This window comes from Schistocerca gregaria, chromosome 1, assembly GCF_023897955.1.
Source record: "Schistocerca gregaria isolate iqSchGreg1 chromosome 1, iqSchGreg1.2, whole genome shotgun sequence".
Taxonomy (NCBI): domain Eukaryota; kingdom Metazoa; phylum Arthropoda; class Insecta; order Orthoptera; family Acrididae; genus Schistocerca; species Schistocerca gregaria.
In genome coordinates this window covers 759,112,602-759,172,987 of record NC_064920.1, presented here as the reverse complement: position 1 = coordinate 759,172,987, position 60,386 = coordinate 759,112,602, and the positions used below count along the sequence as shown (strand labels likewise).

The window sequence follows — 60,386 nt, the reverse complement described above, 5'->3', positions numbered from 1 at the left end:
CACCCACTCTTCTCAACTGGCTGCCTTGGCTCTCAATCTTCTAACTCCTATTCTTCACAAGTCCTCCTCCACGTTGTCTAGCCATCTGGTCCTTGGTCTACCTCTTATTCGTCATCCATCTGGATTTACTTTTATATAAAACACATTCTACTAAATTGTGCTGTACAGATATCTGTTCACCGTAAGAACTACATACTGCTAGATACTCTTGTCGGAGGAGGAATCCATGCAACAGAGAATAGTGCCCTGTTTGGGGGCACATTAAGAGTACTTGCTCCTGCTAATGCTATCAGAAAGGGGTATGCCGTGGCCATATTGTTTGTTACACCAACCGCACCTTGTTGTTCCTCATCCCTAACCACTCCTCCTCCAACAGATGCATCATCCTGTTTCTCATCAGCAAGCTAACTGCATGTACAGAGGCGCACATAGAGAAATTGTATGTTCCAAGCAGGCATTCTTAGCTCCTCACCTGCTGCTTCATTACCATTCATTCCCACAGGCCCTGATACCCAGCACAAGACACCTCCTTGCCCCCCTTTGTAAGTGGGAAATGATGATGCTGATTATTTTTCTGTTGAGTAAACATTATGGATAGCCTCAATTGCACTTAGGAAGTTGATGCAGCTGAGGAATTCGGTAGCATGATTGTATCTATTCCAGTATCCCCAAGAATTCAGACGATTCAGCATCATACACTTGCTGCATAGGAACGACCATACAAATATGGATCTGCATCTTCAGAAGCTCCATTTGTGGTACTGTCGCAGGCTGTTAAGCTTGCAAGTAGTGTTGATGGCCTTCTCAGTATCGAAGAAGATATCTAGGAGACGCTGTCGCCTTAGGAGAAAGACTGTTGGATTTCCATCTCCAGCAGGATGAAGTTGTCGAGGGTTGAACAGTACTTCCAAAACCCATTGAAAAGGACTAAGTAGTTCCTACAATTCTTATACCCAAGTCAAACGCTGGTTGACCAAGCATTCTATTGTGCGTCCTACATAGCTAGTGAGGGCCATGCAGTCCTTCTCTGGTCTCAGAAGGTGTACTAAAATGGCCTCCCTCCATAAGTCAGGTAAGTCGACAGTCAACTAAATTTTATTAAAAATCGATAGGAGGAATTCCTTTGCCTCCTGCTTGATGCAGTGTAAAATGCTACACTGGATCCTTGATTTGAAATAATTTGCAATCAAGCTCAGTGTTGTTGAAATGGAAATTCCAAACCTCTCTCTGTATTAATGGCCAATGGCAGTGGAAAGTTGGGTCCTTGCTTTCAGTGGCAGTGATTAACTTGCAGCACTCTGCCATTGCTAGTACAATAACTCCAGGTGTAGACTGGAGAGACCTCTGCTTCAGAAAATCAGTTACAAGTCCTCTGACACATTTGATAGGTGTGGCTTCACAGACCTTGTATGACCTATTGGAAATGATTTGGTGAGTCCAGAAACACTTGTCATAATATCTTCTCACTCTCTTTGATTGTCTTTCATACCTTTGCTTTCGTGGTCTAAAAGACTGCAAGCTATGTAACAGATGATTAGCGCTTTGACTCTTTCAATGCCATGTGCCTAACCCCAATGGGCAGAGTGGCACTCCTCATTCCACCCTAGGATATGTCATCTTTGAGTCTGGTCTGAGAACTTTAGGATGGAGGTGTCAGCAGCATGGTGAATGGTGCAATAATATGATCCACCCAGTTCTAGAAGCTATCTTGGCATTTGAAAACAGCCAGTTGGATGTACAGTGCCCAGTTTGCCAAGCATCTGCCAGGGCAGCTTCCTTTCAGGGACTGATCTATCTGAGAGGCAGATCCAGATAGTGAAGTGTCACTTGAATACAAATCATCGACCACTTACCATCGAGCAGCATCTGTAAGGGGAGAACAGAAAGCAAGGTCTTTGGTGCAGAATGGCGCTACTCTCGTGCTCAAATGTTTGCTCCTGCCAGAATTAAGAATGCCTAATTCTTATGACACAATGAGGCTTTTCACAGCTCAATCCGTGAGTCTGGTTGATACAGGCCCCATAGGAAATCATGTGCATTAAAATCTCCCGTTAGTAGTAATGGTTGAGGGAGTAGTGATATCAGGTCAGAAAGGACCTCTATCCAGAATGTTGTTGGGCAGCAGATACACATTACAAAGTGTGACATGGAAAGAAATGTGCACATTGAAAGCAACTGAGAAATGGAAGTAGAGTGGTAAGCACAATTTAAAATATGTTTCCTACAGAAACATGCAATAATTTCAAATCCCACACATGTGTTCTGAACCCATTCATGCTCCATTGTATACAGGAGCAATTTACCATTGAGGTTTATGCCTTCTCCTTTCTTTTCCATTTATAGGAGAACCTGCTTCAGAAGGGGAATAACTGAAAGGACTTGAGGGTTCATTTAAACATCCCTCATTGTGTATGATGTTTTCATTGTCAAGTGAGTGTTTGTGTACCTTATGGTCAGCTTGCTTTGATTGTGCCTTCTTGACTTTTTGCTTCACATTTGTCTTCTTCTTTAGGTTTGATGGTACCAATTTAGGCTGAGGCAGACTGTTGTTCGACCATTTCGCTTCCAATACAGTAGGTATCTACATCAGCTGCTGAGGTGTTGTTTATCATCGGACTTTGTATGATACAGCAGCAGTTTGTTCCAAAATTTTACTTCTGCAGGTGCATTTGCAAGGGCATTTTTATGTGTCAGAATCCATTGATGACATCTGTGTGGAAGCACTTACTTTTTCATTTTTCGTCATGCGTGCTGGAGCTATGATGTTGTGAAGGTTGGGGGATGAAGCGATTTGTATACCTTCTCACTTCAGTTTTTGACATGCACTTAATCGCCTTCAGTTCCCAGATTTTCTTTTCTTCCTTGAAAGCTATACACTCTGTGCTCCATGCTGGATGTCGACCCAAGCAACTGACAAAGAAATCATGGGAGGTATATGTAGTTCCTTCAGCATGGGTGTCCATAGTACACTTAATCAAACATATCCTGACCTGTACAAACCTTAGTGGTGTGCTCAAATCTCTGGCATGTGAAACATCTCATGGAGTTAGGGATGTATGGTCTGACGTTTAGTCTTATAATCACAGCTTCAGCGTAATCTGACAAAACTGGGAAATGAACTAATAATGCAGGCTTAAACGATTCTCCATCTTCCTATGTTCCTTCTACTTAACACATTACATTCTGTGCTTCAGTGACCCTTTCGTCAGACCACTCCTCCTACCTCCACAGCGTCCATAAGCATTAAGTCACTGCATGTTACTAACACTTGACTATAGTTAAGGATACAGTACAGTTCAATTACAATGGGATATTCACCCAACAGTTCTTACTTCAGGATGTTGGTGGCTTTCTGTGATGTTGCTCCTTCTATCAGTAACATTCCATTACATAGCCGCTTAATAGATTTCAGGGTTCCAGCCCTCCTGAGCTCTCTTTGTACAATGGGTGTTTTTAGGACCCAATGGACGACTTGAACCATTGGGAGTGCTTGTTTGAGTAGTTGTGGATGACATAGTGTTCCCCTGAGCTGCTAATCCCACTTTCCTGGTCAGGGCTATACAACTGAGGTGTGACAGGATCCCTAGATGTTGTTCACTAGTGACTGTTCCACCTCAGCAGCCATCCACCCATCAGCATGTGCCACAAAAAATGTTCAAATATGCGTGAAATCTTATGGGACTTAACTGCTAAGGTCGTCAGTCCCTAAGCTTACACACTACTTAACCTAAATTATCCGAAGGACAAACACACACAACCATGCACGAGGGTGGACTCGAACCTTCGCTGGGACCAGCCGCACAGAGCATGTGCCACACTTTGAGGTTATAAATGTTTGTACCATCATTGCGATCCATTCCCTGACAACCAATGCTCCACCACTTTGCCATGCAGTAGTCACTGAAGCGTGTCTAGAGCTTATGGTGACTGAGGACTGATGGCACCTACCACTCCCCCACTCAGGAAATGCAGGTTACCAAGCCCGTACTGTACCCAGCATACAAATGATGAGCTCTGTGAGGTGCTCACCATTTAGAACAGCCTGTGGACATGTGTGGCTTTATCAAAATGTCAAGGACAGAGCGAATGATATCGACCCACTATTTACAGACCACCAGTAAAAAAGGTCTCGCCACCTACGGAGAGTCTTTAATAAGTAATTTTTCAAATGTGACCGGAGAATTATATGTGCACTGTGAGATGAATAAGCCACAGTCTAAGAAGGATGTGAATCATACAGGTAATCACAATTTTCTCTGTGGTACTGATCGATTGTCTGAAATGTATGTCTGATAACCGTTTCTTATAAATTCACTGAAGCGCCATTTTGGTTTCGGATGGAGAGAAGTTTCTGGCCTGACTGACTTAAGATTGATTGGGGTTGTGTCATAGTTATTTGTATCCAGTTCACATCAAAACGGTTCAGACTTTTCTTGACATAATAGATGGTTGACTAACAATTCGCTCTTGCAAATTTCATTGTTCAACTTAGCATCATTGTTGGAGACCCCGTAAAATAGCTTCGGAAGTCCTGCTATTAATGAACTGCTCTCTATCCTGTCGCGCGTAGTTTAACCCCCTCTAACGCTAGTTGGCTATCGTGCTAGACCAGTACCGTTCGTGGCGGATCGTCGTGTAATACCCACTTTGATTTATTCTTTGTTAATGAATGAAAGAAGCTACTTCTGATTATTTCCACGAGCACCTACAATTTACCAGGCCACAACACAGAAACTAAGATTGCGGCAATCTTAGGTCAAGTTTTTCAGCGGTACCCTAATACGAATTATTTACAAACTTGTAAGTGGTCTTGATATTTCGTAACCCATTTCCTTCAGGATAATTAGCAATAAATGTGCAGCTAAAATGATACGGTTATCGAACACCAAAGAGGTTTCATCAGTCCGTAACACTAAAAAAAAAAATTGTAGTTGTCTCCTTGCTGCCGAACGTATTTCAAAAACAACTTTGACGTTAACCATTAATGTTCAGTTTAGTTTTGTAATGTTGGCGATGCTTGTATCGGCTACATGATGTAGTAAACAATGAGAGTGGTGTTGATTTGTTTAAAATGTGAAGTGGGGATGTATTATTGTGTGTGTAGATAAAGTGGGAACAGTGAGAAAATGTATAGAGATAAGTGACTTCGAAAACTTCGTTTTCAGCACTATGTTGGTGTACTTTGACAACTGTGTTGGTGTACTGTGTTGACAATTGTATTAGTAAATGAAAATGGGTGAAAATATTCTGCAGCATTTCCACCCTGACATTCAGCCATTAATCAAAGTCGTACTCAGTGAAAAAGTTGGTAAGAGTTCTACAGAATTCCGAATGGATTACTATGTTGTTAACATTTGTGAAGTGTCCTTTCAATTTTTCCGCTCTGCACCTGTGCACAAACGGTGAACGTCGTGTCTGGTTGCATTCTGCGTTAAGGCCGTAACAGCTACAATGCGCCGCCGGTAAAATCCCATAATCGTTTGATTGTAGGCTACATGACATTGTTCAAATTGACGTGAGTTGTGCCATGTTAAACAGTAAATTTAGTTTGCTGCTGAAATTGCGTGCTGATAGTAAATTTTACGATGAAGGCACATTTTGAAGTCTAGGAGAGATTTACGCGACCGTTTAAAAGAGTTGTTTCAAATATTTGCAACGAACGCGGACACACATTAAAACAAATAGCTACTTCTCTATTACTTTTAAGCACGTATGGCGGTGGTTGTTAGAAAAAATGATTTATTACTTGGAAATTGCTTTCAAGACACTCTCTCTCTCTCTCTCTCTCTCTCTGTGTGTGTGAGCTTAGTAATTTGTCATCCTGCACTTACCATTAAATGTTCTTACACGAGAATGAAGATAATCCGACGAAGATAGTCCTCTTCGTATTGATTGTTAACTTCCGGTTTGGGGACGTAGGAATAATCTCCAACAATAAAATGAAATTGTCACCTTCCTCAGTTTCATTACAGTATTATTTATCCGAAATGAGCATCCGTGTTGTAACATTGCTGTGCTAGTCTTCAGTCTATTAAATTATGTGACATAGTGCAGTTGACGTACTGTGGTATTGTAGAATTTAGTTAGAAATTAAATAATTGCTCATTTTATATTTTATACAGAGGACTTATTAAAATGCTGCATTTATATTGTAGCTTTCCAGAAGCCTGCAAAATTTTTCCCATTGTTACATTGCACTTGCGTTCAGGAGAATGACGGATAAAATCCCTATCGACATCCAGATTTAGATTTTCCATGATTTCCATAAATCTTCTCAGCAAATGCCGGGGTGGTTTGCTTGAAAAGGGCACAGCCAATTTCCTTCCCCATCCATTTGTAATCAAAGCTTGTGTTCAGTCCCTAATGACCAAAATGTTGATGGAATGTGAAGTTCGAATCTCCTTTCCTAACATAAAGAAATGTTGATCTGTGTGGAGTGTTATAATTGTCTTAGCAAGTTTTTGTAAATCAGAGTGAGCTTTCATGTTATACCTTTCTCTTAAATTTGTTGTTGTTCTTGAATTTTGGAGTAATATAGATTAAGCCATTTGAATTTCACCACATTCGCTACAGTTTAATGTAGGCTAGTTAAAGGAGATAATACTTGCAGATTCTATGTCTATGACAGCGGTGCACGATAGACCCGAACTGTGAAGGTGCCATTCACAAAGCATGTCATTATCTTCTTAGTCTGTCATTTTTATATACCAGCCATTGAGTAAATTTCAAAAGTTTGCTAACTACAGTGTGCTAATTATAGAATTTCTTGAAATATTGAAACACTTGATACCAGGACATCAGCTTTTTTGTGTGTATCTAATGCTTCTAAATTCAAGATGATGACAATGTCACAGTCATAATGATTAATCAGTTTGTTAGCATCCAGATGTGTCATTGTATGCAGTGATATAGGATTTTAGAAATATGTGCCAGTTAAGAGTGGTGTTATATTTTTGTGAGTACAATTTTTTTTTTTTTTAGCATAATCTCTTCACTATACTGTAATTATGGAAGCAAACTGATCTGCTTTTGTTGCTGATTCTTGTATTCTTTTAGGGTCAAGAGGAATGTTTGATGCGAGTCTTTTGGCTTTCACTGGTGATGTAATGTTAATGGCTGGTGTCATTTTATCTTTTCATGCCTGTATTCACAATTTTGTTGTTAGTTGAAGGCACCGCTAATATGGGGGGGGGGGGGGGGACCTAATTTCGGTGAAAGACAGATCTGTAGCTTAGCCTATTTGAAAAGATTGCCAATAACGAAGTGTTTTAGTCGCCATGTTGTTTACGGTGTTTTCTGCATGTCCTCTTGTCACTAGTCACAGCTGATGACGCGTAGCAAACATTCCCTTACATCCTCCATTAATGTTGGAAAAGCTGTTTCTAATTAACATTTTTGTTTTTCCTTTTGAATTTTTTATAAATCCAACATTATTTTTATTTTCTTATGTAATGCACTATAATGAGCAGAATTTTTTGCATGTACCTATTCCTTTATGGAGATTCTCCTTCTTGTTGCATGTTTATGAACTCCACTGTGTAACACTGAGAAATCCTGGTGTGCTTTCAGAAAGCACATACTTTCATAACTGCAGATATATGTTTGGATTATTATTATAAATTCCTTGAAAATGTACTGATCTGAAACTCTGTGTGACACCATTTTATTGTTCTCATCTGGAGTAGTAGTTCTTATTCTAACTACTATCCCCCACAACACTTTGCCTTATTGCAGTATGCTATGCATAAGTGCAAAAACACTGTTAATCTACAGGAATTTTTAGGCATTCGTAGAATGTAATAGCACCGACATTATATGTCCTATAGCTGACTGGTGATGATGTGCATAGCTTGCTCTTTCACTAGTAGAAGCAAAGCCACTAAGTCTCATAGTGCTTAGAGCCACCAAAGCCACAAGCATGTACATTTTGGTGTCTGTGGTGAATATTTGTACTGCTACTAGAGAAAGAGCAAGAGCTCAAAAGCTAATATAAATAGTTTTCTGCTGCATATTTCTATGTGTCACACATCAATTAGCCATAGTGGTTGCTTTTCCTTTATTTTAAGTATTATTCTCATCACAAATTTCCATTGTTACACGTTGCTGACATTATTATGAGAGCAAGTCAATTGTTATCCGCAAAGTAGTTATAAAATTTTATTGTAATCAAATAGGGAACTTAATAGAACATAATTTTTTGACATAGTCTCATTGTGTTTCAATGCACTTGCCCTCAAAAAAGAAGGTTCTCGGTTGAGCTATGAGCCAGGAACACACCGCTTCGTTCAAGGCAAATCAACGGCCCCTTAATGCCTGTTTGAGTGGACCAAACAAGTGATAGAAGGGGCAAGATCGAGACTATATGGAGGATGAGCCAGTACTTCAAATTTAAGTTTCTGGAGTGTTTCCGCAGTGTGAGTAACAGTATGCGGACAGACATTGTCGTGCAACACCACAACACCTTTTGACTGTAATCCTCGGTGTTTGCTTCGAATTGCAGACTTTAGCCTGGCAGTAAGCATCTCACTGTAACATACACTGTTTATTGTTGTGTCCCTTTCTCCATAATGTACCAATACTGGATCTTGTGCGTCCCAAAAAAACTGTAAGCATCAGTTTTCCTGCGAACGGTTGGGTCTTGAACTTTTTCTTGTACGGCAAATTTGGGTGTTTCCATTCCATACTCCACCATTTACTCTCCAGTCCGTAATGATGGAGCCATGTTTCGTCACTAGTAATGGTCCTGTCTCAGAAGTTGTCCCCTTTGTTACCATAGCGATCCAAATGTTTTTTGGAGATGTCCAAGCATGTTTATGTATGCAACTGTGTCAGTTGTTTTGGGACTCATCTTGCACAAACTTTGTGAAACCCAAGTCTGTTGTGGATGATTTCATAGGCAGAACCATGACTAATTTGCAGACAATATGCCACTTTGTCAATGGTTAATCGTCTGTCTAAGAGAATCGTTTCATGTGAACACTCAATGGTTTCTTCATTTGTGGCGGAAAATGGTCGTCAGGCTCCTTCATTGTGCGTAACACTTGTGCGACCATTTAGGAATTTTTCAATCCATTCGTAGACACTCTGTTGTGGCAAAACACTGTTCCCATACTGTACCGAAAGTCTTCGATGAATTTCAGCCTCTGATACGCCTTCCAACCACTAAAAGCAGATCACTGAACGTTGCTGTTCTCTGGTGCAAATAGACAGCGGAGCAGCCATGATTAACAGCACAACAGTGATAACAAAACTAACCTAGCAGCTAGAAAATTGCAAAGATATAACAACAAATGAACAAAGGATGCGTCATCAATGTAAAGTGACAGTATTACCAAAATAAACAAAAATATAACTAAATTGTGGGTAATAATTGACTTACTGCTGTAGTTTAACAGTTCTCTATTTTTCCCCATCTTAAATGTACATCCAGATTCATCCTCCCCTGCCCCCTCCTTCCTTCACACAAAATCTGTTATCCCTAAACCTCCACCTTGTTTTCCCCATTTCTACAGTGACTCTTTCCGATAAGCCAGCTTCATTCATAACACACATTCTACAACTAGACTACTATAATTTTCTGAAAAAAAAATGCTTAAAAACCAATAAGCAAGTACCAGGAGACCTACAGGTAGCCGGGAGTTTCGGTGAGGAGAGACTAATGAAACTCACAGGTCATGAAACAGAATAAATAAAAAATTGATTAAAAGAGATAAATAGGTCACAAGAAGAAATTCCTTTCTGTTTTCACTGTATTCATGTGAGTAAACTAAATATTGCTTCCTACCAATCTTGAAGCTACAATATTTACAGTTAAACAAAATATTATACCAGTTTCTGTGTAAAACTGGTATTGATAGCTCCACTTATTATATAAAGCTAAACCGACCTCCGCGATACACTCAAAACAGATAATTGGGTGCTTTCCACATTCAGAAACTTAATAAAGCATATGTACATATAAAAAGCACACAGTTAAAAAGTTAAGACCTGCAGAACCTAAGACTTTCAATATCAATACCAATTAACACCAAAATAAACACAACCAAATAACACACTTATCCACCTGCACTTCCCCAACCAACTGGTGCTAATTGTCCTCACCTGCGGGGGGGGGGGGGGGGGGGGGGGGGGGAATCCTCAGACATTACCTATTTTCCTACAGCAAAAAAGCAAACAAGCTTAAATAAATTAAGACAGACAAATAATACTGTTTGGAATAGCTCGACACAGTTACATCCCAGTCTCTCCTGAACACTTCAACCAAAACCCTCTGCCCACCTCCCCACCCAGCCACCACAAAAAGAAGGTATGCCACCATCTTCAGTTCGGAGGTCCAAAATGAAAAATTAAAAACTTACATCAAAGAACTCCAACCATCTCACATAAGTCAAAGACAGCCTTTGATGTACAAATCTTTCCCACGAAATCTAAAACACAGAAAACGACAATCATTCTGAAACTTCCTTAACAGTGATCATCTAAATAAGACTGAATGGCAGAAGACTGCAGTAAATTATGGTTGTGAAAGCTTACATTGAATGAACCCATACTAGTGTAGTGCAGGAACCTGTCTTATGATTTCTAAAATCTGCTCTTTGACAAATTATTGAATTATCAAAACCCCATATTCCCCATTCCCTGTATGACACAAATAAATTAGAAGCTATGGTTGAATGCCCATGCCACTACTAATCCAGCAAGGACTCGGATAGTTCTAGTGGAAAAACTCCACTCCCAAGTGCCTATTGCTTTCTTTTCAGTCTTGTACTTAACTTTTTGATACGTAGAGTTATCTGTTTTCACAGCCACCATAGATTCACCTATCTGGCCCTATACTTAATAAAGTCAAAGTAAATCTTCTGGCAAAAAAAAGAAAAAAAAACAGATACTCACTGACACCTGTCTCTTGAGCAAAAAAACATATAGAACATTGATAACAACTCTAACAATAACATGGATAGTACACTTTACGTTTTCAAACTCTGTGCTCTATCTGCTTGATCATCACAACTTGTGTTCCCTGCACCATAACATGAAGTCTGTATTGGTGCTGACAGAATTGGCATAAGCCTGCAAGAATGCCAAACTTTTGTAGGAAAGAAATCATAGATCACATTTCTTCATACAACATTGTGCTGTTCAATTTATCTGAAGGATATATACCGATACACAGTACAGACATTAAAGTAACCTCAAAATATTCTCGTAAAAAAAATATAATGCTCTCAACACCTTACCAGACTTGGGCATTTTCCATGCGAGTGCCACATCCAACAATACTTTTTCTACATAATACCATCTGCACCCGACACCTTTCAGATACACTGCATACACCACGGCATTGTCAAAGTTGGCACCTGGTACCAAACACTACAACTGAAATACAGTACATAAGTATAGTTTGTGTCACTAGGAATATTGCTGTTACTAGAAGTGAATTAAATTTATTTAGTTTAAATATTCATTCATTGTCAAGTATATGTACAAGTGTCCTTTCTTGATTGTTACACACTGATCATGTATCATCTAACTCCTATGAAATAGATTATGCTTAAACCTTCTTGTTTTTATGTAGGTCTTTGGGTGTTTATGTGCACTTCCATTTCCTTCATGTCAATTTTGGATGACACTATCAGTGTATGAGCAATTACAGTATGAGAATAATTTCATTCTTTCAACAGGTATTGGCTCAGGCAATATCAAAATTAGTGGCATATCATCTGGAAGACCAACAGACAGTGCTGAAGGTAATGCTGACCGCTTCAAGCTTGTTATACCTTATGCAGGGCAAAAAATTACATGGAATGTGGTATTTAATAGCCAGAAACCTCATTTTGCACCAGATTTTTGTTTTGATGAAGACTCCTTCTTGGCTGACCCTGACATTGAGTTTCTGGAAGAATCATTACCAAGTCTCGCAGCTTGGAATGTGCGTGATCCCAGAGCATTACTTAATGTCATCTCAGAACTCCTAGAAATTTACAGGAAACATCAGGTATAACATCACTAACAAGTGTGTAATATATAAGTGTCTCTAGAAAGTAAGTATTGTTGATCTGTTACGAAATAAAGGAATTAACAGCAGTGGGAATTCCTTGATGGAATTATTTGTAAAATAAAGGAATACATATGTTTATGTTTCATTAGGTTGCAATTTTATGTATCTGCAGTTGTTACCTGTGCAGTGCTCATCTTAAATACTACTTGTTTATTGGTAATTGTTTATTCTGTTCTTTGCAAGTTTCCAATGTAAACAGGCTTCCTACATATGGCTGTCTCATTCTATCAGTGTCCGCATTTCACTTTAGGCTAAGAGACTGAATTTGCTCTTTGAAATTGTCTTGCTGCAGATGATTGTATGGTTCAGTTTTTCCACTGGGTTGATGGTGTATTCCCTCTTTTTATATCGTGCACTTACATTTCTTCTACACACTGTGAGTCAAAATTCTGTGAACACTGCCCACCCCTAGACTGTATGCTGCCTGAGAATTTTTGTGGGCATTCAACATGGTAAGGAAAATATATGAGTGGAGAAGGGAGAATCATTCTAGCCATGACATGGGTTCCACATTGGGAAATGTATTGCCATAAAGTGAATAACAAAGGGCAGATTGTGTGGTAAAGCTCTTCAGTTATTCACATGCTACTGTTGTGAGCCTCTATGGAAAGTGGTGAGGGATGAGGAAACAACAAGCAGGTGGCAAGGTGTTGGATGTCTGTGCATCATCACAGAATGTGAAGGTTGGAGGCTTGACAGCTCTGTAAAGCAGGATAGTGATGTGTGGCCGATTTGCCAACAGATTCGATGCTGGTGCAGGCACACTGCTCCACACATGCTGTGGTGTTCTGCAACAGATGACCCTTACATGTCCCCATGTTGATGTAACATCAGTTAAGATTACAGTGGGTATGGGATGGTTGAGATTGAACTGTGGATCAATGGAAATGTGTTTGGTCAAATAAATCACATTTTTTGTTAGTCCATACTGATTGTTGGGTGTGAATATGCTGTTGTCCAGCTGAACATCTGCTCGAAAGAAGCATTGTGCTGAGGAAGCAAGCCAGATTGGGAAGTATTATGCTATGAGAGGCATTTGTCTAAGCATCCATGGTACGTGTGTTATTTATCAAAGGCACGACGACAGCTGTGGGCTAAGTGAACATCATTGTGGACTACTTGCATCCCACATGCTTGATGTGTCCCCTGATGGTAATGGCTTCTTCCAGCAGGAACTCGTGTGTTAAGAGGCTGCAGTGGTTTGAGTAGCACAGTAGTGCACTCTTGTAGATATCTTGGCCACTAAATTCACCTGATGTGTCACATCATAGACGCTATCGGATGTCAACTCTTTGCCCACATATCACTGGCCCATAATTTGCGGGATCTGCACGTAGACATCTGGTAACATGTATCTTTGCAAATCTACCAAGGAATTGCCAAATTTAGAGTCACTGCTGTATTGTGTTTCAGAGTTGGCCAACATGCTATTTGCCCCATCCAATCCAATTTTCCTACTCACCACGTTCTGCCCAACTCTTATTTATTTTACAATAAAGAAAACATCTCTGACATAGGTGCTGTAGTGGAAAATTGTAATGTCAGATGTAGTCCGAGAGTGGATCCAAAAGGGTTAAACAGATGGCCGTTATTTTTTGGCAGATCAGTGTATAACAAGTGCTACTAATATCCCCTATAATCTGTATTGTGTGTTCTAGTCCTCCTCTGCCCTCCCTCCTCCCTGCCGAACAGTTCCTTGGTGCAAAGGCAGGTGTCACACAGGCCATCCCTCCTTGTGATGAGTGTAAATTTTTTTTTAGTATCTCTTTATGTCTTAGGATTATCAGTATGGGACTTGGAGTGGGTAGGATTAATAGAGAATATCCTAATGAGAGTGCTGCATGTCTTCCCTTTTTTAAATGAAGGAGTGTCATGGAGAAGCATATAGACTGCAGTGGCAGATGATGCAAAAGGCATTTTCTTTCACAGAGAGGTTAATTACTAACATTATGAGAGTGTATGTTCCAAGAAGAGTCACACAACTTCCTCTCTCATATATGATACGACAACAAATGTAAAATTAGAGCTCTTAATGGAATTTTAGCTAACTAGTTCCTCCTTCACAAGTGGAATGGGAAAGTGATGATAGCCAGAGTATCCTCTGCCACACATTGTAATGTGGCTTTTGGAGTATAGATTTAGGTGTAGTGACTTACAGCTTGATCTTGCATTATACTCATGAACTTCGAAGTATTTTGTATTTGAGTTCATTCCCTAGGTCCGTCTACAAACATTTTCGTACTGCAGATGTGTTCAGTGCCCTCTTCTGTCCCCCTTGCAGGTTCGGGGGTGAGAATAGGCCCGAGGTATTCCTGCCTGTCGTAAGAGGTGACTAAAAAGAGTCTCTCACATTTTGGCTTTTATGTTATGGTCCCCTTTAGGGTTTGACCTCATTCTTCAAAATTTTTCCGAAGAGTGAGCAAATTGGGGAAGGACGCCTTACATGGTGCATCATGTCCATCGTGCCTTGAGATCTGCAGCCCATTTTCTCGTCGTCGCATTGCAGTCCCGCTCATTCTCCATCTCTTGGGTGAGGACACCTTCCTGGATGTGTTTTCCACTATTCACTATGCAGTGTCACTTTCTGCGCCGACAGTGACCATGGACTTGTTCTCACCTGATATCCAGCATGTTAGCCAATCCGTTATGGTGTGGCAGCCATGTACACTGTTGGTTGTAGCCCCCTGACAACACAGAGATCACTCTGCTGATGTCTGTGCTGTTAATTCCCCATGTATGCCAAGGAGTAGATGCCTGTCACTGAGGCATTGGGACTCCCAGCAATGGCCATACTACGAGGTGGCCTTTGCTGCGGATAGGTGGCGCCCATGGGGAGGGACCCTGGTTGGAGTAGATGGCATCAGAGCGGATGACACGCGATGAAGTGTACTACGTCATCACTTGCTTGCGATCAAACACCAGCAGTCTCAAAGTGTTCTCTAAGTCGCAGTACAGTGCAAGGAAGTTCGATGCAAGGAAGTTCGATCATAAATCATTCCCCTCCCTGGCCACACCATGGGAGGAATGCCAGGCTAAGCATGGCAAGTTTGGTGAGGTGGAGTACTTGTGCAAAATGCAGTCAGGGGTCAGTCTCGATAAAAACAGCATCCTCTGCCCAGTCACAGGCATTACTCGCTTGTGGCAAGTTGGGGGATGTTTCTGTTACCATCACATCCCATAAGAGCTTAAATATGGTCCAGGGTATTATATTTCACAGTGACCTTCTTTTGCAGTCTGACAATGAGCTGCACATCAACTTAGAGCGACGAGGCGTTCATTTTGTCCAGCGCGTCCTTTGGGATCTGAGGGATAATCAGGTTGCCACCGGTGCCTGCATCTTGGCCTTTGAGGGTGACACGTAGCCCGAGAAGGTCAAAGTGATGGTCTAACACTGTGATGTAAACCCATATATCCTTCCCCCTATGCGGTGCTTTAAGTGCTGGAAGTTCGGCCACTGTACTTCTTGCATCACATGCCGAGATTGCGGACACCCGTCACATCCCAATACTCCATATGCCCCACCTCCCATCTGTGTCAGCTGCGGAGAGCATCATTCCCCTTGCTCGCCAGACTGCAGGATTTTAAAGCGCAAAAAGAAAACCATGGAATAAAAGACCCTGGACTGTCTGACCTACACTGAGTCTAAGAGGAAATTGGAGTGTTCACATCCTGTGGCTATGACCTCCTCTTATGCTGCTGCTACGAGAACAGTTGTAGCCCCATCTGTTCTGCAAATTCCAGTCGGCTCTCCTGCCCCCTTGATGGTGAGGGGGGGGGAGCACTTCCCTCACTGTTGCTCCCACACCAACTACCTCGGGAGCAGTGATGCCCCCCCCCCCCCTCCCCCAACCATCGGGGACCCCATTCCCAACTTTTCAGCCGAAGAAGTGTAAGTCTTCTTTGCCACCTCTCACTAAAAGGGGTCCCTTGGATCTTTCACTTCCCAGGTTTGTGCTAGTGGGAAAGATAACTTCCGCCAGTGGCTGAAGTGTCCAAAAGTAGCTGATTGTAGGGCTTCGCATGATCATCCTCAGTCCCAGAGAATCAGTCCAAGCCCTCCCAGCCAGAGAAACCCAAGGAGCAGTGAGAGAAATCCAAAAAGAAGACCCCCAGGACCAAGGGACTTGTGGGGAACCCACACCACTGCTACCCACAAGCTTTGCTTCTGAAGATGATGAGGAGATTCTGGTGTCCGCTGAGGACCTAGATCTCGCTGACCCTCAGACACCATGGATACAGGCGGCTCAGGAAATAAATCAGTAGCAGCAGGTGACCCTGAGGCGTAAACTGCCTCATTGAACGTTCCATGCCTTCCCAGCCTGATACTCACGTCATCCTCCAGTGGAATTGAGCGGTTTTTTCCACCGCCTGGCTGAGTTATGCCAACAGTTATGCTTTACAACTGCTATCTGTATTGCCCTGCAGGAAACCTGGTTCCCGGCAATGCGGATCCCTGCCCTCCGTGGCTGTAAGGGATATAACAGGAACCGTAGCAACTATAATAGTGTGTTAGATGGAGTTTGCGTCTATATCCTGAACTCAGTATGCAGTGAACCTGTGCCCCTTCAAACTCCTCTTGAAGCTATTGCTGTCCAGGATAAGGAAAACTGACGAAATAACTGTGTGCAACGTATATCTTCCTCTAGATAGTGTAGTACCACTGAATGCGTTGGCTGCACTGATTGATAAACTCCCTAAATCTTTCCTACTTTTGGAAGATTTTATCGCTCTTAACCCCTTGGGGGGTTGGCACCGTGCTTACTGGCCGAGGCAGATATGTCGAAAATTTACTGTCACAACTTGACTTCTGCTTCTTAAATACAGGCGCCTCCACACACTTAGCATGGCACATATTCAGCATTGATCTCTCGGTTTGTAGTCCTGGCCTTCTCCCATATATCCACTGGAGAGGATATGGCACATGGCTACCTGTGTGGTAGTGATCACTTCCCCATGTTCCTGTCACTGCCCCAGTGTCAAACCCATGGGTGCCTGCCCAGATGGGCTTTAAGCAAGGCCAACTGGAAAACTTTCACCTCTGCTGTCACCATTGAGTCTCCACCACACAGTAACATCAATGTGATTGTTGAGCAGATGACCAAAACTATCGTTTCTGCGGCAGAAAACACGATCCCTCACTCTTCAGGGTGCCCGCGGTGAAAGGCAGTGCCTTGGTGGTCGCTGGAAGCATTTAAGGAGCGTAGGCGAGCTCCACAGTGGCATAAGCGACACCCGTCCCTGGATCACCTCATAGCCTTTAAACAGCACCGTGCCCATGTTCACCATGATGGAGGCAGGAGTGTTGGGCGAGATATGTCTCGAACGTTGGGTGCCATGTGTCAGCTTCCCAAGTCTGGACAAAGATCTAACGTGTTTTTGGGTACCACCCCAACAGGTGTTCCCGGTGTTAACATAAATGGTGTGTTATCGACTGACATAAAAGCGATTGCCGAGGACTATGCAGAAGCCTCTGCATCAGAGAATTACCTCTCCAGCCTTTCACACACTCAAATGACGCTGGGAATCCTATAACACCCCATTTACAGAGTGGGAGCTCCTCTGTGCCCTGACACATTGCCGGACACAGCTCATGGCCCAGATTGGATCCACAGTCAGATGAGTAAACATCTCTCATCTGACTACAAGTGACAGCTCCTCGTCATCTTCAACCAGATCTGGTGCAACGGCGTCTTTCCATTCCAGTGGCAGGAGAGCACCATCGTTCTGGTGCTCAAACCCAGTAAAAACCATCTTGATGTGGATAGCTATTAGCCCATCAGCCTCACCAATGTTTGTAAGCTGCTGCAGCATATGGTGTATCGGTGGTTGGGTTGGGTCCTGGAGTCACGTGTCCTACTGCCTCCACGTTAGGGTGGCTTCCGCCAGGGTCGCTCTACAACTGACTTGTGTCCCTCGAGTCTGCCATCCGCACAGCCATTTCCAGATGCCAACACCAGGTTGCCATCTTTTTTTATATTTACGAAAAGCGTATGACACGACCTGGCGTCGTCATATCCTTGCACATTATACGAGTGGGCTCTCTGGGGCACGGTCCTGATTTTTGTCCATAATTTCCTATTATTTCGTACTTTTCGTGTCCAAGGTGGTGCCTCCAGTAGTTCCATCCATATCCAGGAGAATGGAGTCCCGCAGGGCCCCGTGTTGAGTGTATCTCTATTTTTAGTGGCCATTAATGGCCTAGCAGCAGCTATAGGGGCATCTGTCTCACCTTCTCTGTATGCGGATGACTTCTGCATTTCTTACTGCTCTTCCAGTACTGGTGTTGCTGAGCGGTGCCTACAGGGAGCCATTCACAAGGCGGAGTCATGGGCTCTAGCCCACGGCTTCCAGTTTTCAACCATGAAGTCATGTGTCATGCACTTCTGTCAGCATTGTACCGTTCGTCCGGAACCAGGACTTTATCTTACTGACGATCCACTCACTGTAGTGGAGGCACATTGATTCTTAGGACTTGTTTTCAGTGCCTCATTGACTTGGCTACCTCACCTTCGTCAGCTTAAGCAGAAATGCTGGCAGCACCTCAGTGGCTTCCACTGCTGAGCAACACCAACTAGGGTGCATATTGCTCTATGCTGCTGCAGCTCTACAGAGCCCTTGTTCAATCCCGCCTTGACTGTGGGAGTGTGGTTTATGGTTCGGTGGCACCCTCGGAGTTTTGTTTACTCGACCCAGTGAATCACTGTGGCGTTCGCCTAACGACAGGTTCTTTTAGAATGAGTCCGGTGACCAGTGTCCTGGTGGAGGCCAGAGTCACTCCATTGAAGGTTATACGTGCACATCTGCTAGCCAGCTATGTTGCACATGTTCATAGTTCTCCTGCGCATCCAAATTACCGTCTCCTTTTCCCACCCGCGACTGCCCATCTCCTGCATTGGCAGTCCAGGTCAGGGCTAATGATTTCGGTTCACGTGCAATCCCTTCTGTCTGAACTGGAGTCCTTCCCTTTACCACCTATACTTAAGGTCCATTCGCATACACCTCCATGGTGTACACCTAGGTCGCGGCTTTGCCTGTAACTTTCACGTGGCCCTGAGGACTCAGTTAACCTTGCGACTCTCTGCTGTCACTTCCTGTCGATTTTCCGCATGTACTGGGGCCATGAAGGGGTTTACACTGATGGCTCGATGGCCAATGGTCACGTTGGCTTTGCCTATGTTCATGGAGGACATATACAGGGTGGCACACAAAATTTGTTACCATTTTGTTTTTGAATATAAAGTTTATTGTCAATACAGATCTGAAAGGAACATATACTACAATGAAGAGGAGATGGAGATTTGTTCTAACTCAGCACGTGCTCAATATGTCCACCATTTCGTTTCCTAACTTCCTTCAAACTGACACTGAAGCTAGTGATTACTCTACGGCACACGTCTTCCGTAGTTTCATTGTAAGCTTGAAGAATAAATCTTCTCAGCTCCATTAAATCACATGGACGTTTCGGGAAAATTTTTTCATTTAGGTAACCCCAAAGAAAAAAGCCACATGGACTGAGGTATGGACTATTGGGGGGCCAATTTTGTCCGTCATTGAAGCGACCTGGAAACCTGAGTGAAATGATCCGCATGTTCAAATGCTCGTGTAAAAACTCCAACATCGTGTTTGCAGTATGTGGCCTTGCTCTATCTTGCATGAACAACTTCGTGTTGAAGGGCAAGGCAGTAGCAAGAAGCTGTGGAATTAAATGAAGCTCAGAAGACTTATTCTTCAAGCTTCCAGTGGAATTACGGAAGACGTGCCGTAAGGTAATCACTAACTTCAGTGTTCGTTTGAAGGATGTTAGAATTCGAAATGGTGGACATATAGAGCATGTGCTGAGTTAGAACAAATCTCCATGGACGACTCTTTATTGTAGTATATGTTCCTTTCAGATTGTACTGACAATAAACTTTATATTCAAAAACAAAGTGGGGTTACCTCCTGCACCGTGAAGACCCGCCTCAGTGTCAGTGTGGCGCTCCATTGACAGTGGCCCATCTTATGGTTAGTTTTAAGTTCTGTTTGTGAGAGTTGGTTGTATCATTTGATCTAAGTTTTAGCACATGTCCTTTGTTCCTCTGTTGGGGTTTATATGACCCGGGACAACTGGGAGAACCGGGAAAAACCGAGGAATTGTTTAAAATTCCGAGAATTTTTCATTATTTAAGATTTCGGTTAAATTTTTGTGATTTTGGCTGGTAAGAACTGATACTCAAACATAGGATATTATTGTATCCCGCTACTGCAGTATAATACTGCTGCAACAAAACATGAGTAAGAGAAAAAAAGAAAACGAAGATAAAACTTAAGTTGCAAAGGAAATGCACCATATACAACAACAAAACACAGTGCTCATACAAGCGTCTGCCAACAGCTAAGTGTGTCAAAGGCTTTAGAAAGACTATGCAATGCTTTATAACAGCAAATTGCCTCCGATGAACGTGATGTGACAACTGTTTAAGTTAGATTCGTTTGAGCAGTTGCAGGCGGGCTCTTGGGCATGTGCAGTTGCTTCTGGTTACAGAAGTGTGGCTGGATGCCACTATCTAGTATTTCCCCGTTTCAAAAATATTGTAGATCCAGGGCTGATGCTCAGAGCAGTCTGAGTTGTGGTGGGGAGGTGGATCGTCTCCACATGACCTGTGTTTACGTTCAGTGATTTTGCTGTTTCCTTTTTATTTATTGCTCTCACGTTAATTGAAAAACAAAATGGATTTTTGTGGCCGGGAGCTATCAAATGAATAAAATATGTTCGCATAATCACGGAAGGCTAAAATATGTTGTTAGTTTCTGATTTTATTTCCACCTTTCCGACTGTCAAGCATTAATCACCTTGCAGAACAATAAATTTATTTTTGTCGGTTTGCGAAAGAGATTTGGCTTTTATTTATATTTTCCGCTGAGGCAGTCAATTTATTTGAAATGAAGTGTTTAATTTCACACTATTGGCTAGTTTCAACTGTTGGCTGCATTTCAAGTGGACGTATGGCATTATGCCGTAATAAAGAACGAAACATGAGATAATACAGTAATGGTACTCCATGAAAATTTACATCCTAATCTGGACATACAAATGTGCACTTTAAGCCGAATTATGGTTCACGAAATTCCGATGCTCTTAAAGTATCCTCTGATGTCTTGTTTCTTTTATGATGTAACATCTTTTAATGTTATGGATATAATAGAGGGAAACATTCCATGTGGGAAAAATATAAAATATATGGTGTGTGCGGATGGATATGGGTGTGTGTGCGCGCGAGTGTATACCTGTCCTTTTTTCCCCCTAAGATAAGTCTTTCCGCTCCTGGGATTGGAATGACTCCTTACCCTCTCCCTTAAAACCCACATCCTTTCATCTTTCCCTCTCCTTCCCTCTTTCCTGATGAAGCAACCGTTGGTTGCAAAAGCTTGAATTTTGTGTGTATGTTTGTGTGTCTATCGACCTGCCAGCACTTTCGTTTGGTAAGTCACATCATCTAAGATATATAGATCTTTTAATGTTTTACACATAAGAACATCGGGCTTCCTGTGTCATTGTAGCTGCGCAAGTGCCGTGACGCCTGTTATATCACACTCTCTGACAACTGCTGAAACGAACCTTTTCTAACAGGTCGCGGAAAATGTTGGGAATGGTGGTTTGAAAAGTGTTGCATTCAAAGTAAATTTCCTTTTACGCAAGATGAACTATGTGCGAGTATGTATGGTGAATTTCTTAAAAAATCAACTCTTTGAGGAGACTATGTAGAAGAACTTAGAGCCCAGATCAGACATTTACATTGTTGTTAACAAATTACTGGCGCATTTGTGTGATGTATCTTAAAGTGTAACACGCGCAAAAAGATCAACATTATATGTGGAAGCTTAGCTTTTCTTCCAGCTTATTATTATATGTGAAAGCTATATATATTAATTTAAACCATTAAGTTTTCTTAATTGAGTGTTCGCGCTACTTAAGAGTGATCATGCTGTTTACTGACTGCATCACGTGTCTTATGCTATTATCAGCTGGTGAGATCATGTGATATGAGCTATGACTGGCTTACAAAATCGCACCGCAATCTCGATTTCAGTGCTTCAGAAAGTAATATGCGGTGTCTAGGGGAATCGAATTTATACCTTCGCAATACGAAAATATGCAGCATTCATGCATGGCAAAAGTATTTTCGCCCGGGAAAAAGTGTATTTTTAACTGGGAAATCTGGGAATTTTTTTTCCTTATCCACATATACACCCTGTCTGTGTCCTCCACCCTAGTGCTTTTAGGGTGGAGATTTTTATGTTTTGCTGAGTAGCTGGCTTCTCCTATTTATTCTCATGGTCAGTCAGCCATGCTCATCTGCTTTGTTGTTTTACTCTCTTCATCCCGTTTCTTGTGTTTCTGTGGTTTTCTTCTTCCCCGTTTGTCCATTTACACTTTTGTTGCCCTTCATCATTCTTATGATTTTTCCTTTCATTCTGTTTTGTGTTGTCAGTCTCGTTTGTTTTATTCTCACACTTGTGGCATTGTTTTATTCGGAACAAGGGAATGATGACCTCATAGTTTGGTCCCTTCTCCCCTCTTTTAATGCAACCAACCATCCTCTGTTGTAGCGTGATGATTCATACGTGACCATGGGTATCTACCTGTATTTGTAAGGTTTCTGAAATTTTTTCGCATCATCTGTTTATTTCAACTATTTCTCTTATATTTCCATGTGAATGCTTTATTTCCCTGTGATGATTATGTGTGTAAGTGTGTTTTAATGAAATATTTGGAGGAAACACTTGGTGAATGTAATCTCATGAGAACAACAAAATACCTTCCTTTTTAATGGTTTCCACTCCTACTCACTTAGTGTATCTGTGACACTCTTCCTCCTATTTCATATTACAAAATTGGCTACCCATCTTAGAACTTTTTGATGCCTCCACCCTCAGACCTATCTCATAAGGATCCCATTCTGCACGGCAATGCTATAGATGATGACAGACAAGTTTTATACATAAAGTCTCTACTAGATTTGTTGCATTTACTAAGTGTTCTGCCAATAAAACACACTCATTGGTTCCTCTTTCCTGTGACATTTTGTATGCAGTGGTTCCAATTTAATTTGTGTATATTTATAATCTGTAAGTATTTAGTTCAATCAATAATCTTTAAATGTAAGCAGGAGGAAATCGAGGATGGAGTAGCAACAATATTATGAATAGGATAGATTGCTACTGATCATTTACAGCAGATGTTGGGTTGCCGATAAGCACAACAAATGACTGCTATAAATTTGAGCTTTCAGCACATTCACACACACAGTTTAGCATTCTGACAACTTAAAGTGTGAGTGTGGATCTGGGTTATATTCGACTTATTTCCCCAAACCGCCTTCCACTTCTTTACTGAATAACTGGCTGCTGGAAACCCTCTTGACTTTTTCTCCATCAAATACGCTAGGTACAGGAATTTTTAGACTCTTTCTACTTATGAAATTAGTAGACATACAAACCTTATTTTTCGACAACTAACGATGTATTTGACCTCCATACACAATAAAAATTTCATTTTCCACATGATAATGTAACTTCCTGCAACTCTCGTACAGTCAGATATTAGAAACAAATTGAGTTACAGTTAAAAGAAAGTTGGCTTGGACACCACGACTTTTCTTAACATGAATCATAAAATGAGTCTTGCCTCTAACAAGGTTGTGTCTAGAGTCTACAAAAGTATGTTTTCAACTGTTCTTGTTTTAATAACAATATTCAATGACGCAATAAGTACAGAGCTGCATATACAATCCATAGTTATTCCTTACACACTCACTAAAACGTCTGTGGATTGCCCGACAGGTACTTGCCGGTGCCGTCCGACTGCCTTGTCTACTTTCTTCCCACGACTGATTTTAAACCTGCACACACAAACATGTGACATGCAGTTGGTAGGATTCTACCATCCCACACTCATATCCAGAATATCGTGTGATCGAGACAATAGAAGGCTGAGTGGTTCTAGAATTTACACAGAAATTCTCGAATCGCTACAACATGGTTACTATGTCTGGCCATGGAGGCTGCACTTTGTACACCTGCTGCACTTGATAGTGAAAAGCAATCTGTGGGCAGTGGGGGTAAGGAGGGGCTGGGGTAGGCAGGCGGAGGGTAGCAGGTTAGGGGTGGGGTAAGGTGCAGTAATGCTTGTGAGAGCATGTAGGGACATGGTGGGGTTGATAGATTCAGTCAGGAGGTTTGAGGGGGAGGCCTGGGGAAGGGGTTTGGAAAAGGAGAGAGGTAGAAGAGGGGAGAAAGACTAGTCGGTGGAATGGTTGAATAGAGGCTGTGTAATGCTGGAATGGGAACAGGAAAGTGGGTAGGTGGGTGAAGGACAGGGACTAGCGATGGTTGAGTGCAGGGGTTTTTGGGAACATAGGATATGTTGCAGGGAGAGTTCACACTTCTGCAGTTCAGAAAAACTGGTGTTTGTAGGAAGGATCCAGAAGACATTGGCTATGAAGTAATCACTGAAGTGAAGCAAGTTGTGGTACGCTGCATGTTCAAAGTCTGGGTGATCCAGCTCTCTTGGCCTCTGACAAACTGTGGCCAAGAGACATGTGGACCCTACAATTTCTAGATGTTCTAAATGTGATATTTCACATCCAGCTCACTCTCAAATGCCTCTTACATTAATGCAACTACTGCAGTTATGAGATTTTTGCCATTGACAATTCTCACGTACAGTATCAGAGAAAGAGAATATCTCGCGAATGAAGTGAAGTGTTATTCACAAAATCTCATTACATGGAAGTCTAGCAGTGGCAGATTCTTATTCAAATGTCATGGCAATAAAAGTGGCAACATTACTTTTACCCACTCTGAAAATCACAACCAGGTGACACGCCACATGCATGGTATTGGCAGTTCACAGAAATGCCACCATGAATGAAATGTTCTCTCTGCAACAGTGTGTGCAACTGACACGAAACTTCCTGGAAGATCAAAACTGTGTGCCGGATCCAGACTCGAACTGCAGAGTGAAAATTTCATTCTGGTAACGTACCCCAGGCTGTTGCTAAGCAATGTCTCTGCAGTATACTTTCTTCCAGAAGTAAAGCTGTGGGTATGGTTTTTGAGTCGTACTTGGGTTGCTCAATCAGTAGAGCATATGTCCCAAAAGGCAGAGATCTTGAGTTGAGTCACAATCTGGCACGCACTTAATCCATCTGGAAGTTTTAACACTACCACGGTTGGCATTTGCCGGTAATTTGAAAAGTTGACAGAGGTGCTGTTTCAGAGGGATTTCAAGCCAAGTGCTATGAATAGAATCAACATGGTGCCAGAAAACAAGTACATAATAGCTACCAACACTATTGCCAATACTTATTATCACAATTTACATTGTCTGCAGTTGCTCAAAACCCACAAGATTTGCAAGTTCTACAGGAAAAGGCAAAAAGTGCGACAACTCATTAGCTAAGTTTTGGAGCCCATTATGAATGTGCTGTGGCTGAGAATAATATTGAGGACCGGATTGGTGAAATGTACAAGCTTGTTTCATCTTTAATACATTAGGCTGATAAGGACGACTTTGTCTAGATGGTACACCATTCATTCAAGATGGAATTGTCCACTTCTTCAATTGAGTGAGCGGCATTTAAAATCGTCCAGCGGAACATATGATTTGAGACATTTGACTGAAAAAGCCTGTCACATGTGATGCTTAACATTTACCCATCAATCTTGATCGTTAAGATGAGTGGTTCAAAGTTGACTCTGAGATTAAATTGGCCAGATAAAGCATAATTTGAGAGGAACAGATTATGATAAAGAGTAACACTGCAGTGTTCATCCACAAAACAAGTTCCAGCAGTTGAGAGTACTGTCTACAGTATGACCTCTACTCCATCGCATGGCAACAAGCATAAAACTATTAGGTTGTTAATGTCACTTTGCTCATCACCAAGGTCATCACCTAAAATGTTGTATGTTAGGAAATTTTTCACAGATCCAAACACCTTAGTGCTGATACTACAGCATGGGGCTGTCGATCCACAAATAGAAATAGTGCCACAATTATTTCAGTAATAGAAGAAACAACCTTTCACCTACGATTATATCTTCACCTTAGTGTACAAACACAGCTGTTGATATTTCTGTTTGCACTCGATCTCTTTTTGTCTGGTTTGTGACTGGTAAGCATCAAAATACACTAAGGGGTTGGAGCAGTATGTCATTATTTTGAAAACACACAGGCAATGTTCTGTGAGAGACCTGACTACGAAGGTTTTTCAACCAAGCCACAAGGGGAAACAAACAACTTCCCTCTCCATGCAGTTGGATGTAAGACAGCTTGAAGGATCCACTGGAAACATTTCTCTGACCTTGCCAAGTAAAACTATCAAGAGCCCCTGCAGCATTCTGTATTATAACATTCTGAAACTTTCAGTGCTCTTGGGCTATTGCTTTAAGATGATCTATGTTAAGAAAATCTAGATTGCAGCCCACACATGAAATTTAAAAAAGATAAGAAAATTTTTGAATCAGTAAAAAAAATTGTGACTGGAAGTTGTTAATGTTTTGCATTCCACTCCCGTGTTAACATGACATTCACAGTGCATTTAAAATTAGCTGCAACTTTTGACGTTTGGCTGACCAGAGGATGACGTGATGCCGTTGCCCAGGTAACACCAGTGGCAAGCCAGCTTTCTCTACCATGCTGCCAGTGGTTCGGCTAATAGAAAGTGCCCGTTGCCACACCATGAACAAACTATACAATGTGGTGTCACACATTAGATGCATTAACGTTTGTCAGCGGCCATTGAAAACTCGTATATTTTCTGGCGTTGAAGAAGTGTTTTGTAGCTGTCAGGTATTGTGAACAACTGTTTTGTATTGGTGTTGCATTAATAACAACTGTACAGTACATATGAATACGAGATCTGCAATAAAAATGTCATTCAAGAACACATTCACTGGCTGTGAAGATAACATTCTGCTGCAAAACATTCCTATGAATTCGACAGTAGTATTGGGCTAAACACCGCACCACTCGGTTGCGTTGCATGAAGCTCCAACAAAGTAGTGGAGGAAAATTGATATTTTGCTCTGGGTATGAAGAAATGTTCCGTGATATAAAGTTGAACCTAGAATGTAGTTAATGGAACTTGTAGTGCTGTACAAGCACGGTAATTCTCATTTCACGAGCTGCTGATGGCCCTCAATAATTAAATTATTCCATTGAAAAAATCTGTAGTCATTTGAATATCACAGTAGCTATGGAAGTTTCTCAAATTAATCAAATGGCAAAACACTTGTCTTGCGTGCTATCATTTGCCAAGATATTGTTTCGCTACATTCCGTGAGCTGAAGATGGCCCTCAATAATTAAATTATTTCATTGAAAATATCTGTAGTCATTTGAATATCACAGTAGATATGGAAGTTTCTCAAATTAATCAAATGGCCAAACACTTGTCTTGCGTGCTATCATTTGCCAAGATATTGTTTCGCTATCTCAAACCATTTATAAGGTATGAGGATTTATGAATATTTCATTCTAGTTTTTTCACTGGCAAAAGAGTTCATGACGGAGCGCTTGATGTACATTCCGTTTTCTCAAGACTGGAAGCAGACACCAATATCCTTCCAAGTTTAAAAACTAATTCATTTTATCATCTACCCTTAAAAGGTAGCAACGTGTAACCTAACACGCACCAAACACAAGTTCATAGTGATACCTTTTTTTCACTGCCAACTTAAGAACTTCCTGCAGTAGTTTACCTATGAAAAACCGTAATAACTATGGCAATTAACAAAACAATAGGAGGTTATAAGATGTGCCAGAATGAGTTTATTTTCTGAATAGTTTCTTTAAAATCATTTGAGAAAGATGGCAGTTTATCTGGCTTGCGCGGCTTGCTGTTCACGCAGTCAAGCGTCCATGCAGATTCCACACCGGGTAGCTCTAGCATTATACTGTAGTCACCTGCTCGCTGGCAACTATGCTTCCCTGCACTCACCGCATATTGAACTGTCAAAAGTCACAACTTGTTTTAAATGCATTGTAGAAACAAAATATGTTCACATTGGAGGTATAGTCACAAATAAAACAAAAAATTGTGGACATTTTTGCCCTGCCATCTGTTAACCATCAATCAGTTTCATTGTATCTCAGTTGAACTGAGAGAGGTGAGCCATCAAGATTTAGGTTTGCCATGATTTTTGTGAACTACACCAGCTGTTGTTTGGATGTTTCCTCAAAATGAGCATGTCCGTTTTCCTTCCCCAAACCAAGCTTGCATTACCTCTCATAGGATCTTATCATCAACAAGACGTTAAATCCTAATAGTCTTTCCTTCTCACAGTTGAAGATCACTTTTGATGCTCTTCCATTAATACCAACAAACTTCAACTGGCAGTCAGGCAAACGAAAATCACCACCTCCAGGATTGACAAGTGTTACTTGAGGGGACCATATTTTGCATCTGCAGCATTGCACCTGCTGTGCATTCTCAATTATTTACAACCAGAATGTCAAAATATCACTTTCTAATAAAGTTGGTATTATTGTACTGTTTACAATAGCCATACTAAAACTTTGAGAAATTACTATTGATTGATTGCTAAAATGTGCATAATATGTTAGCATCAAAATGTAATAAAATTGTAATGGATTGTGTCAATGTTTTAAAAGTGTACAGATAATTTTATAAGACGGTCTGTGTGTGTTATTCATTAAATATTTTGTGAAACCTCATCAGTTTAATGGAAATAAAGACAAATAATTAACCACATTTGAGAGTTCTGATTGAGCAGATAGTTATGAACAGATAGTGTTGTAATTTTCTTTTGAATATAGACCTACACAAAAAACTTTTCACATTCTGTAATCTAATAAATTAATGTCAATATTTGCTTTTACAGGACAGTAAAACCATAAGTGAATGTATTTATGCATTTTACACTTAACTGCAACACAACAGTACATAACTAGTGATACTTCATTGAAATTAGTTGCTATTTGACATCAGTCACATGCCACTAGGGATTTGTCACAGTGGTATTCAGCTGCCACAAACAGGAAGCTTGGTGTAAATTTAGAACAGGACTTGCTGTTGCAATATGCTGTTTGCACTGTTGAAACATTTAGTGATGCTTATTTTGTCAGCTCCTGTACTATATACATGATCAGTAATTATGATTTACAATTAAGTGAACTGATTCTTTGCTGCTACATTGGCGATAATGGACAGTTTGCATGTGATTTTGAAAACTGATTAGACAAACCCACTTCCAAGGTGTGATGTGTCAACTAACAAGTGAGTTTTAGTTGTACTGTATCTGCATCTTGTCTGACAGATTCTTTTTTCTTTTATGGAAGACAGTCAATGATAAATGTAAAAGAAATTAATTTATTGGCTGCCTTATCTCCATGAACTTTGCACTGTTACTAATTACGTGTCTATTACCAACAGGTTGAACTCCTGGAGCATGCAGACAGATCTCGACTGCACTTTGAGTATTCATCTTTGATTTGCCAGGCAGAAGTTGCTGAGGGAGACGTAGAGGTGCTGGTTGGAAGTGGTAGACAGCGAGCTTCAAGTTTCCTGATACGCCTCCAGGTCAGTTAATTTCCACTTACAAACTTAGGCTTCATGCAGTACATGTTATTGCTGTCCCTTCTTTTAAAGCACCCATGTGATTCATTAGTAGTACCCTATCTGCCACTGAGAACCAGAGTGGTCTAAGTAAAGGTGTGGTGGTATAACAACTCCCACTTGAGAGCACATTCTTCCTCTCATGCCAGGGTGAACTGTGTTCGCGGGAATAATGGTATAAGTCAAGCGGCAAGATCACGTGATCATGTTGTTCTGTGTGTTTGTTAAAGCTCTAAAATCAAAAAAGGCATTGCAGCAGTGCTAGTAAGTATTAGCATTGTTTTCTTTCTTTAGATTTGTAATATCCAGATGTTATTAAAGCAGAAATTGTTTTCAAGGGAAATTTGCTCTCCATGTTGGAAGTGTAGGTTAAAGGCTACATGAATCGAGCATGGACGTCTCACATAATAAATAATTAAATACATAAATCAAACAGTGTGCTTTGTTTGATCTATTCATGAAAAGATTGGAACAGAATATTCGCATGCCAGACAAGCAATTTTCATTAATAGAGTTTAAGTTTATGAGGTTGGATTTATTTATTTATGTTTTTCATTATTATTCTGTGTCCACTGAAGTTCTCCACACACTACCCGTGCTTAAAATTTATGGCCCAGGTTGAGTTAAGTTGTGAAAGTGAACCATAATTGCGAGACAGGAGAACACAGTTCATAGTGGGTTAAGCAGGATGAAATCACAATAGTTAGAAGTGTATTAGGCCAAAACATATATGAATCTAGAAGTGTACACACAGCCTTTATTTGCTGGACTGAACAGGGATGATCCAGATTATGAATTTTCCAGTGGTGGTGGAGGTCGCAACAATGAAGATTCTGATAATGACACTGTGGACTATTTAGAACAGTGTTTGTTGTCTGATCTAGCAACTGCAGAGTACTACACAAGAGAATTATAAATACTACAGCTAAATCTTTGGAGACTGATACCAGTCCTGAGCATCCTCCATTTCAGGAATCAGACGGATACTGGCAGAAGTAAAGCTGTGAGTACCGGGCGTGAGTCGTGCTTCGGTAGCTCAGTTGGTAGAACGCTTGCCCGCGAAAGGCAAAGGTCCCGAGTTCGAGTCTCGGTCGGGCACACAGTTTTAATCTGCCAGGAAGTTTCAGTATTAACACGGATCACTATACTAGAAAATCGAAGTCAGCTTCATGAAGGGACCACAGGACTATACTCACCAACCACCGAATTAGGAAATCAAAGTAAAGTTGCTCAAAATTTCAACATTTACCAACACAACACAAGATCCAGCACCTAGAAACAAAACCCATGATCTTTGGAATCAGGTGGGGGGGGGGGGGGGGGGGGACCACCAACCTCAAAATCACCAGAAACAGCCAGCAATGAGAAAGAGAAACCTAGGAGAATATTCTGTATCAACCAAAGGGAAACATGTTGAAAAACAGAAATTTAGTGGAAAAGACTGTGATTGTTGTGTGTGATACTTTTAAGTACTGGAGAGAGGTTTGCTTTGTTTAAAGCTTTTTGGTGTTTGGGAAACCTGAGGAAACAGAACAGTTACCTCTGCAGACTAGTGAAATATGATCATGTTCAACAGTGGTGATGAAGGTGAGCACAAGGAACTAAAATCAGTTACATACAGATATTTTGTGGCTGTAAAAATAGAAAGCATTCTTGTTTGCAAACAGTTTTTATTGATATCTTTTGCACTTCCAATGGTCAATTAACTCAAGCAGTAAAGAAAGAAGAATTGGAACAAATGCCTGGAGAGGATTTGAGAGGGAAGGATATCGCAAAAAACAAAATTTCCAAGAATGTTGTCAACATGGGAGTGGACCTCATTAAGTGGTTCCCACCTTACAACAGCGACTACATTGTGGCACGCATTCTGAATAGGAAATATTTCAGCCCTGATCTCAATATCATGTAAGATCTTTACAAAAATAACTGCATTGATAAACAAGTTCCAGAAAGGAAGGAGAGTTTGTACAGATGTATTTACAGGGAGAGATTCAACTTATTGTTCCATCCCCAGTGAGAGATTCCTGTGCTGCATGTGACTCCTTAAAGTTGAGAATTTTGACTGCAGAAGAACCACTTATATCGGTATTAGTTCAAAAACAAAACGAACTTTGGAGAACAGCAGAAATAGCACTGCAGTGTTTGGCTGAGGACAGCAAGCTCAGTCAAGGGAAGGTGAATATCGTAACCATATCTTTTTATTTTCAGAAAGCACTGTCTTTCCCTAAGTTTTCAACATCGAAAGATTACTATTATTAGAGGAACTTGTATGTATACAGCTGTGGCATTCATGATCAGAAAAGGGACAGTGGCTTTATATACATTTGGAATGAGACTTTGGCATCAAAAGGCTCCCAGGAAGTAGGTTCCTGCCTTCTAAAGCATGTAGAACTCTATGGCATGATGCACATAATGTAATAGCACTCAGTGACACACCAGTTGGTCAGAATTGGAATTCGAAACTTGCGCCAATTTGGATAGAAAGTGTAAACTCTCAAGAAAGGAGATCCATACAGTTGACCATAAGTTTATGTTATCGAGACACTTCTTTCTGCCAAACGATCGCGATTTTAGAGTTATCGAGACAAAATCAAGAACCGCTCAAATTTGATTTAATCTCATTCAAAAGGCAAGGAGAAAACAACCCGTTATCGTTTGTAAAATGACCCTTAATGGTTTTGTCTGAACAAAGGGAAAAGTGTGGCATTTAAGAAGAATAACACCCAAAATTAAAAGTTTAATTTGCTTTACATTCATTGGCTTCGTTTCCAGAAAGACTGCCCACATTTCATTTTATACAAAGAATCTCTTGAGGCAGGAATCTCTTTCAAAACTTTGAATATTACAATTTCATATCATGCCCATGGCCTGCACTTGTCTAGTGTTCAATTCATCCCTCTCAACAATGCTGTACCACCTGTCAACGAGACAAAAAGGAGAGATGATGAAACTTCTCCCCTACATCTCTCCAGTGCACCATGCTTTCTACAATCAACTGACAACTGCTAGTTGGCTCAGGAGTCTGGAGCTGAACATGTGTACCTTTAGCAGAGCAAGATGATGTGGACAGTGAAATCGAGTTAACAGAGATGCTCCATTATATAGCCTCTTGAAATATCAATGTGACAAGAATTACACTGTAGATGAACACACTGCTGAACTATTGCACGGACTCGATAGAGTGCATTCTAGTAACTAACAACAGTAATGAAATTATGTTAACTCAGTTTGTGAGAGAAAAGTGTATAATTAGAGAAATAACTGCAGACCCACAGTTACTGTATCACATTACGCTTACATTTTATAAATAAATTGCAGTTATGGAGATTTGAAGGCAGTAAATTCCTTCTCGGGTATGCAACTTTACTAAAACATTTACAAGAGGAGGGGTACAACTCCTCACTTACACCACTTTATTTTTCACCATGTGTAAATTGCTGAGAGGGCAAGTGGTTCTCCAACTTTTAGGGACTATAAAAAGGAATTTAAGGTACAAATACAGGGCGTACTCACCCTGGGACAACCAGGAAATCTGGGAAAAAACTGGGAATTTTTTCATCCAGGGGAAAACCGAGATAAACCCGGGAATTTTTCAGAATTCCAGGGATTTTTCATGGGTTTAGTTTTCAGTTTTAAATTTTTGTAATTTTGACTGGTAAGAAGTGACACTGCAACAAAGAATTTTACTTTAGCCCACTAGTGCAAAACAATACTGCAGCAGTAAAACATAAATGAGAGAAAGAAAACCAAAATAAACTTAAATTGGAAAGGAAATGTGCCATTTCCAACAACAAAACACGGTGCACACACAAGTGTCTGCCAACACCAAAATGTGCCAAATACTGTAGGACGAAGACTATGCAACACTTCATAACAACAAATGCTTCTGGTGACTATGAATTACATTAGGTTCATTTGAGCAGTGGGCTCGTGCGCATGCACAGTTGAGTCACATACGAGCAGTAACTACTCCCACTTAGGGCTACTTGAAGTGCAGCTGTTAGCTGTATCAGCAGTAGCAACAAGCAGAGAGACACTTGCCGGAAAAATTCTTCTGCTGCGCTGAAGCTGCCAGATTCGCACATGCCCTGAGCAGTTTAAGTTGCAGTGGAGAGAGCGGTAGTCTCCACGTGATTGTTTCCATGTGACCCATGTTTAGGTATAGTGATTTTGCTGTTTCTTCTTCGATTAAAACTCTCACGTTAAATGAAAACAAAATGGATTTCTTTGGCCGAGAGCTAGCAAATGAATTAAAATACATCCATACACTTGTGGAAGGCTAAAATATGTTTAAAGAATGGAAAATCCAGGACGGAATGTAACAATATTAGAGAGGAAAGTTGCTACTCGCCATATAACGGAGGTGCTGAGTTGCTATAGGCACAACAAAAAGTTCACACAGTTATAGCCTTTGGCCATTAAGTTATCGAGGGGATAGCTGGATTTAACAAAAATGTCACATCTGAAGGTAATTGATACTTTCAAGCTACTTCGATGATAACTGCTCTGAAGGTAGCAATGGAACTGAAACTGCTGAAGGTGGAACTTCATCCCATAGTCATGAACCTCCTCCTGCATTCTCTGGTGGGAGCTTATCAGAAGATGCACCCAGCAAAAGAGGGAGAGAACATGTGGTTGTACTGAAGAACCAAGAGTTCCCTCTTTCCTGACAAAGCAACCGCCGGTTGCGAAAGCTCGAAATTTTGTGTGTGTGTTTTCATTGTGCCTGTCTACCGGCGCTTTCCCGCTTGGTAAGTCTTGGAGTCTTTGTTTTTAATATATTTTTCCCATGTGGAAGTTTATATATATACACACACACACACACACACACACACACACACACACACACACACACTATGCGCTCACAAACCATTCATCCTATTGCAATGAAACTTTGGTGAAACTGACCGTAGGCCTACCAGTAGGGGTTGTTGGCGACTCCCGACAAGGGCCAGCAACTGCTTCTTCACTCATTTTGATAATGTTTCGCACAACTGCACAATAAAAACACGCACGACAGTACAGCGCAAAACAATAACGAAGCAGACGACAATGGCTACCTTGTACAACACAGTCAGCTACGTTATGTTGGCAGCGGTCGATACTGCGTCTCTACCGAAGCCTCCCGACGTTTACCAACTTCTACCGATTCAGGACTGGGGAGAGGTCTGCCATCTAAAAGTTTACACACTGTATAGAGGCTTTAAGGCAATTAAACTGTTTATCACGCTGTTAAAAAGCTTTTCTAGCAGTAGTACGATGGATATTAACACTCTGCTGCCCGGTGACACCACAGTGGTGTTGTGCGTGAAATTGTGGTCAGTGGCCAGCGACATCACCGTGATGTCATGTGCATAGTATCGCGCAGTGGCCGGTGACAGCACTTAAATATCTTTTGCATTCTGTTGGTATTTTGTTTAGGTAACAATAAGTTACATACATCAAAAAGTTTTTTGTTTTTATAAAAATTTGTGCCTTTTCATCATGACAGATGAAAGAGATGGTACGATTATTTATGATGAATGTGCAGAGTAAAACTTGGAGGATGCCACTACATAGTGCATGTCTCATCATTATCTGGTTGACATAAAGTAATACCAACTAATAGGCTTACATATTTCCGAAATGAATAAATGAAAACGAATGAACTGCCATGTATGTTCCAAAACAAAAAAAACAACAAATTTAATGTGCAAGTCTTCTGGAGTTGCGTTACATCTTGGAGACTGTTTTGCTGCATATCATATGAAATAGAATTACTAATTTACATACGTATATCTTCGAAATTTCATGAAAGTTGGGGAACAAGGTTGAGAACTAACGATGAGATTAGTCAAACGGAACAAGTTATAATCTCCCGATAATGTCAAGAATGGCTGGCAACAAGCCAAATAATCCGAATTAGCGTTGCCAGTGCCAAGCGAATAAATTTGTACGAGACATGCGGACAGCAAAGTGTTAATGAGATCCCCTGCTACAATTTGATAAGTACCTGTGCGAAAAATTCTCAGTCTGCAATGGAAGTACCTTAGACCTTGTAGCTGCAAATAGCCTGGGCCTTATTGACATTGTCAGTATAGAAACAGGGATTAGCAATCACGATGTCATCATAGCAACTATGATTATCATTTAAGGAAATTAGGAGTGTGTTTCTGCTAGATAGAGCAGATAAGCAGTTATTCACATCTCATTAGACAGTGAATCAGCATCACTTAGTTGCAGTAAGCTGGCTGCAGAGGAATTATGGGCAAAATTTAAGCAGATTGTATATCTAGGTCTGTAGAGTTATGTGCCTAGTAAGCGGATAAAGGATGGGAAAGACCCACCATTGTTTAATAACAAAATTTGATGTATGCTGAGAAAGCAGAGGCTGTTGCACTCTCGGTTCAAAAGGGAATGCATAAATGACGACAAGCGAAGGTTGATAGAGATTTGTGCATATGTGAAAAGATCAATGCGCAAAGCATACAGCAACTATCGTCATCACACCTTAACAAAATATCTGATAGAGAATCAAAGAAAATTCTAGTCTTATGTAAAATTCCTAAGTGGTTCTAAGTCTTCCATCCAGTCCCTTGCTGACAAGTCGGTGTGGCAGTTGAAGATGGCAAAATGAAAGCTGAAGTTTTAAATTTCGCATTCAAGAAATCATTCACACGGAAGAATCGTAGATGTTGTGATAAGCATACCTGTTGTAGAGAAACAAGTGGAAAACTTGAAAGCAAATAAATCGCTAGGTCTGGATGGAATCCAAATTCGATTTTACAAAGAATACTCTATGCACTGGCCTCTTATCAAGCTTGCATTTATCGTGTATCTCTCACTCAGTGCAAAATCCCAAGTGACCGAAAAATGTACATGTGACACTAGTGTGTAAAAAAAAAGGGGGGGGGGGACCTGCAAAATTACAGACCAGTATCTCTCTAACTTCTGCAGAATCCTTGAACATATTCTCAGTTTAAATGTAATAAATTCTCTTGAGACTGAGAAGCTCGTGCACGAATCAGTATGGTTTTAGAAAGCATCACTCTTGCAAAACTCAGCTTGCCCTTTTCTCATATGGAGGAGGAAAAGGCAAATTCCATATCTTTAGATTTCCGGAAATTGACATGGTGCCCCCATTGCAGGCTGTTAACAAAGAAGTGAACATATGGGGAACGTCCATAGATATGTGAGTAATGTTGTCCTCGATGGCAAGTGTATCATCAGGAGTGCATCAGGGAAATGAGATAGGACTACTGCTGTTCTCTGTATACATAAATGATTTGGCTGACAGGTGGGCAGCAATCTGCAGTTGTTTGCTGATGATGTGGTATACAGTAAGATGTTGAATCTGAGTTACTGTAGGAAGATACAAACAACTTAACAAAATATTCACTTGGTGTGATAAATGGCAGCTAGCCCTAAATGTGTAAAAATGTAAGTTAATGTGGTCGAGCAGGAAAGTCAAACCTGTAATGTTCGGATACAGTATTACTAGTGTCCTGCTTGACACAGTCATTTAAATATCTTGGCATAATGTTGCAAAGTAATATGAAGTGGAACGAGCATGTGAAAACTGTGGTAGGAAAGGCAAATGGTAGACTTCAGTTCATAGGGGGAATTTTAGGAAAGAGTCGTTCACCTGTAAAGAAGACCACGTGCACTGGTGCGACCTATCTCGAGTACTGCTTGAGTGTTTGAGATCTGTACCAGGTCAGATTGAAGGAAGACATTGAAGCAGTTCCTGTAGGTTTAAACACAACATAAGTGTTATGGAGATGCTTCAGGAACTCAAATAGGAGTCTCTGGAGGGATGGTGATATTTCTGGAGGGATGGTGATGTTCTTTCCAAAAATACTGTTGAGAAAATTTAGTGAACCGGAATTTGAAGCTGGCTGCTGAACGATTCTACTACCACCAACATACATTGCACGTAAGGACAATGAAGATAAGATACAAGAAATTATGGGTCATCCGGAGGCATATAGACAGTTGTTTTTCCCTTGCTGTATGTGTGAGTGGAACAGGAAAGGAAATAACAAGAAGTGGTACAGGGTACCCTCCGTCACGCACCGTACAGTGGCTTGTGGAGTGTCTGTGTAGATGTAGGTGTAGAAATTTCCCAGGTTATTTTAAATATTGTTGGAACGGGATAGTAAAGCTATGAAGATTTGATGTAAAATTATGACCTTAATTTCTGTTGTAGGTCAGTTCATTGGCCTGCTCACTCTAAGATAATATTTTGTCAGTTCTTTGTCCACATCTACATCTGTCACTTGTAGATTTTGTTGCTGATATAATGAAGAAAAGAAAACTATAAATTTGGTGAAACAGAGGAACTAATTTCCAGAAATGATTACACTCAATGTTGCTCATCATTAAGTGGTTATGGTAATTTGTATGTCTCTGGCCCCAGATAGCTTCGTGACAATTTTTTTCCCCCCATACTCTGTACCTTTACATATGGTACAATGAGAAGTACATTCTGCCATGCATTTCACAGTAGTTTGCAGAGTGTGAATGGAGATGTATGAGTAGAAGTACGCTGTGTGATAAACTGTGCAACAAGGAACAGCCAAATACGGCACTACTAAGTTGACCTTGAAGCAGCCAGTCATGGCTTAAGTTTCAGGACGTGCGGCGATGGTTGAGGTGGAATACACAAACTGGCTGCATATCATCACATGCCAAAGGTCGTAGCGAGCAGGGCAAGCAGATACAGTGCAAGTTAAATGAGCTAGTAAGACTACGGGCTTGTTTTAGTATTGCCAGGCCGAGCAACAATGTGGCAGCATAAACACATCCTTTGTTATATAAGGCATTCACAGATAAATGGGATTCTTTTAGAATTTACCTTTATTTACCAGCTGCTCATGAAACATCAGTGGCTCCTCATCAGTTCCAGACACTACCAGTTGTTCCAGTGGTTCATTGGGCTGTACTATCACGCAAAAAATATGGTAACCCACATTATAAGTCTGTCGGTAACAGATCACATCGTTTGGTAAACAGTGTATTCACTGTGAGGAATTGTGGCCAAGGTAGGAAATATAAAGCTATAAAACAACTTGAAGTCACATCCATCAAGATACTTTTAATGGCACACACCTAATCAAGACATGAAAACTATCCAAGTAATCAGAGCAACTAGGAGCACACCATACTGAATTATAGTGAAAGGTTTGCCAGCTACAGTGATCTCATAAACATCAGGGTGAAAAATATTATGAATTGAGTGAATATGTTCTGAAAGACTTGTGATCTTTATTCTTATCTCCTATATCCCTAAGTTACTCATGTACTTAGAGGTGGGCTGCATCTGTCTAAACGTTAGATCTTTTGTACTTAATTAAGGCTGTGCACTGCTTAAAGTGACAATGTTTTGGTCACACCATCATGGTTTACAAAGGGCACTCTTATGCAGGTAATGTTGTTTAACAGTTCACGAAACAAATGTCTTCCATTGCAAATGTGCCTCAGTCCCACCGAAAAAAGATCCAGGAAATGATGGTTGTGCAAATGGTCTTGCGCTCAGAGGTGAAGAAAGCATTTGTCTATGCAGCTGTCTACATTTGTCAGAGCATTTTACTCCATCAACTCATAGCAATAGGTACCATCAGTCTCTGAAAGGCACAATATCTGCATTTGTATCTATAGTTGCATATCTATGTTACCAAATAAACCAGTGACTATGTCCAGAAGAGAGCGAAGGATGGCAGTAAAAACTAACGTTTACAAGACTAGTACATTCTCCTAGAAGTTAGACAAAGAGAAAAACACCAGTAGTTAACACAACCTTATCACTATCTCCAACAGCAAAGCATGTACATTGCAATATTAGACCACACGGTCTTAGTCTTGTTTGATAGATGATATGAATGCCATTCAGTTCATAAGCTAGACTTGATACCTGTCTTAGGGAAACAGCAAGTCTATTATGTAATGCCCCTTAATCAATCACTTCCCACCTTGCCAGAAGGACAAGGGAAGGAAGAGAGAAACTTCATCCCTAAAATGGCTTCCTCGCCTCAGTATAAAATAATTGGGATCAGATCCTACACAGATGAAGTGGAGTTTATAGCACAGGGAGCACTCTGTATGTTCCAGTTAGAGGTGAACACTCTTGCGATAAAGTCACAGCAGGGAAGAGGACATCAAATTGAGTAGAACATTTCACATGACCATAGGTTAAAAATGCACCTTTGTGGAGTGACTATACGAGGCGGAACCCAAAAGTAATGGGAATTGGAATGCGATGGAGAGGGAGAGTGCGGGGAACCCATTGTTTTACCAGGTCACACCACCTGAGTTGTGTGCTAACTTGTGTCACTGTGAGTGCATCAGTTTGCTCGTGAGAGTTATTTTAGTAAAACAACTTCTTCCATTTCAATGAAAACAAGATGGCAGATTGTCGAGAGCAATGGGAACCTGTGAAGTTTTGTTTCCTGTTGGGGAAATCGGCCGCAGAAATTATTGAAATCCTTAAGACTGCTTATGGAGATGCTGTCCTAAGGAAAACCAGTCTATGAGTGGTTTTCACATTAAAAAATGGAGAAATGTCAATTGAAGACCAGCCCCATTCAGGACGCCCCTCAGCATCAAGATGTAAAGAAAACGTCAACAAAATCAGTGCCCTCGTTCGTGAAGACTGTCACCGAACCATTGATAAATATCTGCGAGATGTCAGGAGTATCTTGGAGTTGAATTTAGAGAATTTTATCTGAAGACTTGCACATGAGAAGAGTTGCAGCCAAATTTGTCCCTCGCCTTCTCACAGATGAGCAAGGGAAGAATTGACTTCAGGCATGTTTTGAACTTCAAAATCAGCTCAAAGAGGGCCCTGACTTTTCTTTGAAGGTGATTACTGGTGATGAATTGTGGTGTTATGGATATTATCTTGGAATAAAGCAGAAATCTAGCCCGTGAAAGACAAGTGGCCCTGCTTGTCCCAAAAAAACTCGCCAAGTGAAGTAAAAAATCAAGGCACTGGTCATTTGTCTCTTCGATTGCAGAGGAGTTGTGAATGCGGAATTCATTCCTCCGGGTCAATCTGTCAACGTGAAATTCTACTTCGAGGTTTTGAAAAGATTGGGGGAGAGTATCCGGAAGAAAAGGTTAAATCTTTGGCTCACAGGCGACTGGTTCTTCCATCATGACAATGTGCCGGCCCACACTACCCTCTCCGTAAAGCAGTTTTTGACCAAAAACAGCATAACACCAATTGTCCACCCCACCCCCCATCCCTGCTACTCACCAGATCTAGCCCTGTGTGATTTCATTCTGTTCCTTGGACTCAAAAGGGACATGAAAGGAATGTGTTTTGCCACTGTGAAGGAGGTAAAAGAAAAAAAAATTGCTGAAAGGCATGAAGAATATCCTGATAAGTGAATGTAAAAACTGTTTTGAACAATGGAAGGATTGTTTAAAGAAGTACATTGTGGTAAATGGAGAATTCTTTGGAGGAGATCAAAATTAGGTGTAAAAATATTAAGAAATGAAGACGATAAGGCGAATTTCTCCCCCCCTCCTCCTCCTCCTCCTCTTTCTTTGTGCAAACAGGACTTTCCATGCAGACTTAACCTAATAAATATTTTTCATGAGGTCTAAAAAGCCTGAGATTCTGCTTTAAAGCGCAATGTCTTAGGGCAGTTATGTGAACGGGGGTTCTGATGATGTCTTCTCATCTTTATGCATCCTTCCTGTCCCCATATTATTTTAATTACAGACTTGTTAATGTTTTATCTGACTATTTAGTTCAAAAGATTGGTTTGTATCAAGATTTTGTTTCAAATTGATTCCCTTTACAATCACTGTTAACAGACTAATGTCCTGCATTCTGTTCTTCTTTGAGCCTTGCAACAGCAAACTATCAGTACAGTCTGAGGTGTTAAATTTTCTGTGGATTACTTTATTTATGTAAAGTTACCACATAAATTTTATTTTGCCATTACTGACTTCTTAAATTATTGATTTTGCTTAGTTTTCATTTTGTTGCAAATATTGAGTAGAGTCTATGAAGAAATGAATATATTTACAGAATTTACTATATTTGTTATATATAGGAGAAACATTTGGAAAAATACTTGCATTTTATGGTGAGGATAAATTCTTGAAACACATCTTGGTAAGCATAAAGAAATACATACTGAGTCCATTTCAAAGGGGTTGGACAAACACCAAAGACAAAGCATGGTCCAGCCATCCATTTGAGATCACCAGAAAGGAAACCATTGAAAAAATTCATGATATGGTAATGCAAGACTGCCAAATAAAAATTCATGAGTGCTGAGATTGTAGGCATCTCAGATGAGGAGAATTGGCCATGAAGAAACTGTGTGTGAGGTGGGTGCTACAATTGCTCACAGTCAACCAAAAGCACAGCAGACACATTGAGTCAACACAATGCCTGGTGGCGTATGCTAGTCAAAACAATGGACAAAGTCTTCTGAAAGTTCATCGAAGAAAGCGAAGACCATTTTGTCTGTCGCTAAGATGATCGCCACTGTTTTTTGGGATTTCCAAGGAATAAACCTTATAGATTACCCGGAAAAACTGAACCAGTACAGTATCCTGTTATGGTTCATTGTTGGGTGGTTTGAAACTTGCATTGGCTGGAAAAAGACCAAGATTTGTATGCAAACAAGTTGGTCTTGCACCAGAATAATGTGCCATACAACACATCAGCAATATCTATAGCGATAGTGCACGAATTGGACTTTGAATTGGTTCCTCATCCACTGTACCAGTCATAGCCCCAAGTGACTTCTTCCTGTTCCCTAACTTGAAACTTTGGTGTGCTGGGAAGAAATTTTCAAAAAATGAGGAAGTTAGTCAACGAGTATTTTGCAGAGTTTGACAGAAGCTATTTTTCCAATGGGATGGAAAAGCTTGGAGGGTCACTGTAGCAAGTGTATATCCATCGAAGGAGACTATATTGAGAAATAAGGCAAGTTGTTTATGAAACAAATATATTTTTGTTACTTTTTTACTGGACTTATCAAACTTTGTTTTTGCAATGGTTTTACAACTGAAAATGCCGTAGTCTCCTTTTCTGTGTGAGGCATTGCATGGATTGAACAAAAAGTTGCAATCACTAGAGGTCTTCTTTGAACTAACTAAGATTTTTGACTGAATCACAAAATATCACTGCAGGTTATGACTATGGGAGAAGAGAGGTGGCTCACAAATGGTTCCTCTCATACTTCAAGAACAAAAAGCAATAGGACCTTCTCCACAATAATGTGAACAGCTGTGAGGTGGTGTCTGAATGAGACACAATTAAGTGAAAGGCATCCAAGGGTTCGGTGGTGGAACTGCTTCTGTTTCTGATATGTGTAGTTTGTAATGCGACACATTAATCTGAAATATTTGTTTGCTAATGACTATCTTAGTAGTGGAAGACATTGAGTGCAATATAGGAAATGTATCAAATAATGGAGTTTGGCATAACTTCATGATCTGAAGAAAATAAATTGATGCTAAATCATTGTTTCTACTGTTAATCTATGTGCAACTGGTGTGAAAAAAGGTGGTTTCTACTGTTAAATTAATTTCTGACATAATTTAATTAAAATTGCCAAATTGATTACACAGAATGGGCATATGAGTAGTGAGCCTAAACAGTTCAAATTTCTAGGTGTTCAGGTAGGCGGTAAGCTGTCATGGAAAGCCCATATGGAGGATCTTGTTCAAAAGGTGAATTCTGCCATATTTGCTATTAGAACATTGTCTGCAATAAGTGATATTCCAATATGAAAATTAGTCTACTTTTCGTATTTTCATTCACTTATGTCATACAGCTTTATGTTCTAGGGTAGTTGTTCCCATTCACAAAGGCATTTTTGGTGCAGAAACAGGCAACTAAAGCAATGCATGGTGTAAGTTGGCATACATCTTGTCAACGGCTGTTCAGGGGATTGGGAATTCTGACATTAAACTCTCAATATATATTTTCTTTAATGTCATTTGTTGTTGGCAGTAGGAGCTTATTCATAAGAATTAAGAGTTTTTTCTCAGTTAATGCTAAGGAGAAATCTAATCTCCATTCGGATTGATCCTCCTTGACTCTTGTGCATTATTCTGTTGCATCCAATCTCAATAAGCACTTTCAAGTCCAAACTGAATAATTTCCTCGTGGCATACACCTTCTATCTGCCGGTGAGTTTCTGGAAGAAAATTAAGCTAATTCCAGTGTCATATTGTTGATTATGCTAATATATACTCAGCAGTATCTGCATAGGAGTGCCGTAAATTTTATTATTAACTTTTCTGATATTAATTTCATGTACTGACCCATTATATGACCATGGAGATTTGTTCCTCAATATCAATGTATTTAGAAGAGTGTACTGCAGAAGGTAGGTAAAGGTAAAAGTAATGAAAGAACTATTAAAATGAAGTGCAAGCATCATAACAGTTATTGGTGAAGTAAGGGAAAAACTAGTCTTTTTGAAAATCTCCCCCAACGTAAGGGTGTACCAGTTCCAAATTGAGAAGCTGATTTCCAAAAGGTACCAAATACATAAAATCTAATTTAACAGGAGAGACAAAAAATATTTTTACAACCACAGGAATATCAGAATATGTTTTGTAACTTTCTTTTTATATTCATACAGATGTTGAGACACATTATACCAAGTATCTCTGTAAAATGTTACATTACACCAAGTATCTCTGTAAAATGTTTATTTATTTAATTCTTATTGGATAGTTAAAATAGACTCATTACCTTTTGGCATAAAATTGTAAGTGTGGTAATTGTTGTTCTAGAGTTCGTTGGTGATCCACAGTATTCATCTGATAAATCATACTTAATACTTTCATGTTCACAGTGAACATAAAAAATGCCCGACACATCTTTACAATAGACAATGTTGTGTAACCAAATGTAGGCCATGTTGAGTATGACATCATTACCAAGAAGAGGAATGACTGGTTGCCAAGATTTGGTACTTCTCGGAAACAAAATAAGAGTGTATTTGGTACTCTTCACCATGAACGGCAAGTCTTAAGGGGAACTGCATGACTGGCATACATAACAGTTGCTACTGCATAGGTAATGGTTCTAAGTAGTGCCACTTATGATACTGGAAAATTGTGCATAGAGCCATGGAATGGTTAACAATAACCGATCAGTGATGAGTAGACTCATAAATAAGAGCTGGAATTTAGTAATTCAGATTAAAAACATGACTGCTTCTTCAGAGTCTCCGTGATCTATGCATACTACTGCCTCCACTCCCAAATTCCGCTCACACACACACACACACACACACACACATACACACACACATAAACACACACACACATATAAATACTGCTGGCCATTGAAATTTTGACACCATCAAGACGATGTACACAATCACCAAATTCGGTGTAAATGTGTACTCTGTGCTTGAAAAAGCAATTGTTTTCCATTTCTGTACGGCCATGTCAGAAAATGCAATTGTTTTCCATTTCTGTACGGCCATTTTCAGTACTTGCCATTACCATTCTGCATATAACAAAAGATTATGAAATGAATTCTCATTTTCATGTTACTTATTTGTGAGAAGGTCATGTTATGCCTCGTGTAAGGAAGAGCAACATCTACTGGCATGTGTAAGAATTCAATAGCAGCAATGCTATGCGCTGTAGAGACTGTAGTTGAACTTTGTCCTACAATATTGCTGTTCATGTTGGATGGGACAATTGCCACTCACACAGCAGGTAATTTGGATTGTGGGCATTACATTTGATGTGTTTAGACCAATGGCTGGCCCGATCTTCGAAGTCACAGCATGTTATCTTTCGACATTGCCCAGGTTGCGTGGCTATCCTGACATACTTTTATACAGAATCTGTGTGATTGGTGCCCTCGTCAGTACATTCTCCAGGTCTCACTAATATTGGAAACATCAGGGCACAGGTTGCTGAGAGACTTGCACAGCACCACTCGCCAAAAACTATGAACAGTGAACTGTGGCATAGAGTTAAGCAGCATGGAATTTCATGTCCATGTCTGTTGTCCAAGTTTAAGTTTTCTTGGTACCCCATGGCATAGTGCTGTTGTTACTGCCAGTGTTGGCAGTTGTGTGTACTAAATTTCGCACCCTGTATGTGCCAAAATCACCGATAAAATTAATCTATTCTCTATAATAAAAATTTCGTTATTGCTATCCTTCCTGGTGTTCCAGCTTTAATTGCTGGAGTGTACACTAGGTGTGTCTCCTAAGACTCGTCAGGCACATTTCCTCTGGTGTTTCAGCAGACATTTTCAGTTTCATTCTTGCACAGTACCTGGAGTTATCCCAAGCAACGCTGCTCGTTGTGTCTTTCATGCAAACCCAGTGTCAGTGGTTGTTGACCGTGTCTCCATTCCCCAACTTATCCAGTCTCATCACTCCTTGGCCTGCAGGCATGGTGGTTAGAATACAAAAAGATGCTCTTATGATGAAAAAGTGAAGCCTGCCTTCACTGTATGGCGAGTCTTGGTGATGTATTTTTATTGCAGTGCTACTCTCCAACCTCAGTTAAAGCAAGAATAATATGTCCTGCTGTTTTGCTGCGATGTACACAATGCTCGATAAGTGACAACTGGCATTCAGACAGTACTCATTCAGAACAGTACATACACAGACTGATAGTAAATTCAACACATTAACTGTAAGAAAATAGGTTTAATGAAAGGTTTTGGTGGACAATCAGTCTTCTAAGATTCCCCAAGAAGGCAGACAGGATTCAACTAAGATCTGTCTCTCCCCTTTCTTGTAACCTCCTACTTGTCCGCGCGCGCGCACACACACACACACACACACACACACACACACACACACACACACACACACACACACACACACCACTAAGTCAGTCAGCAGTTAACATTTGACAATTTTAAGAGTGTCCTTGGCTGAAAGTTCATGGAGTTCTTAACCACTAGAAACAACTGAAACCCCAAGATCTTTTTATAGGAGTTTGTTACACGTGGCTTCGTCTTTTAAAAAAAGATAATGTTGTAATTGTCTTGGATATTTACCATTGCTGTAGGAGTGAATAATATTTTGAATTATGGTAATAAGTTTTGCAGTGTCCAGAAATAAATTTCACTTTCTAAATACAAAATACACATTTGCCTCAACACAGTTGAGATGTGAAAAGTCAACAGAATGCAATGAGAAATCAGTTACTCACAGATCACAACATTGCCTGTAAGGGCTTAATGAAGGTTTACATTAAGTTCTTGAGAATTGTTGACTATTTCACACTGCAAGTGGGCATTCAAAAAGTGATGCAACACATTTTTTCTGAAAGTAGGTTGGTTTTATTCAGAGTTGCTAAACACCATATTATTCTACACTCTTTTGGCTAAAAAACCCTATTTTTCAACTTACTTTCATTTCAATGCAACAGCCTTATGCCAACTTACTGAGAGGTCCCGTACGTCTACAGAGTCTGGTTGCCATCAGAGCCAATGTCTTGCTGCATCAACAGCCTCACCATCATCCATGTACTGCTTCTCATGGAGTGCATCCTTAATTTGGGCCAAACAGGTGGAAGTTGGAAGTGCAAGATCTGGCCTTGAGGGTATATGAGGAAGAAAAGTTCAATGAAGTCTTATGAACTCCTCTTCAATGCGCAGACTTGGGTGTCAGCTCTACCAACAGAGATATCCACTTTAGCACCAAGGTGTTTTTTTGTGATCCGTCGATCGCAGCTGTGTGGCCGGCTGACACGTGAGAGATCGGGTAGCTGCATGACCTATATGCTGCTGTTTACTGCCAGTTCTCTGTAGACATTCTGCAAGTGTATATGAATGTTTGCAATGCTCTGGTTTTCTGCCAAAAGAAACTCAATGACAGCTCTCTCCTTGGAATGCTCCTCTGTTACAGACACCATTTTGAAGGCTACGTATAGTGGTGGCCCCTATCTAAACTTCATGAAATTATAGGAACTGCGTTGGGAATACTCCACAAAGTCCAACAACAAATTATGCATTTGTTTCAGCTAAAATTAACTGAGGGAAAAAATGTGTATCATTACTTATTGATGACCCTCAGAAACCTCTAGTGTTCTTCACCATTGTAATTTTTACAGTATGTTATGTTGAGCAGCCCAGAAGAATTTTATGTGAGCAGTAGCGTAGTCCTGTGTACGTACTGCACAAATGTTATTTGCTTCTGTCCCTTGGTGTCTCACTAAGGGATAGGCAAAAAATTGTTTGATTTTATTATAATTGTTTTATAGGTTGAGCTTTTAACATGATGCTACAGTTGTATGGTCCACATAATACACTTAATTATACAACTGTATTTGTTTTGGAATTACAGACTCATTGAATTTTTTAAATGATATAGCCATCATCGATGTACTATTTATTTCATTGTTTATAGTTGCAATTTCGATCTTAAGTGTTTTCACCATATTAACCTCTTGAAATTGTGGTTGTGGAAATTTATTTACGTACTTACTTGCTTAATCCTCCAGGATTAGGCTGTTAGTTTTTTTCCTACCCCAGTTTTTCTGTTGTCTTGTCTACCAGTAGGATGATATGCAAAAGCAAGTTTTAGAATTCTAAAAATGTGTTTTTTTTTTTTTTTTTCAGTTTCTGTTGTTTAGGAAAATTCTGTCATTGAGAAGTTATTTAATTGATGCCTTATCTCTTTATTCATTTGTTGTCTTTTAGGAATTGCCCTTTCGTTGATCAGGGGAACCACATTTTAGATGATTGCATTTTGTTTCCATAAATCATTTTATGCACCCACTTCTTGCTTCCATACATCAATGTTGGCACAGGCAAAATTTGGATCTCTTCCCTCACTTTAACCTTTCATTTTTGCTGAGCTAGTTCACACACAGTATTGAAATAAGCGAAGCTTTTCTCCACTTCATCATCATTGTTAAAAGATAAATCACAACCAGAAAGAGAGAAGCTTCAAACTTGTTCTGTTGGTTGATCTTTGATTATTATCTTGGTATTTTCTTTGCCATGTCTTGATTATTTAGCATATGTAATGATTTCTGAAGCTTTTCATCATCATCCTGGTGGATAAATGATCATCTAGAAAAGCTCTCTCTCTCTCTCTCTCTCTCTCTCTCTCTCTCTCTCTCTCTCTGTCTCTCTGTGCGTGCGTGCGCGCGCGCACTCGCATGTGCCCATGCGTGTGAAGTTAATGGCATCATTAGGATTAATCCACTGAAAATAACATCTGGAAGGATTGGCGACATGCTGATCCCATTTCCAATGAACATAGAGTGCTTCTCTTGCTGCCCTGTCAAGTGGGTAGTCGGCCAGTCGGAACAGGCCCAAGGCTTACGTCATGAGTAGTGTTTATTATACTGTCTGAATCAACATTGTTCTTTCAATAAAAGTGTATTGTTTATTATTTTACAATCATCCACCATTTACCAGACTTGTTGCATGATAGTTATTACAAGAACTTACATTGCCTTTCTTGAAAAATAATATTAATGTAACGTTTCTACATTTTTTTGGTATAATTTTCCTTTCTTAGAAAAGGGTTAGCAACTTACATATGTGAATGTAAAAATCATCCCACTATATTGGAACACCTCTAAATTCATTTTATGTATTCCTGGAGCTTCCCTATTTTCAAAGGATTGCAATACTACACTGTTCCATCAATTCCCACAGCTCTGTTATCTGTACTTTGATCTTCTTCACACTGTCTTTGACCATACCATAATTCTTTATAATGCTAGATCCAAGATTCTCCTTAAACTACATTTATATTGACAGTTTCTTTCATCATTATTAAAATGTTACAATATTAATTTATAAGCTGTCTTGCCTTCCATGGACATCATCTATTGAATTTATTGATCTGTCTTAAGATTCTTGCTTCAGTTGCCTTGTTACTGACTTAACATTATTTGTACATGTTTTACAGTCTTCCTCATTTTTTCAGTACCATATCATTTTTAGATAAGCTACTTGTTTTTGCTTGACAGGTTCTGGAATTTCTCCATTCCCTAATTTTAACCCATGCTTTCTTCTTAATTTTCTTGCCCTCCCAATAGCTTCACCTACTGCTTCCTTTATTGCTAAAGTTATAGTTCCCCATTGTTTGTTAGTAGGAGTACTCGTTGGAATCTCAACTAAATATATTTTAAGCAACTGTGATAGAGGTACTTTCTCTCCTTCATCTTGCAACAAATATACTCACATTAAAAAAAAAAGTTTTGCATCACCGTGGTTCCGAGAGTTCCAGAACCTGTACAGAAAATTGTAATAGAGATACCATAAACATTATTTGTGCCCTTTTTATTGCTCATGATAATCACATATTGCATGTTGTACCACCATATAGCAAGACCTTCAGAGGTAGTGGTCCAGATTGCTGTACACACTGGTACCTCTAATACTTAGCAGCATGTCCTCTGGCATTGATGGATGCCTGTATTCGACGTGGCATACTACCGTATTTACTCGAATCTAAGCCGCACCTGAAAAATGCGACTCGAAATCAAGGGGGGGAAAAAAAATTCCCGATTCCAAGCCACACCTGAAATTTGAGACTCGAAATTCAATGGGGGAGAATAGTTTTAGGCCACACCTCCTAATCAAAACAAAGTTGGTCCATTGTAATATGAGACACAATTCAGGATGAATGAATGAATGACTATACAGCTACAGTAGTTTGGTCTGAGTCATAAGCTTAGCAGTTAATAAGCTTTCCCAGGTAGCCATTGCTATGCGTCAGGCGCTCCGTCCGTATTTATAAGAGTACCCTTCCTGTCTCACGTGCTTCGTCTGGTTTGAATTGATTGCTTATTTTCCTTTGATCTGATAAGTGCCGTTCTTTTTGTTATAGGTGTTTACGTCACTCTAAGCTGAAAATACATTACTGCACTGTGTCATGCATTGCTTGTCTCATTCTGATAATGAGCGTTTACGGCCTGTCGCCGCTCGAGTCATGGCTTGCTTTTGTGCACCCTAACGCCGCTTACAATTTTTTTTTAAAAAAAGGGAGGAATCGTCTCGTTAGTGAAACAATGGCAAGAGACTGCTATTTGTTGTTACTTACACTGCTGCTTTCTTTGATAATGATCAACAAGAACCAAATAATAGACTGCGTATGATAGATGATGTTCTGAACAAGAGTTAAACAAAAAATTTTCTCCGTTTGAAAATTTTTGCAGACGCCTGCTTAGTACATTACATCCTGCACAGAAATTAGTCATCTTAGATTTAAAAATCTAGTCAATTGCCGTGCTTCATTTCTGACTGTATCACTATTAGGCATAAGAATAATACGAATATAAACATGACATGATATGTATATTCTTCCGCGTTTGCTGTTGTCTCACTCTAGTTTCGTAGTTTATCATGCAGACGGGATTTAAATGAGATAGCAGCAAACACGAAAGAATACATGGCAAAATGTTTATATTCGAATTACTCTTATGCTGAAGAGAATACTGCATGTGATTCACAATTCATAAAAGTTCCTGTTAGCAACCATCTCTTTCCATAGGTAGGAAAAAATTCAGAACGTAGAGTTGGCCATATTGACAAACATCCCAGTCTTGTCAATCGGATTTTCGTAGTACATTGAAATGCTGCTACATTCGAAGGTGAACAATATGGAATTTGTATTTACTACGTTGGATAATGTAGGAAAATGCAGTGGTCGAAACTTGGGGCGGGGAAAAAACCTGGTCTTCCACTTCTTCTCCTTTTTTTTAAATTTATTTACTGACGCAGAGGTTTTGGTGCCAGTATTTATCTTTGTGCCTGCAAAGCATGCCTGTGTAGAGCTACTTTTATTCGACAGCAAAAGGTAGTTGTGGCGGCACCTACCAACATTTTTCAGAACTTCTGCTTACTTTGCACTCGATTCTAAGACGCAGGTGGTTTTTTAGATTACAAAAACCGGAAAAAAGTGTGGCTTAGATTCGAATAAATACGGTATCCACAAGTTCATCAAGGCACTGTTGGTCCAGATTGTCCCACTCCTCAATGGCGATTTGGTGATTGGTGAGTCACATTGTCCATAAACAACCCTTTTCAATCTATCCCAGGCATGTTTGATAGGATTCAAGTCTGGAGAACTTGTCATTATCATGAAGGACATCACTCACAAGATGTGCACGATGGGGGCGCGGATTGTCATCCATGAAGACGAAAGCCTTGCCAATATGCTGCCGATATGGTTGCATTATCGGTCGGATGATGGCATTCACATATTGTACAGCCGTTATGGTGCCTTCCATGACAATCAGCAGCATATGTCGGCCTCACATAATGCCACCCCAAAAAATTGGAGAACCACCACCTTTCTACACTTGCTGGACAGTGTGTCTAAGGCATTCAGCGTGTCCAGGTTGCCTTCAAACATGTCTCCGACGAATGTGTGGTTGAGGGCATACATGACACTCGTCGGTGAAGAGAACATGATGCCAATCCTGAGCAGTCCATTCGGCATGTTGTTGGGCCCATCTGCACCACACTCCATGGTGTCGTGGTTGCAAAGATGGATCTTCCCAGGGACGTCGGGAGTCGTAACACAAGTCCTGTGACTGCACGAAAAGCCTTATTCAACATGGTGGCATTGCTGTCAGGGTGCCTCTGAGCCATAATCCATATGTAGTGGACATCCGCTGCAGTAGTAGCCATTGGATGGCCTGAGCTAGGCCTGTCATTGACAGTTCCTGTCTCCCTGTATCTCCTCCATATCTGAACAACATCGCTTTGGTTCACTCCGAGACACCTGGGCACTTCCCTTGTTAAGAGCCCTTCCTGGTCCAAAGTAACAATGCGGACGCGCTCAAACCGCGGTATTGACTGCCTGGGCATGGTTGAACTACAGACAAAATGAGCTGAGTACCTCCTTGGTGGACTGACTGGAACTGGTTGGCTGTCGGACCACCTCTGTCTAATAGTTGCTGCTCCTGCACGGTTGTTTATATCTTTGTGCGGGTTTAGTGACATTTCTGAACAGTCAAAGGGACTGTGTCTGTGATACAATATCCACAGTCAACATGTATCTTCAGTAGTTCTGGGAACAGGGGTGATGCAAAACTTTTTTTGATGTGTGTGTATTATACACTTCAACCCTCTATATTCACATATTCCATTCTTTTCTCCATTTAGCAAGGATTATATTTTTTGTAATAACCAGATAATGAATGGTCTGTGTATAAGTCACTCCCTCTAAGCATTCAGGTATGTGCTACATCTGATCCAGATAGTGAATGGCCTGTGTATAAGTAACTTCCTGCATGCATTCTGGTACCTGCTACATCTGATCCTAGTCTTTTATTAACCGTTATGTTGTGAACAATTTATCAGCCACTGTCCGCTTGCAGTCGATGTATATTTATGGATGTCCTTAAAAAGCTTTTGATGACTTTTAATTGGTTGTAAGTAGCAAATTCCTTTAATAATTCACCATTTTCATTCAGTAAGGGTTCACCTTAATTTCCTATTTCTTCTCGGATTGGTTTGTTCTGTACATAAGCATTCAGATCACCTGTCACATTAATAAAAATTGATTTTGCAGATCTTTTGTAATGAGATAAGAGTGTGTTGTATTTTTTCCCCCTCTGGAACTTACGTGACTACTGAAGTTCCTCTCTCTACCTCTGCCTGCCTAAGCACCAAAATTCTTTCATTTGTAATATGTAGCTTTATTTTCCATTTTTTTATCAGTTAATATAGCCACTCCTGCTGCAGTTAATTTCTCCCTTAGAACTTCATTATAAATCTTTAGGTATCTATCAATTTCTTTTGTCTCTTGTGAAAATTGTAATAAATATGAGGATGGCTTGAAAAGTTCTCAGAATCACCACAAGAGGTCAGCGCTAGTGCAACGAGTTGTTCAGGTGGTATTCATTGGACTGTTGATTGTAAACATGTGCCACATCAGCGCTCTTGGCAGAGAGCTGTTGCGGCAACATGCTTCTGTTGTTGTTCCTGCATAGTGATTTGTGAAGATGGAAAAAATAGAGATTCAAGCAGTGCTTAAGTACTTCATGAAAAAAAGTATGAAAGCAAAGTATATTCATGCTGATTTCCAGAGTAAACTGGGGGGACTCTGCTCCATCATATGCTACTGTTGCCAAGTGGACAAACGAATGTAAATTTGATCGGGGGGGCTTAGATGACGATCCGCGCAGCGGTTGGTCAAGATTTGTAACTAGTCCAGAAATCTTTGCAGAAGTGCACAAAATGGTCACAGAGGATCGCCAGTTGAAAATGCGTGAAATTGCTCACATTTGCCAGATGTCATCTGAAAGGATATATCACGTTTTAACTGAAGAATTAGAAAAGAAAAAATTACCTGCCAGATGGGTGCCGCGACTCTTGACGCTGGATCAAATATGCATGAGAATGGACATATCAGAACAATGTTAGGCCCGTTTTAAAAGAAGTGAACAACATATTTTGTGCTGCTTTGTTACCCCAGATAAAACTAGAGTGAACTACTATACCTCAGAGACAAAACAACAGTCAAAGCAGTGGATACATGCTGAATCTCCACCACCAAAGAAAGCAAAGACATTCCTTCAGCGGGAAAGTTCATGGCTTCAGTGTTCTGGGGTGTGAAGGGGTTTCTGTTTGTGTAGTTTATCTCCCCACTGGGCAAACAATTACTGGAGAATACTGTGCTAACCTCATGGACAAATTGCAACAAAATATGTGCGAAAAAGGCCAAGGAAGAAAGTAATCTTCCATCAAGACAATGTGTGGTCGCACACGTGCCGTCTCAGCGCTGTGGCAAAACTCCATGAACTAAGATATGAATTTTTGCCACTCCTGCTTTACTCACCAGATATGGCTCCATCAGACTTCCATCTCCTCCCAAAACTGAAAATTTTTCTTGGTGGCCGAAGATTCACTACAAATGAATAATTGATAGTCGGAGTTGACAACTATTTTACAGGTCTGGAGGAATCTCATTTTTGAGATAGGATCAAGGCACTGGAATGTCGTTGGACCAAGTGCATTAATCTTAAAGGAGACTACATGGAAAAATAAAAAAGTTTCAGTGATGTAAGTACTTTTTCTATTCCATTCCAAGAACTTTTCAAACCACCCTCATATTACAGTTGATGGCAAACTTTTTATGGTGGATCTCTCTCTCTCTCTCTCTCTCTCTCTCTCTCTCTCTCTCTCTCTCTCTCTCAGGCTTAATTGTAATCACTATCATGGAAGGAAAATTCAGTTTGCTAATTGTGTGTGTTTTTGTTGCGCAGGTGGATTTCTCAGCAATTCCACAGCCTCTTGGGAATACTGGTGAGCCCACTGCTACTTTGACCGTGACATTCCACTCTCCTACTGAAGGAGGTCGCATCACTCCGCAGCTGCTGCTGTCACTACAGGCTGAGGCAGCACTTGAGGGTGTCGGAGGTAGTGGAATGTCATTACCCCCGTTTCCACCTGGTGGTAGTTGCTTGATGGACTATGTTCCTTTGGTAACGGCACGCTTACAGGACCGAATTGATGCTGCCGCTGCTGCCCATGACAGAAGGAGAGAACTTATTACTGCTCTTTTTCATCATTTTGGTAACAGTGTCTTGGAATATGATGGCATTTGCTTTACCAGAGCTTCCTTTTTACTTGAATGGAGAGATTTTTATTTCATTTTGCACTTCACATTGCCTCCTGGATTTCCCCGTGAAAAACCTGTTGTTATGTTCCAGTCAGTATATCACGCAACAGATGGGAAGCCTTATCGATATAGATTTGAAGACTTCCCCTACAATCCACGCACTGAGGTAAAAAAAATGGCTGAAAAACTTATTGCCACTGTTATAGAATATGTGGAAGTCTTTCAGAAAAATTCAATTCAGAGCTCTCTAAATTTGTGATTTATTTATCTGGAATTTGGCTTTTTGTAGTATGCTGTTTTAGCTGTTGTGTAATTTAGAACAAAATAAGATATATTTGTAACTGTCTATGAAGTTGAATATTTTTTTACATTTATTCAGAATATATGCTAATCAGAACATTCGTCAACATGTAGGGTGTTCAGAAGTGATGGTTAATATTCAGGGATGTGACAGGAACAGTCATTCGAAACAAAACAAAAGTCAAATAAACATGGGCTTTAAAATGCATGCCCTAAGAGCTACGAGCAATTCTTGGTTTTTGATACTGTGAAACTGACCTCTCCTACTGCAAGCTCTTTCCTTTCCATGTTTTGGGGCATGGCGGTATGGACCCAAACAAGAAGGGAGGAAAAAAATGGGTAGTAAACGTGTACTCTAAAATGCACACCTTAAAAGTTACGAACACTTGTTCATTAGAAGAGTTGTGTTTCAAAGTAGCGAAGATGTACAAGTGATCATAGCTTTAAAGGTATGCATTTTTGACAACATGTTTATTGGACTTTTTGTCTTGTATTTGCCCGTTCTACCATTTCCCAAAAAAATGGAAAGTAAAGAGCTTGCAATAGAAGAGATATGTTTCACAGTATCAAAGATCAAGAATTGCTCATAGCTTATTATTATTGTTATTATTATTATTATTATTATTATTATTATTATTATTATCATCATCATCATCATCATCATCATCCCTAAATGTTGACCACTTCTGAAACACCGTGTACACATTATATTTTCACTTACTAGATCATTGAGGCACTGATGTCATTTTTATTTTCATTAGTATCAAGATAATTCTCACTTGTTGGAACTGTTCATGTGCATACAGATTATAATTGTCAAAAATACAGAATTTTGATTAAAAATTTATCACAATGCTCTTTGTTTCATTTCTCTATTTCCTTACATTCTGTACAATGAGATATAGTACCAAATTCTGCTTCATTGAAATACAACACCACATATGAAATACAGTTATTTTGTGACATTTATTTGTTCACCACAGTCAATTACATGTCTTTATTTCTCAGCCTGTATAATTCCTAAATTGATTCTGTTTTTACTTTAAATGGCTTCAGTAGCATCATTACAGAAGCCATGAAATAACATTTATTGACAATGTAATTATTTTGATACATTTACTACCACTTACTTCAACCATTATTATTTTTACACAACTTTATTTAGTGAAAGCAACAAACAAGAAAGTAGACAAAATGATAATATGTAGCAGAACTAAGTGAGATGTTAAATGTAAGTGATGAGAGAAGAAAATATGAAAATTCTGTAAATGAATCAGGCAAAAGGAAATATAGATGCTTAAAAATGAAATTAGCAAAATGCAGTGTGGCAAAGCAGGTGTATTAGAAGAGAAATACAAAGCACTAGAAGCATCGATGAATATGGGGAAGGTTGATGTCACTGGGAAGCTTTGCTTACTGTCATTCCACAATGTAAAACACCCACATCGTCATATTTTTGGAGTAACTCATGAAAGCAAGCTAAAGTTTCTGGTGCCGAAAATTGTGCAATATGAATTCTGTATTATATGAATTTGAGACTGTCTTGCAAAAGCCTGTTTATGGGAATAGGTGAGTCAGCCTCTTCTTCTCAGTATATATATTTTTTAATGAATTGCATCATATGCAAAATATCCTTTTCAAACAAAAAATTCAGTTCACTGAATCAATATCAGGAAAAATAACAATCTTCATAGAAACTTACTTGTTTTTACCCAAAACGTTATTCATTATTCTAGAACATAAAGTTTCAGTAGCTTTTTCAGGAAATGTAAAAAGTCTGGCTACAAATGAAATGAACTTGAAGAGTAAGCTATGAGTTCAGCTCCTTGTACTCCATTGAAGAATTTTTTTTGACTCAGCCATTTGATGTATCTATTATTAACTAGATCAAAAAAATGCAAAAGCAGAGTAATACCTGACATCAACAAGCTTTCTGTGTAGTAATGAAATCTTTGTGAGCAGCTTCGCAAAAAGTTTTTCCTCATTCATGAAGGCCAGTTCACTTAGTTTCTAAGGGAGGAATATCAGCAAGTCAGTTCTTTTATGAATAAATTATGTAATTGTTTTGACATTGTGCAGCCTTGAGGACCTTCACACAGTGGGCCTCTGGGCTGAATGGTCTATTTACAGGGTGACAATCATTGAACTAGGAAAAAAAAACATTAGTTACTTACAAACTAGGGCGGGCACACTTTATTCAACGTGTAAACATCACTACAGGTATTCGGATTTAGGTTATGACAAGTTCGTTACGCCTGTGAATGGATGTTTTCAGTTCAGCAATGGTTTTCGGGTTATTACTGTAGATTTTGTCTTTAATATTTCCCCACAAAAAGGAGTTGCGTATGTTCAGATTCAGAGAATATGGCAACCAATCGAGGCCCACGCAAGAGGCCTCTGTTTACCCCAGAGCCAGAATGCAGTCCCCAAAGTGCTCCTCCAGGACATCAGACACTCTGCTGCTTCAATTAGGTCGAGCTTAATCTTGCGTGAACCACGTCTTGTCAAAATCAGGGTGACTGTGGATAATGGGGATGAAATCATCTTCCAAAACCTTCAAATGCCATTCGGTAGTCACCGTGTCATCAAGGAATATCACACTGATTATTCTGTTACTGAACATAGAACACCACACATTTCACCCACTGAGGGTGAAGAGATGTCTCAACCGTGAAATGCAGATTCTCTGTCCCCCAAATGTGCCAATTTGCTTGTTGACAAACCTGTTCAAATGAAAGTGGGCTTTGTTGTTATGCCAAACATGCATATTAATTCCCATCATGTCCCGCAGCCGACTGTGCAAACCATTCAGAAGTTGCGAAAATTTTATTTCATATAGTCCAATAATTGTCACCAAGTATAATCCAGATAGAAAAGAAACAACTGTATGAACAGAGACAGCTTAGACGACAGGCCACTAATAATCAAGGAAGAGGAGGCTGAAAGATTGAAGGGGTACATAGTAGGACTATATAAAGGAAAGATGTCTGCTTGTGTCTGTGTATGTGCGGATGGATATGTGTGTGCGTGTGCGCGCGTGCGTGCGTGTGTGTGTGTGTGTGTGTGTGTGTTGTGTGCGCGCGTGTGCGAGTGTACACCTGTCCTTTTTCCCCCTATGGTAAGTCTTTCCGCTCCTGGGATTGGAATGACTCCTTACCCTCTCCCTTAAAACCCACATCCTTTCGTCTTTCCCCCTCCTTCCCTCTTTCCTGAAGAAGCAACCGTTGGTTGCGAAAGCTAGTAATTTTGTGTGTGTGTTTGTGTGTTGTTTTATTGTGCCTGTCTAACGTCGCTTTCCCGCTATATATATATATATATATATATATATATTATTCCACATGGGAAAAATATATTAAAAACAAAGATTCCAAGACTTACCAAGCAGGAAAGCGCCTGTAGACAGGCACAATAAAATAACAAACAAACACACACACAAAATTTCTGGCTTTCGCAACCAACGGTTTCTTCTTCAGGAAAGAGGGAAGGAGAGGGAAAGACGAAAGGATGTGGGTTTTACGGGAGAGGGTAAGGAGTCATTCCAATCCCGGGAGAGGAAAGACTTACCTTAGGGGGAAAAAAGGATAGGTATATACTTGCGCGCGCACACACACATACATCCATCCATACATATACAGACACAAGCAGACATATTTAAAGGCAAAGAGTTTGGGCAGAGATGTCAGTCGAGGCAGAAGTGCAGAGGCAAAGATGATATTGAATGACAGGTGAGGAATGAGTGGCAGCAGCTTGAAATTAGCGGAGATTGAGGCTTGGTGGATAACAAGAAGAGAGGATATATCAATGGGCAAGTTCCCATCTTCGGAGTTCGGATAGGTTGGTGTTGGTAGGAAGTATCCAGATAACCCGGATGGTGTAACACTGTGCCAAGATGTGCTGGCCATGCACCAAGGCATGTTTAGTCACAGGGTGATCCTCATTACCAACAAACACTGTCTGCCTGTGTCCATTCATGCGAATGGACAGTTTGTTGCTGGTCATTCCCACATAGAAAGCGTCACAGTGTATGCAGGTCAGTTGGTAAATCACGTGGGTGCTTTCACATGTGGCTCTGCCTTTGATCGTGTACACCTTCCGGGTTACAGAACTGGAGTAGGTGGTGGTGGGAGGGTGCATAGGACAGGTTTTACACCGGGGGCGGTTAAAAGGGCAGGAGCCAGAGGGTAGGGAAGGTGGTTTGGGGATTTCATAGGGATGAACCAAGAGGTTACGAAGGTTAGGTGGACGGCGGAAAGACATTCTTGGTGGAGTGGGGAGGATTTCATGAAGGATGGATCTCATTTCGGGGCAGGATTTTAGGAAGTCGTATCCCTGCTGGAGAGCCACATTCAGAGTCTGATCCAGTCCCGGGAAGTATCCTGTCACAAGTGGGGCACTTTTGGGGTTCTTCTGTGAGAGGTTCTGGGTTTGAGGGGATGAGGAAGTGGCTCTGGTTATTTGCTTCTGCACCAGGTCAGGAGAGTAGTTGCAGGATGCGAAAGCTGTTTTCACGTTGTTGGTGTAATGGTTCAGGGATTCAGGACTGGAGCAGATTCGTTTGCCATGAAGGCCTAGGCTGTAGGGAAGGGACCGTTTGATATTTAATGGGTGGCAGCTGTCATAATGGAGGTACTGTTGCTTGTTGGTGGGTTTGATGTGGACGGATGTGTGAAGCTGGCCATTGGACAGATGGAGGTCAACGTCAAGGAAAGTGGCATGGGATTTGGAGTGAAGGAGGTGAATCTGATGGAACCAAAGGAGTTGAGGTTGGAGAGGAAATCCTGGAGTTGTTCTTCACTGTGAGTCCAGATCATGAAGCTGTCATCAATAAATCTGTACCAAACTTTGGGTTGGCAGGCTTGGGTGAATCGTG

The 60,386-nt window shown here is 40.3% G+C and overlaps 1 protein-coding gene across 1 annotated transcript; it reads left to right on the top strand.

The window, feature by feature from the left end:
• Positions 1–4,952: 4,952 nt before the first annotated feature.
• Positions 4,953–56,369, top strand: LOC126267964 (BRISC and BRCA1-A complex member 2-like). Its single transcript, XM_049973305.1, has 4 exons — positions 4,953–5,308; positions 11,682–11,995; positions 29,499–29,645; positions 54,861–56,369. Exons 1-4 carry the CDS (start codon positions 5,227–5,229, stop codon positions 55,473–55,475), a joined length of 1,158 nt encoding a protein of 385 aa, XP_049829262.1. The 5' UTR covers positions 4,953–5,226; the 3' UTR covers positions 55,476–56,369.
• Positions 56,370–60,386: the final 4,017 nt, after the last annotated feature.

Bases quoted from the DNA above. Each gene is read 5' to 3' on its own strand.
- LOC126267964 (XM_049973305.1), top strand. From the start codon at position 5,227: ATGAAAATGGGTGAAAATATTCTGCAGCATTTCCACCCTGACATTCAG. The intron at 5,309-11,681 runs GTAAGAGTTCTA...TTCTTTCAACAG, and splicing joins CGTACTCAGTGAAAAAGTTG to GTATTGGCTCAGGCAATATC. The intron at 11,996-29,498 runs GTATAACATCAC...TATTACCAACAG, and splicing joins AAATTTACAGGAAACATCAG to GTTGAACTCCTGGAGCATGC.